This window comes from Nothobranchius furzeri, chromosome 14 (genome assembly GCF_043380555.1).
Source record: "Nothobranchius furzeri strain GRZ-AD chromosome 14, NfurGRZ-RIMD1, whole genome shotgun sequence".
NCBI classification, from domain to species: domain Eukaryota; kingdom Metazoa; phylum Chordata; class Actinopteri; order Cyprinodontiformes; family Nothobranchiidae; genus Nothobranchius; species Nothobranchius furzeri.
Window position 1 is genome coordinate 38,878,237 of NC_091754.1, and position 71,401 is coordinate 38,949,637.

Genomic DNA, 71,401 nt, shown 5'->3' on the forward strand with positions numbered 1-71,401 from the left:
AGCTCGCACTGTCGGAAAAGACGAGGACGCTTTTAAAAAATGCTGGAATGCCGTGTTGTAAACAACAGTAATTTTTACTTCTACTATGGTGTATTGTTGAATGCATGCCGTAGAGCTCCATGCTGCCCCCTACAGTTTGGGAGAATATTGGCTCACCGCAAAGACAAGCCACATGAACCATAAACGCTGCAAGTTGTGAAGCGCGTTCCATCCGTGAGCCACATCTCCAAGCAGAAAGTAAATGCGTCAAGCATAAACCAAGCTTAAGACTCTGGTAGGGGCTGACTTGCACTTTGACGATTTTTATTACTCATGCAGTTTACTGTTCTCAGCTTCATCCGATGTCATTTCAGACCGCTGAAACTTCTCATCTCGACTCGAAAACTGCTGCACCGACTGGAAAAATTCAAAAATGTTAGAAAAACCATAAAAGATATCAAGAAGCTGGGTTAAAGTAGCTGAAAGTCTTGGGAGTGTGTTAAAATTTGAATGAAGTCTCTAGGTTAAGGTTAACCCCTAGAAGAAAGAGGTCGGATCCCATTCATTTCAATGGAGGAAGAAATTGTAGAAAAACCTGAATATCTCAAAAAGTATAAAATATTTAAATACCAAAAGTTAAACCCGTAAAGAGCTAAGCGAGCTGAACGTTTTGGTACCAAATTTGTTAAAATAGCTGAAAATATGAAGAAGCGGTCCAAAAGACTTACAGAAGACGATGGGAATTAAAGCTTTAAGCAGCGGCGTTCAGCCCTCGCAGCTCCGGCCTAGCGTTATTAAAGTTATTAAAGAAGTTATTAAAGTATGAAGTTATGTAGAGGGCGCTGTGACCAATTGTATTAATATCACCGTTGAGGTCATTTTAGGTTGACAAAGAAGGTTTTATGTTTGTTTGGCATCAGTCAAAAGTTGCCTGTGTTATCTACAGCCAAAGGGCTGAAAGGGGGTGGAGCTAAAGGGATTTGAACCAACAACCACATAAATCTGTTTGGTACTGTCAAGTGATGACACAAGCCAAGTTTAACGCGCTGTGACCGATTACAATAAAATCCCATTGAGGTCCTCTTAGGTTGACAAAGAAGATTTTCTTTTAAATTTGCATCAATCAGATGTTGTGTGTTATTTAGAGCCCAAGGGCTGAAAGGGGGCAGAGTTAAAGTGATTACCATGTCATACAGCATGTCAGCTCACAAAAGTGCTGCACAGGGTAAAAATGTAGACACAGGATTAAAATTCACCTTCATATATTGGATACATGGTTGTTGGACTGGGCACGTTGCTGGGGGCTACTTTAAATGGCCCGTATTTCTGTAGGTGTTTTTCTCGGCCTACTATGCCTATTTAAAATGATTGTGCTGCTGGGAGTTTTGATTGGAAGATCTTGTTACTTTGAGGTTCTGCATAAATGTGGATGATAGAGTTTGACGCAGGGCACTCCCACTGGGCCTCGGTGGGCTGAGGCGGAGGAATATGCGGCGCTGATGCAACATTGGTGGTCAGAGTGCTCTGCTGGCCGCCATCATGGAAGAATAGCAGTGCACAAAAGACTGTTTCTACTCCTTCAGACTCTAGGAGGGAGGCTGCAAATACTCATCGCCTCTGTGGCTTCCAGGTGCACCAAGAAACTGGCCATGTGCTTGTGAGTGAACACTCGGTGGGGGACCGCGCTGGGCCATCGAAATGGAGGCATCTGGTGATGTTTAAGAAAAGACTTCTGGAAATCTTTGTCCTGTTACCTGGGAGATGGCTATGCGACAGATGTCGGACTCCAGTTTGATGTGCCCATATGATGTTCGCATGATCCCACAGCAGTGCTTGGAGGCTGGCTATCTGCCGGTTCCTCCCCCAGTCTACTTCAACATTTGTGCTTCTGACTAATTTGTGTGTGTGTGTGCGTGCGTGCGTGTGTGTTTGTGTGTGTGTGTGTATGTGTGTGTGTGTGTGTGTGTGTGTGTGTGTGTACTTGGACTATCATGAGAGTTAAGTCATTTTTCAAAGTGAGGGTATTTTTGTGGTCCACGCTTTATTTAAAACCAGTTGGTTTTAAAGATATAGTGTGAGTTATGTGTTAGTTGAGGCTCGGGTTAGGAATAGATGGTTAGGGTTAGGGTACGGGTTAGGCATGGTGGAGTCACAAAAATGAATAGAAGTCAATGAAGGTCCTCACTATGATAGAAAGACTGGTGTGTGTGTGTGTGTGTGTGTGTGTGTGTGTGTGTGTGTGTGTGTGTGTGTGTGTGTGTGTGTGTGTGTGTGTGTGTGTGTGTGTGTGTGTGTGTGTGTGTGTGTGTGTGTGTGGTGGTCTACTTCTGTAATCCTGCCACACATCTATCTCCATCCAGAGGATTTCACAGCCATCAAGAGATAGCTTTTTGTTGAGCTTGTGTGGCTCATGGCACACACACACACACACACAAAGAGCGAGAGAGAGAGAAACACACAGATACACAAGCACTGTACTGAGGATGGGGTGTGAAAAGAAGCACATATAGTGTATGCTGGAGAACCAGTGCAGACAGAGCCCTCTCTGTATTGCTGTCGGAGTTTGGTGTTGGTAGACAAAAGGATGGACACCTCCGCGCACACACATCAAGACCTTTAACACACAGAGGTACAGCTAGACGGGAGACATTACAGGTAAGTTACCTGGTTCTTTCTTCATAACCTGCTGACCAGTCTGTGTCCTTGTACTCAGATGAATTTTGTGGATCCCTTGGGAAGGTTAGGGTTAGGGTTCATATCTGGGAGATTCTGTTTTTCAGCCATAACATCAACAGTGATTAAAGGTGAATAACTTATTGCGGTGAGAAACAGATTATTAGCACATCTAGTAATCTCATATGATACTCTTATTGCACATCTTTATACAGCAATAATCAGTCTAACCACCACCACATAGAAGATTAGGCTGGCTACTGCAGACTGGTTCATCCAGTCCACTGGTACATCCTCAGGGGCTTCTTGCAGAGCTTCCTGATGACAGAGAATCTCCTCTGGCTGTTCCAGTACAGGTGCTGCGTATCATGTGTTCAGTCCAGTTTATTGTCCACACACATGCTGATGTACTTGTACTTCTCAACCAGTTCTGGACTTGTCTAGACCTCCTAAAGTCTACCACTAACTCCTTGGTTTTTGTGGCTCCATGCAACACATTTCCTCACCAGACTTCTGTTGTCCAAGATGCACCCCATTTGGCTATGACGCAAACTGTAAGGAGTGCTGGGCATGCTGTACCTGTGTCTGAGGTAGTTAAGAAAGAGCCCCTCCACAGTCTTCATCAAGTCTGTCGTGAGAAGCACTGGTCCAACGTCTGTATTCTCTTCGGCCCGGTTCTTTTTGGGGACTGGAATGATGCAGGATATTTTTCAGAGGATGGACTTTCTCTCCAGGTGCAGACTGAGGTTGAACACTTGTTCTAGTGGTTCCTCAAGTTCAGATGTGCATGTCCTCTGGACCTGTGTGCACATTCTGGGATATAGGCTCCTCAGCTGTCTGTGGTCCAGGGCTCTCATTAGTCAAACGTCAGTAGAAATATTCCTGCATTCAGTGCTTATTTTGAGCCGGATCTTGTCAGAACAAGATCCGGGAACTGTCTGCTAGGATCCGGCAACTCACGCGACCAACTTGTGCCATACGCAGGATTCGAATTACTGGTGAGCTGAAGGGAGCCCGGCTCACCCCAAAGGGTGAGGAAGCCCTCGGCTTCCACACCCAAGGGGAGCCCGAAATGATCCTGGTTCTACTGATATTACATTATCTATGTGGACTCTCCGGGATTATTTAGAACTGAGAGGCGCAAAAACAAATTTAACACGCGATCGTTCATGTCGGCTCATTTCCTTTCATGCTTTCTGTCTTTTATTTGTGCCTGATGCTTTTCGCTGCTGTGGAACGGAGCGCATCACCTGTTTGTCCTCCGGTGACGCACCTCACCGGTGCAGCTGGCGCGCCCTCCACTGTTTCTGCGGTCGGTAGATCTTTTAGAACTGCAGTTCAAAGGTAACTCATAAGGTGAATATATATGAACCCAGGTAGCAGTTTTTCTTTAGGATTGAGAGGAGATGCAGGAAGATAATAAACAGACAGGACAGAAAAATAGTCAAATAAAAACAAGTTAGTTTTTGTTCCTGGTGGTTGCAACAAACAGACACCATTGAAGGTAATCAGAAGTGAGGAACAGAAAATGAAATAATTATTATTACAATTTTAATTGTCAAAAACTCCAGCGAGCCACCTTCGCCTCAGAGCTAGCTGCGGGGAAAGGCCTTGGCCTCACCTGAACAGATGTTCGGACATTTCCACTCTGAACTTTATTTTTGTGTGTTTGTGTTTGGATGCTAATCGTGGAATTATCTGGACACAGAAGGAAAGCTGTGGTTACTGACGGCACTAATAGATCATCCAAGCAGTTTCTGCTTCTTTTTATCAGTAAGAAAATTTATATTTCTGTACTTTATTTTGCTGGTTGAATGGGGGAATGCTGTCCTTTAACTGCTTGGTCACACATGTTAGTGGAGCTTCTGGCTGCATAAGAAACTTGAGCGGGTGCCCAGCTTCTCCTGTCTCCTGCCCGGGAACAGTTAGAGCAGGTAGCTGGCTGCTCCCATCTCCCAGGGCAACCAGGCACGTTGACAGGTGCCATCAGTGTGAGGCTGTAGTCATGCTGGTCACTCATGGATCTCTGAGGGAAACCACAGGAACACTGCAGCTCTTTTAGCTGATGCTGCTTTAATTTTGAGTCGCTCAGCTGCATTCTGGGAGTGTCGACTCGGCTCTCAGCTCGGTGTCAACACAGCACCGGGAGCCGAGTCGATACTCCCTGAGCTTGGGACGTTGACTCGCAGATCTTTGACCGTGGTGGACCTGCGAAGCTTGATATCCTCGGTCAGCTTACCTAGTTATGATTTTGTTACTAAGCGGGCCGGAGGTGCCTTCACTTTGGAGTAGCTCTGCCGTGTTTTTCTTGCCTGGAAAACTCTGTTAGCTTCAGGTTAGCATGTAGCTATTGTCCTGCTCATCTCCAGCCGTGGAGCAAGAGCTGATGTAAAATGCGACGGCGCCCAGCTACGATCGCAGTGGTCTGAGGCTCTGCTTGTAATTTAACAGTCCCAGTCCATATTAGATCTCCACAGGCGACCAGCATGACTACAGCCTCGTACAGGAGCCAGACGGCCATGCGGATGGGACACCCCGGAGCCCTTCTTGGGTTAGCTACGTTAGCTAGTAGCTACAATGGTTACATTTATTCCAACTGTTCCAAACGTAACACCCCACGCTCAGCTCCTCCCCTTTTCCCATTTTTGGATTGTCTGGGAGTGACGGAACGTGTAACAATGTCAAAAATATCAGTGGCGGGAACCTCCCTTTTGGCCTCAACTTGTCCCCCGCCGCCCCCAGGCGGGCTATGTCCATATATGTCGATGGTGGACACATACGCACATTCCTCCGCAATCATCTGTTGGTAATTCCCACCTGTGCGTACCCAGGTGCTCGGGTCTGTTCATCACTTACATACAGAAATGTAACTATATTTGGTCCCACCACCTCTTCAGCTCATGAGGAGAATCCCTGCATTCTTTCCCCCCAAAAAACAATGCAGTGGAGTTGGATTTGTGGGGATTGTCTGTCGCTCCAGAAAGGACCACAGCATAGCTCCGGAAGGATCTCCTTCAGGAATCAGATCAGTGTGCTCACGGAGGACATGTTCCCTCCAGAGAGCTCGCTCTGACAAATCCTCCAACAAGATCAGCTACAATGTCAGACTCACACACGGGTGTCTTTTAAAGGTTTTAGAGCCAATTATGTGAAACTGCTGTTGTTCCACCAAAATAATTATTTACTGGGTAAAAATGTTTTCTGGATGATGAACATGTGGATGATTGACATTCAGTATTGCGGCTCTCTGGTTCTACCACTAGATACTGTTTGTACGCGTGGTCTGAGGTTTTCTTATACTTTGGAACATTTCCACTTACAGGTACAAGACGGTCTGGTGGGACACTGAGAGGGGGTTGGGGGTTGGAGTGGAGGCTGGGGTGAGGAGGTTGTTGTGGTTTGGGAGCTGGGTGGCTGGAGGAGGTGTTGAGGGGGGATGTGTGATGTTTGGATCAGGAGTTTGGGTATAGGACAGTGTGATTATGGCAGGAGGTGATGTTGTTAATCAAACAGAGCTGCTCTGTTCTTTTCAGATCCCCGTTAATCCTGGCATGTTCCAGATGACAGACCACAACGATGACCGTCATCATGTTCACTGGTCAGCCCTTCTGTCAGTCATCACTCTCATACGTGAAAGAGTCGTTCTGTTCTAAATGACTTGGCGTAGGCACACACACGCAGACACATGCATGCATACACCCACACACACACACACAGGCATACATATGCATGCATACTCACACACACACACACATGCATACACAATCACACACACACACACACACACACACACACACACACACAGGCATACATATGCATGCATACACACACACACATATACAAATTCAAATTCAAATTCAAAAATACTTTATTAATCCCAGAGGGAAATTGATGAATACACATGCATGCATACACACACACGCATACACATGCATGCATACACCCACACAGGCATACATATGCATGCATACACACACACGCATACACATGCATGCATACACACACACACACACACACACACACACAGGCATACATATGCATGCATACACACACACACACACACACACACATACACATGCATGCATACACCCACACACACACACACAGGCATACACATGCATGCATACACACACAGACACACACACAGACACACACACAAGCATACACACACACACAGACACACACAGACACACACAGAAGCATACACACACAGGCATACACGCACATGCATGCATACACACACAGACACACATGCATGTGTGTACACACCACACATACACATGCATACACACACACACACACAAACACACACACACATGCATGTGTGTACACACCACACGTATACATGCATACACACACACATACACATGCATGCATACACACACACACACACACACACACACAGGCATACATATGCATGCATACACACACACACACACACACACACACACACACATACACATGCATGCATACACCCCCCCCCACACACACAGGCATACACATGCATGCATACACACACAGACACACACAAGCATACACACACACACAGACACACACAAGCATACACACACACACAGGCATACACGCACATGCATGCATACACACACAGACACACACAAGCATACACACACACACACACACACACACATGCATGTGTGTACACACCACACATACACATGCATACACACACACAAACACACACACATGCATGAGTGTGCACACCACACACAATAGATGAACTAGTAGCACATTTTATGGTAGAGCCTCCACGAGGCTATCAGCAGGGTCATCACTGGTGACATCACTTACGGCTTGGTGTGGTTTTGTTTTCCAGTATCTGTGCTGGTCTTGCTGCCCCAGGCGGTGTTGTCCCGTTGGGCCTGTGCCCGAGCCTGTCCACCGTCCTGCTTCTGCACTCAGGAGAAGAGCTGCAGTGTTCTGTGTGACCGCTCGAGCCTGGCTGATCTACCTAAGGAGTTTCCCTGTGAGGCCTCTTCCATCAACCTGGAGAAGAACAGCCTGAAGTTTCTGTCAGAACGGGCCTTCGGTACCCTGCCCTCACTACGATCTCTCTCCCTGGACCACAACAACATCTCCTTCATCACCCCGGGGGCTTTCAAGGTCTGACTGTGGGTTTTTCATTATCAGTAACACTGGAAACAAATAAGTGTTGGTACGCCCCTTCGAAACATATTGGGGGGTTGAGGCCCTCTCCATTGCAAAATGACTGTAGCATTGGGTGAATTTAGATTTATAATCTATTAGGCCCTGATTAAATTAGCCTGTTTCAACAATTGAAGAGGCCTTTTGCAGACACATCTCCTGTTTCTTAATCTGAGGTAATCGGATGCTGCTACTTCTGAGCTGAGCTTATGATAGCCAGGCTACTCAGCTGTTCTTGTGCTATAGAAGAGTTTCTCAGCAGAAGCAGCTGTAACAAGTTTTACTATTAAATTTGGGTTTCTCGCTGCCTAAATGTATTTGAACGTGGTAACGGAACTTCTGTAATCAGCCAATCATCTAGTGTGACATGTCATCGACAGGTGCAGGACCCTGAGCCAGCCAGAAGGAAACATGACATCTAATATGGCGTCCCTAAAGACGCTAGACACACAGCATTAGCATACATAGCATTATGTACTTTAAACCCAGTTTCATGGTTATACTTTATGAAGCTGCCAATACTGTTCAACGACTGGACACCATTTAGTTCAGGTTCAACAACATTTCTATAGACACTTCCAGAGATTAATGGTACAAATGACACAGTGTCTCTTTAAAGAGCAAGTCACCCCACATCCACTCTTTTTCCTGATAAACTATATACATGCGTGTCTAATCGTGCTGCAGACAAGTGTCGTCAATAGTTTACCACTTTAGTGCATTTTAGTTCAAATTTACATTTTCTGCCTAAAACTGTCAGTGTTGTGCCGTTGTCAGGTAAAAACTCTGCACTGCATTTACATTTAAATCTGCTATTGGCTAAGAGGTACCCTAGAACGTTAGCTGGTACCGTATGATGTCACAATGTTGTTGTGGGCCTGTGTGTGTGTGTGTATTTGTTAGCGGCTCCGCCCTCTCGGTCTGCTAGGCAACAGCATTTGTTGCATTTTTCAAACAGGAAGTGGGAGCAGAGTAATACTCTGGTAGGGGGTGACTTGATCTTTAAGCCACATTTACAGACTTGGAGACAAACACACACACACACACACACACACACACACACACACACACTCTCACTCATACACACACACACACACACACACACACAAACACACACACACACACACAGACACACACACACACAAAACCAATAGTCAGCCCTTACTCCATCTCTAATTTGAGAATAAAAATGAGAACCTGAATGAAAATAAGTTGCTTTTAATAGTTCTATCAGTACTGGTGAATAATTGTGATAAGCTGTGTGTGCATTCGTATGATTACTGAGTAGGCATATACATTCTGCAGACACTTGTGCATTGTGCCTCACAATAGAGCAGCTGATAAAGACGCGTCACACAAACATCGGTGACACTTCTGATGAAGACCGCAGTCGTCGGTCGAAACACGTGAAGGTAAAACAGAAGTCGCATACGACCTTACCTGTCTGAAGCAAAAAGATTCGTAACACCTGTCTGAGAAGAGGACATCATGAAGTATCTGTCGGTGTATTTGTCTCATGTTTAATCTCATGGTAGAGAGATGAAATTATTTAAACAGAACAATTAAACATATAAAATATGTAAAAGTCAAAGGTCACTACGATACCCACCAGTTAAAATACACAACTCAGAAGCAGGTGAGGACATTGTTCTACATAGTTAAGAACTGTCCTGTGTGGCTCAAAAGTTTTTATGAACACTGAAATGAGAACCTGAATGAAATATGTTGGTTTAAGACATCACTCTACATTCATGCATACATCTTCAAATGACTGATTGGTGCATTAATGGTCTATTGCACCACACCAAGTTCAGAGTAAAGCAAATCAGAACCTATAACAGCTTCCGTTAATGGTAGAGACGTAGCACTGCTAAGAGTGTGCTGCTGCGCAGTCGGTTTCCTACAACCAGCTCATTCCAGCTAGTTAGCGGGCAGGCTATTTGTCTGATTTGATTAACAAAATATGTCATTTCCTGCCGTAAAAGCCCCTTCTGGTTTAATTAAAGGTTTTAATTTAATGTTACGGTTAGATTTGGAATGTCTCAGCAATCTCTGAGCACCATAATGCAGCTGCTGTGGATGCAGGAATGACTTTTGCGACCTTCCTCTTTGACCACTTCGTATTCTTAACGATTTTGTTGTACGTCTGTTTTCATCACTTTGTTTGCACAACCTCAGCTTTCACTTGGGCACATTTTCTAGGAAGAGTGATTTATAAAGCATGAAAGCAGGAGGCGCACACCTAAAGCCTTGTTTACACCACATGTGGAACAGATATGGTCTGGTTTCTGTAGAGCTTCCACAAAACCAATCATCGAGCATTCACACTGACTGTGATGCAGTGCAGATCTGGATGTGGAGCTCCAGAAGGTTTCTGCATGTAGTCTCTCTTTCCAGACGCATGCAGATTTTGATGAAGTTGAAGAAATTGCATGAGCCAGACAGGAAGTGAGATGTGTTTCAGCAAATGGGTCTTCAGCTTTGATTTAAAAACTGGTACAGCAGAGGACTGCCGAATGTGTAATGGAAGCGCATTCCATAGTTTTGGAGCCACAACTGAAAAGGCTCAGTCGCCCCGCTTCTTCAGCCGTGACCGGGTCACCTCGAGCAAGAACAAGTCCTCTGAACGGAGTGCCCGAGAGGTAACATACAAGTGCAGTCTGCCTGCCAGATATGCTGGAGCCAAACCATTTAAAGCTTTAAAAACCAGTAAAAGAACTTCAGACCGAATCCTAAAAGAATCAGGTAGCCAATGTAGAGCTGCCAATATGGGCATAGCATGGTCAAACTTTCGTTTGCCCTCCAAACATCTCCCAGCAGCATTTTGGACAAGTTACAAATGGGCTAAGGTACCATGGATCACTTCGAGCAGGATGGAGTTGCAATAGTCCAGGAGTGAAGTTATGAGCGCATGCACAACAGTTTCAAGATCGTGTGTGGACAAACAAGGTTTAACCTTGGCCAAGTGTCTTGAATGGTAAAAGAATGAAGCTACCACTCCATTTAAGTGGCCCCTAAAACAGAAGTCAGACTATCTTCACTCCCAAAATAACAACATAGTCCTTCAAGTGAGGGGTTAGTTCACTACGGTCCAACATGGAGTTATCAGCAAGGTGGATGGGACCAAAGAGCGCTGCTTCTGTCTTCCCCTCATTGAGGCACAGGACATTTTCTGCAATCCACCCTTTGACCTCACACAAACAATCTAAAATCTTCGAGATTGGTCGACCACCAGCTTCATCCAAAGGCAAGTACAGTTGTCAGTCATCAGCATATAGGCCAAAGGCAGAATATACACACAAAACAGTAGGGGACCCAGTATTGAACCCTGCGTGACACCCGAGGGGAGACGGAAGAATTCAGACGAGAAACCACCCATCTGGACACACACCGTTCTATTAGAAAGGTAGGGCCGAAACCAATTCAGAGCCAGACCAGTGATTCTCATGTCGTGCTCAAGACGATGCAACAACACCTCGTGGTCCACTCTATCAAAGGCTGCTGTCAAATCCAGCATAACAAGTAACACTGACCTTCCGCCACCCGGCAAGAAGAATGTAGTTCAGGACCTTCGGCAAAGCTGTCTCAGTGCTGAGTAATGGTTTCATACCAGATTAAAAGTTTTCTAAAAAGTTGTTTTCACTTAAGAAGTCCAGCAACTGGCCATAGACACACCTTTCCATCACCTTACTCAATAAGGGGAGCATAGAGATTGGCCTATAATTAGATGGCATAGATGCATCTAGCCCAGATTTCTTTAACCCTCTCAGGCTCAAAATAAGTTTTGATAAAAGGACGAACAACCAAGTCCTTCAGGGGTACTTCTAAGTTAAAAATGATCATGAAACACGTTTGTGGAGTAACCAGGTAGGTAGGTTTAACCTGCCTGCCTCCAGAGGTTTAAACTCATTCAGAACTGATTGAATTCATCAGCTCAACGCTTCCTAGTTGTTTCTGTGCAAAGCCACATCTACACTGACCTAAAGACTGATGAACATAGCAACTCTGGAAGCCCATCCTATCCCTGTGGAATGCTGCTTTAAGACATCAGGCAGTTGATGTTTTTAACATGAAACTGGAGACTTACATGTTCATTCATTCTTCCAGCAGTTAATCGGCTCGTTTTGACTCATTTATGCTGTTTACTTTGTTATTTCTCACTTACAAGCAGTCCTTTCCTCTTAGTTAGAAAGTTCTAGATCACATTTAAAGTGCACTGAGAGGGATCTACCACAAAGCCTCACTTGAGAAAATGGCTTGCTACTGATGCAGTTTCTAGATAAAGGGACTGATTTTGAACGTGCGCCATTCGTCTATATACCACAGGAGTACCGAGCTCCGGTCCCCGAGGGCCTGGAGGTTTGTTAAGGCGTCGTGCTGCAACACTCTTGAGTTAAATTGTTAGCTCATGACCAGCTGAAGACTGCTGAGGAGGAAGCTCAGCAGTCTGATTCGTGTGTAGGAGGTAGACATCAGTCCTGGAGGAATGGAGCTCCAAACAGCAGCCGTGTCATCATAACAACAGAAAGTTAGACATGTTTCCTCAGGTTCTTGTTGGCTGATATCTCTGTTTGCTTCGGCACACACACCTCATTATTCATCCGTTCATTTGTGCTTCTTTTAAGTGAAACACACTTTGAATATGAGGCCAGGGCGATGGCCGGTTTTAGCATCGAGGACAGTGGCTTGAGCCATTTTCATGTTGTTTTAAAAAGCCGTACTCCCCCACTGCAATGTTTACATCTGTTGGTCATGTGACTGTGTGGCATCATCTGATTGGTGACAGAGCAACAGCTAGCTCCACTGGCGGAGTGATCTGTTGTTATTTATTGCGTGAAACGTTTTTTAAGTAAATTTTGCCAATTATAGCGGAGTAAAAGTGGCGTTCCTTCTTCACAAATGTACTCAAATGAAAGTACAAAGTGGGATGCAGAAACAATACTTCTGGAGTAGATGTAACGGAGTAAACATAACCTCCAGATCTCACACCACACATCAGCTTCTCCCCCTCACCAACCCCCCTGTCAGTCACATCAGACCAGGTGAGGACAGAACTGAGGCGGCTTAAGAGCAGAACAGCAGCAGGTCCTGACGGGATCAGGCCCAGATTGCTCAAAGACTGTGCTGACCAGCTTTGGGAAGTGGTCACACACATGTTCAACCTGAGCCTTCAGCTGGAGAAGGTCCCCATTCTATGGAAGACCTCCTGTGTAGTTCCAGTTCTTAAAACATCACATCCCTGAGAACCAGACCACTACAGACCTGTCGCCTTGACCTCCCATCTGATGAAGACTATGGAGAGACTCATCCTCACCCATCTATGTTCAATGGTGACCCTGGAAATAGACCCAATGCAATAAACCAAACATGGGGTGGAGGACACGCTCATCTACCTGCAGCACCGGGCTCTGACTCACCTCAAGAGGCAAAAAAGCACTGTGAGAATCATGTTCTTCAACTCCTCAAGTGCCTTCAGCAACATCCAGCCATGTCTACTGCAGCAGAAGATGAGGGGTGCAGGAGTGGATGGACTGCATGGACCATCAACTACCTCACCAACAGGCCACAGTATGTGAGGCTGCACAACTGTACATCTGTGGTGGTTGTGTGTAGTACTGGAGCTCCACAGGGTACGGTTAGGGATGCACCGATACAATACTGGTATTGGTATTGGTGCCGATACCAATACCAATACCAGTATCTGTATCGGTAAAAGTTAACCGATACCAATGCAGTTGCTTGACAATGGCTTCCCTTTAACTTGTCATTTCTGTTCACCTAATATTTTAGTTTTGTGATGATTTCCATTCATATATTTTACTTTTTATCTGCCTCAGTCTTTTCCTGTTGAAAGCAGAGAAGAAAATAAAATCTGTATTCCAAATCATTGCTTTTTTTTGTGTGGTAGAAGTATCGGTATAGGTAATCGGTATCGCCGAGTACTCAGATCCAAGTATCGGTATCGTATCGGTTTGGAAAAAAGTGGTATTGTTGCATCCCTAGGTACGGTGCTCTCACCCTTTCTCTTCACCTTCTACACCTCGGACTTCACCTACAACACCAGCAGCTGTCACCTCCAGAAGTTCTCTGATGACTCGGCCATTGTCGGCTGTGTGTCTGATGAACTGACCAGGAGTACAGGTCAGTCATCATGGACTTGTTGGACTGGTGTGAGCATAACACCTTCACTTGAACACCAGTAAGACAAAGGAGATGGTGATTGACTTCCAGAGAAACACTCCTCCTCACTCACCATTAAACACCCAGGGAGCAGACACTGAGGTGGTGGATACCTTTAAGTACCTGGGTGTTCACCTCAACAGCAAACTGAACTGGTCCAACAACACAGATGCTGTATAAGAAGAGTCAAAGCCGCCTCCTCCTGGGGAGGCTGAGGTCCTTCAGAGTTAATTCCCAGTTGCTAAAATGCTTTTAAGAGCAGAGCAGGTCTGACCGAGACAGGAAGAGAATGAACAAGCTAGTTCACAAAGCTAACTAATTTCTGAGCTGCCCACTGGATTCAGTTGAGGAGACGTGTGAAAGGAGGATGCTGGGGAAGATGACCTCCATCTTAAAAAACCCTCCCACCCACTGCGTTCCACTGTGGAGACCATGGACAGCTCCTTCAGAGGCAGACTGAGACATCCTAGATGTAAAACAGAACGCTACCGTAGGTCATTCATCCCCTCTGCAGTAAGAGTGTAGACCTCCTCAGTTTAACTGGTACTGGCATTATCCTGGTACACACTAACACCAGTGCAATACTCAGTATGTGTTCAGTACCAGATTTACTTAGTATGCCTGTGTCTCTTACAGTATGCTGCAGAATGTTGGAACCCAAATTTTTCCTTTTTTATTTGTGGGTTTTATTGGTGGAAGTTTAAAGTACTAGATTACTTCCTATATGTATAAATACACGTACCTTTGTTATTATTTTTTGTCAGATTATTCTCTTAAGTGTTGGTGCTGCTGTAACAAGTGAATATCCCCACTGTGGGATCAGTAAAGTCTATTCTGTTCTATAACACATTATATCCACCTCTGCATCTATCATCTGATCCACGTAGAACTTGTGGACCAGAAACACTCCACCAGCAGACCCAGACCCTGTGATCCAGTTCCAGCTCCAGAGATGTCTCTGCTCACATACTCAGCTCCTTACATCTGTCTTCACAGGGCCTCTCCAACCTGGTGGAGCTGAAGATGGCTCATAATGAGTATATCAGTTACCTTCACACACGGACCTTCACTGGGCTGAAGAAGCTGGTGCGGTTGGACCTGTCAGACTGTAACCTCTTCAGCATCCCTGACCGCATCTTCATAGAACAGCCTGCGCTGAAGGAGCTGCTGTGCTTCCAAAACAACTTCCGGAGAATCCCGGGAGCGATCAGAGGCATGGAAAACCTGACTCACATCTACTTGGAGAGGAACAAGATAGAGGCGGTGGCCTACAACTCACTGCTGGGCCTGGGGAGTCTCAGGTGAGTTCTGCAGGAGAATTTTCTGCCAGCCAGGGCTTCAGCAGCTTCAGGAGACGGCTGCAGGACTTGTTTTCACTTCTCAGTTCTGACAGAAATGTTGCAGAGCACCAAACTTTTAGACTGTAGTAAGATCTTTGTTCATGTGCTTGTGGGGTATTTGTTGTAATGAGATGTTTGGTCCTGAAGGTGTGGATTCATCTGATCTTCACCTCAGAAGGATGGGGGCATGATGTGTGAGATAACACGCATTCATAAAGCTCTCATTACTCTGCTTTTCTGTGTGGATGGATGCGAGTCCATGTCCATGGATGCGAGCCCCATCAGTGGTCAAACCTGTGCTTGTCCATCCATCCATCGTGTCCAGGTGGGCCCAACCCAGGTCCTCGAGATCCCCTATCCAACAGGTCTTAGAAGTTTCCCAGTTTCAACACACATGATTTGAATCAGTGGTGATTAGCTGCTGTCTGCAGAGCCTGAGTAGCTGTTGAACAAGTGGTTCAGCCACTGAATCAGCAGGGTGAGACATAAAACAAGCTGGATAGGGGATCCTGAGGACCAGGGTTGGGCACACCTGCTACTAAGCCCTACTGCACACTCAATGCAAAAGTGGCACGGAACGGCAGTGAAACGGCGCCGCTTCAAATACAATCCATTATAGTCTGTGGAGTGTAACAAACCAGCCGCAACAATTTTCAGACATGTCCCAGAAGCGCCGCGGCTTTGTTCCTGGTAGTGGAGAGGAACAACGTCATATATGACATCAATCAGCGATATCAAACATGATTTCCTTCTTTTAGGTTTAATGGTGGATTGCATAAACAAAAAGTCTCAAGGGATTTAGTGATCTCGCGAGGAGCACGGCAGAGAAGCTGCTCCGCTGCTGAGACTCTCCCGGTGCACGAGAGTGCCTTTCTGCTGCCGTTCCGACCCGCTTTTGCTTCCAGTGTGCAGTAGATGTAAGGACGGTGGGGAGCTGGAGTCCATGTCCAGCAGTCGGGGAGTCCTGGACGGGTGGACAGGCCATCACAGATTGTTCACACTACAGCTGATTTATGGACACACCTGGACAATTAAAACAATCTGAAACAGGAAGAGCCACGAAGAAAGTCATGAGCTTTGACTGGCTGATGAATGGTGTCACATGATCTCAAGCTGCTGGTTCTGTTCACCCTTTTTGTTCCTGCGGCCTGTAAGGCAACGCCCAGGGCAGCGCACCACAGCGCTCACACAGTTAATAGCTAATAATCTCATTTTAGATCTGGACTGAGATACTGACAGCACCTCTTTTTGTCTCAGGTACTTGAACCTCCAGGAGAACCGGATCAACGTGATCCATGATCACTCCTTCCAGGATCTGGTGCATCTAGAAAACTTCTACCTGAATGACAACCTGCTGTCTGACCTACCCAGGTTGGCCTTCAGAGGGCTGAGCCACCTCAAGATGCTCAATCTTGGAGGGAACCATCTGACCAACGTGTCTAAGACCTGGTTCAGTGACCTGGTAGAGCTGGAGGTCCTGTACCTGGACAGAAACCAGCTGCTGAACATTGAGGAGGGCGCCTTTGAAAACCTGACTAGCCTGATCACTCTCCACCTGAACAGCAACAACCTGACCTCCCTCCCCTTCAGTGTTTTCCAGCCCATCTACTTCCTGGGCCACCTGTACCTCTTCAGGAACCCCTGGGACTGCGGCTGCTCCCTGGACTGGCTCAAGCAGTGGATGGACAGTTACAAACTGGTCCGGGACATTCCCTGTGCCTCACCTTCCTCTGTGGCAGGCCTGGACCTTAGCCAAGTAGTATTTATCAACATTAATGGGACATGTGTGGACCACACTGAAGCCAACCTGACTGTACTGTCCACTGAGGTCGTCCCCACCATGGAGAACCGCTTCAACAGGTTCATCTCCAAGATTCTTGAGAAGGAGCAGGGAAAAGAGCTGGGGAACAGGACAGAGAGCCTTCATAACGGGACTCAGATGGAGTCAGAAGAGGGGCTGCTCTCTGGGGGGGCCGCAGGGGCCCGTGCAGGTCCACTGCTGTTCCTCATCATTGTGATGGGGTTCTGTTCAGGTCTGTCAGATCCAAACCTCTGGTGTTTCTGCTCAAGAGAGCTGCTGCCTGTCATATTAAAGGAACATCCTTCATCACAGGTGGAGGAGGAGTGTTTCCTGTCAAATGTGGATCTACGGACTGTTTGGACTGGGGCTCCTGGTTATTTACAGACACGGGACAAATAGTTGTTGGCCATGATGTTCGCCCAAAAAAAATCACTGATAATCAGATGATTTTAAAGGTGCAGTATGTAAGAATACAGTGAGAAATTCCCAAAAGGGATCATGTTTCGGCCATTTTGGAAGGAAGGTTCTACAGAAACATGTTTCATATCCAGCTGGCTGTGAGGGTTGTCAGTTTTCCTCCTTTCAAAACAAAGGGAGGAGGGACATAGCTACTGTTTACCGCCATTAGCCCTTTGTGCAACACACCAAGCCAGCAAATCAACATATTACCACAACAGTGTGTCTCAGAAATGCGCCATGCCGGCATGGCGATACACGATTTTGCAGCATTCGTTCTGCCTCTCTTGGTAGGAATATTGCGGTAATTGTCTGTCATTAAATGGTGATTGCGCCTTGGTGCAACAGAGGGAGCTGTCATGCCATGATCATATGAGGAGTTACTGTCGAGCACCGAGTGGCAGATATATTGGAACATCATCACCAAGCGGAAAGTGAATGTGTCAAGAATGAACCAAGCTTAACAGTACAGAAGCTGCAGAGGGGTGTGCTAAACTACGACTCTGCTTCCTGGTCTGGACCCTGGGTTGTCATGGAGGACTAATAAGACTGGCCATGTTCCTAGAAAGAAGAGCTGCTCCATCCAAAGAGGGATGGATGCTGTCTCTTCGCATCAGACCAGGTTTTCCCCAAAAAGTTTTCCAATTATCAATGTAGCCCACGTTGTTTTCAGGACACCACCTAGACAACCAGCGGTTGAAGGACAGCACGCGGCAAAACATGTCGTCACTGGTCCGATCAGGCAGGGGGCCAGAGAAAATTACGGAGTCCGACATTGTTTTGGCAAACTTGCACACCGAAGCAACATTAATTTTAGTGACCTCCGATTGGCGTAACCGGGTGTCGTTACCGCCAGCGTGAATAACAATCTTACTGTATTTACGCTTATCCTTAGCCAGCAGTTTCAGATAAGATTTAATGTCGCCCGCTCTGGTCCCAGGTAAACATTTAACTATGGTTGCTGGAGCCTCTAATGCCACGTTTCTGACTATGGAGCTGCCAATGATCAGAGTCGGCTTATCAGTGGGTGCGTCACTGAGCGGGGAAAATCTATTAGAAACGTGGATGGGTTGGTGGTGGCCCACGGGCTGGGTTCTGTGCTCTCTGCGTACCATCACCCAGCCGGCCTGATGTCCCGGCTGCTCAGGTTCTACTAGAGGATCGCTACGGGGTGGTTCTGATCTAGTTAACTCCACGCTAGCCAAGTAGCTATGGCCATCTACGGGCTTTTCAACAGCGCGGTGCCGGGACTCCAATTCCGACACCCTCGCCTCCAAAGCTACAAAAATGCTACATTTATTACACGTACCATTATCGCTAAAGGAGGCAGAGGAGTAACTAAACATCTGGCACAGAGAGCAAGAGATGGGACACGGAGAAGCAGAGACAGAAGTAGCCATAGCCGTGCTGAGGCTACGCTAATTGGACAAGCAACACGTTCAACACCAAATAAACAGCGTGCGAAGTCAAATCATTCCCTAAAGCTCGGTGGAACAACAGAAAATGTGTTTTAGCGTGCTTATGTGCTTCAAAATCCTAGTACAGGGAAATTTGATCAATTTTAGTGAGCCACAAACACTGAACAGCTACACGTAGTGCAACACAGAAAACAGGAAGTGACACAAAACGCCTTACCGCAGGGTGACAGGACCTCCTCCTCCACTGTTTAGTAATAAGAAGGTTGTACATTCAATCCCAGCTTTATCTAGGCCATCCTCCCCATGTTGTCATCCCAGGTTGGTCAATTAGAAGATTATCCTCACCAGCAGTGTGTGAGTGTGTCAGTGCATGAGCAATGAACAGCGCTTTGGGTACCTTATAAGGTGCCATCTAAATCTAATCATTACTTTTATTTTTATCAAATGGTAAATGGTGGGAAGCCCACGCATTCCATGGGAAATGTGTGGCACGAGGGCCCCACAGCAATGGGCCACAGTGGAGCCATGGGGGGCAGCCCACATATGCAGGCCCTGTTGGGCCCCTTCATAACCCCAAATGATGGGACTAACATTTGCCCTACATTTTACAATGGCCGCCTGTCCCATAATGAGCAACCCTGCATGGGTAAAATGTTTGCCCAGAGAGATTCCACATGGGGATGCAAACGTGCAGGTTTGCTGGAATCTGGCTCCAGAAGGTCTTGATAGTCTTCAGAGTTTACTGGATGCTGAGCAGATTCTGGACTCTGGTCCAGATGCAGCAAAGGAGGTTCAGAACAGAACTAAGCCTCTTTCATGTTCCACAGTAAGTCCATTAGGGCGGCCACAAACGACTATTTTAGTAATAGAGTAATCGTGTCATTCATAAAAGTTTAGCTTGTTGCTCCAGGATGCTGTAATATACCATCATTAGCGTCTAGTGTGACGTGTGATCAGCTGTGTGCCGTCTAATAATAAAGACAAGATGATCGTTTATCATGCTACTTTAATTAACTTTGTAACCTGTTAATACAAATGCTGCAGTCAGATGGAGGTAGGCACCTAAAACCAAACATGACGTGTTCACCAGAGGCATGGTGGGAAGGTTGAAGCGCTTCATCTTCCAATCTTAACTCAGTAAATAGCAGGACACACCACGGTACGCCTCTGTAGCACGACTGGTGCACACGTCAGCAGTCAGGAACCATGGACAGCTCTGAGGGTCTGCTTTAGCGTAAAGATAACAGATATTAAAGTTAGTTCATTTACCAGATGAATAATTCTGTTATATCTAATAAAGTAGGTGAAGATTTAACACAAAGAATTTATGTTTTCAAATATATTAGTTTCTGGATTGTTCAGACGGGAACATTTTTATTTTACCATGAATGCCTTTTATTCTAATGTTTATTTTATTTGTGTCCAGAGAGAAACACACACACACACACACACGCGCGCGCGCACACACACACATGTAAGCACGCACGCACACACACCTTAAAGGCTGTTTCATATTTCTTTTCCATCATGGTGGTGAAGTGGGATCAGCCTGGAAGGTGGTTGTCATGGTAACATGGTAACCTTGATACCGACCATGGACCGGAGTCTCGTGACCAGCATGCTCACCAAGCCCTCGGTCAGGACGTTAGCTTGCTGAGGTGTGCTCGTAACAAACAGGTCCACTGAAGAGGAGCACCATTATTAACACGTAACGTAGCGGGATGAAATAAATCATTAGTTTGTAATTAGAGCAAAAATACGTGACATACAAACGTGTTCTAAAGGTAATGACATCACCACCTCTACTGGTGTTGCTGCAGCTATAACCACAAGAAACTGTTGATGTTAGCAGCTAACAAGGTAAACTTACTGAGGCCACTCTTCGTTCTTCCTCCTAAGATGCTCGTGCATCGCCGATGTGCTCCTGTGGAAGGAGAGTTCCACGTTGCAGAGTTCGCATTCTACAGGCCTCTCGTTGTCTTTATACACTGCTCCTAAACTTTTGAGCTACGTTGCCGACTCGCCATGTCTTCTTTCTCCAGTGACAAAGGCTGACCTGGATGGCGACTACTGCGCATGTGCATTGAGCAGAGAGGCATTAAGTAAAATAAACTATGCGTCGACTATTAAATTAATGGTTGACTGTTTTGTTTTTCGACGTCGTTGTGATGAGTCGACTAATCGTGGCAGCCCTAGTCTGGTGTCCTATGAGGTTCCTCAACAAGGAATTGATTCTGTTGAATCAGAACAAAACCGTCTGATTTGAATAAACATTTATTTGTGGTAATCTGGAATAAAATCCAGCGGGCAGGCTTGTAAGAGAGAAAGATGTCAGCAGATCTTTGTTTTTTACAGACTAACAAAATCTTGATGTCTGCAGGTTTATTTTTATGATGGATGGACTTAAAACAAACATCTGTGAAGAGTTTTTAAAGGTTTGTGTTTAATGTAAATGATTATTACGTAATAATGATATGAATGAGTGCTTTCATGTTTGTATGGCTGCTGAGGATGTCTCTGGTTGAAGACCCTGTACAGATGAACAGATGTTGCTCTGCTCACTCTAGATGTTTGACCTGCAGCTTTTGCAGAAATGCACTAATCTTCTTACAGCTCCGTGTTCTCACCCACCACCACTGCAACACGACCGTGTCGAGATCAGCTGATTGTTCTACCTGATGTTCAGATTTGCAAGTTTCTTCTGCCACCATCGTTGCTGTTTGAGCTTGGTTGTTCTTTAGCAGGTGACTCGCTTGTTTGGATCCACATCACTGAGGGAGCCATGTTCTGTCACATCATCTATATTTTTCTAAATAAACGGTTGGTGCTCAACGAGGGAGGCTGGCTCTCTGACTCCTCTCTGTCTCGCTGGAGAAGCTGACCTTTTTTAGAGGTTAACTCCGATAATCTATGTTCCGTCATGCTGCCTCGTTAATGTGGGATTAGGACGGGAGGCTGGAAGCTCCTGGCAGCTGGTCTGATCCAGAACCACTGCTCACATGTAACAGAGAACATATATGTGGGTCACAGGGAGGAGCTTCTGCAGGAAAACTAGTTCAAGGTGTTCAATTAATTTAGCATCTTAATTAAAAATGAACACATTTTGTGACCTTTCTGGCTCAATGTGGCTTCTACTCTAGCTCAGCCACACAGAACACATCCACATATCCTCCAGCTTCACTGGCTGCCAGTCAACTTCAGGATTCATTTCAAGATCCTGGTTCTGGTCTATAGGGCCTTACATGGACAAGCACCATCTTTCATTGGTGATCTTCTTAGTCCCTACACCCCCAGCAGGTCCCTGAGGTCCAGTGATCAAAGCCTACTGCTTGTGCAGCACCAGGCTAAAGACCAAAGGTGACAGATCATTTGCTGCTGTGGCCCCCAGACTCTGGAACTCTCTCCCCCTGAGCCTGAGATCAGTGGACTCAGTGGTCTCCTTTAAAGTGAGGGTCAATGAATGGGTGGAGACGTATTTCATCCACACTTCCTGTTAGAAAAACGCTTCTGAAAGAGGCGTGGCCTGGCGGACCGAGAGAGCGGCACTGAGGCAGTGATTGACCGCACCCCCCTCAACCCCCCCACGTGCGCTGTCGGAGTTTCTCAATCTAAAAACGAGTTGTTAACAAGCGCGAGCACACTCGCGCATGCACGCACTCACACAAGACACAGATTCTGCAGCATTCTGGAGGAGTTCCTGTTAAACGCGATCATCAGATGAAATTGGGGAGGAGGGCATTTTTTTCAAGGAGGCGAGCGGCTCAGAGCGCTAACATGTCATATCCGCAGGTGAGTGGCTGAGCCAGGTGGAGGTGCGGCTGCCTCACCTGGAGACCAGTGCGGTGCAGCCACGTAGTACTTTGCTGACAACGTCACATTTTTCAGCTCAGCAATCAGCCACAGCTGGTTCTACATGAATGTGGAGCAGAGTTTTAGCCTGAAGATGGAGACAGAATTATGGTTTTGGGCCGAAATATTACATTTAGAGTAAGATACACTAAACTACCACAATAATGATTACACATGTGCACACTGCACCATTAGACACTCATCTGTACAGGTTATCAGCAAAAACAAGTTAATTTAGTTGTTACTTGCTCTTTAAAAAGCAACACTCACCTGTTCAGGCTGGTTTTGGTGTGAACTTCATCACCTTCTCCTTGTTCTGCTCTCCCATCTATTCTCCCTTCCCCATGATTCACTGATTTCACTCTTTCTTTACATTTTTTTAATCACAATGTCTATTTTTGACCATTTTAAATATATTTTTAATCATTTTATAAATTCTTTTTTATATTTTACATTTTTGTTTTTGTGAAGCGCCTCGTGATTTTATCTTGAGAGGTGCTATAGAAAAGATCTTGTCTTCTTCTGTAACACATAGGTTAAAAACAACAAAAATACAAAATGTAGAGGAGCTAACAGACGGCAAGCCGGCAACACTGGCGCCATCTTGAGAAACAACAAACCCCCTAAAAAAGGAAACACTTCATATGTTCGCCGGTTCCAGCCAAAGCTTCCAGTTCATGCAGTTCCTGCACTAGCTTTCGGCTTTCTCTAAATTGCCATCCGCTGGGGAATAAAACCAGATTTCTCAGTGAAATAATTTTAGCAGCAAATGTAAATCCTGTTTTTGCAGCATTTTTTAAAAACACTGGATTTTTTTTTTTCATTTGAGGTTTTAATACTTTTCTATACATGTGATCAAATGATATTTGCTTCTGGCTAGTTATTTTTTAGCTTACTCACTCAGATTGGGGGCCTGAATCTCCGTCATGGCGGGGTGGGCTGTGTCTTTGTGGAAGAGCAGTGGCAGGGATGGCCTCGCTCTTCAAATGAAGACGTTGATCATTAACCGTTTCAAAACTTCATCCCATTTTCAAAGGAACCTCGGGTAAAATGCTTGTTGCTAACTCGCGCATCATGCTCGATGTTTTCCAATAGGCTGCAACCAATGGCGCCTAATTTCAAATTCCAGTGGAAGCAAGAGCATACCAACAGAGCTATCCCAACCCACTACAATGCACCTTCTCCCCATCCTAACACAGTAGCGGCCTACGATAAACTCAACTTATTCACGATAACTAACACTAGATAAAGATAACCCTAACTACTTTCCTCATAACTAACAGCTAATGACTAAACTATATCTAACAGCTAAGCTACTAAAGAGCGATGCTAAAGATCCAAATTAAATGCTATGCTAAAGCATGCTAACCAACCGTTGTACACACTTGCTACTTCCAACTTGGTACGAGGCGTGGCCTTGACTCCCAACGCTTTTGAGCATTGAGTCATGGTGGATGGCTGCTTATACTGAGCCAGGATCCTCTGGAGGTTTCTTCCTGTTAAAAGGGAGTTTTCCTCTCTACTGTTGCTGCATGCTTGCTTAGTATGAGGATTGCTGTAAAGACTGAGACTAGTCAGTGACTCGATGCAACCTGCTGGGTTCCTTAAATAAGAAACTTTTTACTGATTGGCTTAATGACCTGACCTAGATTGGAATGTTTACTGTGTGGAGTGCCTTGAGATGACTCTTGTCGTGATTTGGTGCTTTATAAATAAACATGAATTTAATTTAATTGAATTTTGTACCCTACAGCCACAGCGCTGCTATGTCGTTCTGTTCTGGCTGTGTTGCACTGTACAGTTTTAGCCAACGGACTAGACAAAGTCAAATTACCTTTGGAAATTGCTGTTGCATAGCTTTGAGCAGAAGAGGGCGCCAGCCTGAGGTTTTTGGCAGAATTTTGAGTTTTTGAAGAAAATGCACAAAAATGCAAAACTACTGACTACACATGTCTACAACACTATTGGACACTCACAGGTTTATGTTGTTACTTTAAATGAGGGGTTCATGAAGAGGAGAAGGAGCCATGAAGCATACAGCTGTTTTGGCCAAGGTAGAGGTGGGACAAAAGAGACAAGTTATCCGACACCGTGCACGTACCCATAATGACTGACAGCAGCAGAATCTGACCAACCAGTGGTTAAATGCACTGATAGGCATGGATAGATGACATCAAACGGAAACACAGTGAGCAAGCAGAAAGAAAAATTCAAAACAAGACAAGTGGTTCATTTGAAAGTGGGTATGCTGTCGGAAAAACAACAGTTTTGTGGGCCTACACATCCCAGCTGCTGCTGATCATGAGAAGAGAGGATAATCCTGTCTGGATGTGGATTAAACTTTACAGCAGCCCTGATAATAATTTATGAAATGTCTTAAGGCACAGGGGAAGGTTTATGCATTTAAGTTGTATTAGCCTGTCAATCCATAGTATTAGCATTGGTGTAGGTATAAATAATGTGGAAGAAAACATCTATATATCTATATATATAGATTGCTAGTTTAGTTACAGATGTAGGTCATGTGACAGGAAGCAGCATCAGTAAAGTCAAATGTGATCATGAACATGAGTTTTATATTTTTCAGTGAAACCACCTGATGCAGGCTTCAGTGACCTGCTGGAGCATGTTACACTCTCAGCATCATCATGGTAACACCATGTGTCCTCCAGGATAACCGGTGCTGGATCAGGACGTCTGAACATCAGAACCTTTACAGCGTTGGTATTTACTGCAGGACTGTTCATCTGCATCTGTTCAATGCCAGTAATCCATCATCTGAGCTCAAGCTGGGATTACAATCTTTACTTGAAGACAGAAGAAGAAATGAAGATTATTAATGATAAAATATCAGCATAATAAATAAGTGTAGATCAGTAAGTAAACAGCTACAGGTCACACTGCTGCCTTTGCATTCATGTTTCAGAGGGACTGATCATGAGTGCTGAGGAGCAACAAGCAGGTAGGTGGAAGCTGCAGGTGAGCTCAGAGATGGAGTGACAGCTGGTGAGTGGACTGGTGGGTGATGGGGGTCTATCAGAATAAAATTCATATGAAGTCATCAGGCGTTTATCACGTACCAAAGCTAACGCCAGCACTGTAACAGCTGTTTCTGAGCTTTCCTGCAGATGTCAGGATTCTGTATGAACGTGAGAACTTTTATAGGATCACTGGTGTTAAAATGAAAGGTAAATGACCTAAAAAGCCTCCAAACACACCCCTCACCTGTACTGGTGCTGGAGCGTTGGTGCAGGTGTGCTCGTTGTGCTGCTAGATGCTGCTTTTCTTTGTTCTTGTCTCTAGTTCCAACATGCCATCATTAGTCAGCATATAGATGTGTTTAGATGTAGTTCCTAATACAGCCTGATGCATCTGCTGCTGATTTTATTTTACACATCATGACATGAAGACTGCAGCTTTCTAAAAGACTTGCTTCTCTCTAGAACGTCCACCACATCTGGGAGCTCCATGAAAGCAGCAGCAGACACCTGGTTCCAGCTGAAGGTGCTGTGGTCTTCTGTGGTAGCTTCTGATGTCAGAGAGGGACCCTCATGTCCTGAAGAAGTCTGGAGCTTCACATTCAAAATTAATTGGATTAAACATTATTTAAAAGACCCTACATCTATTTGGAATATAATTTCCCATCAAATTTATTCTAATCTGGGTGGTCTAAAATTTCTCTTAATGTGCAACTACAATATTGATCGTATACCTGTCTCTCTCTCAAACTTTCATAAACAAAGGTTATTGGCTTGGTCTCTAATTTATCAGCATAACTTTTCTCTTAGTAATTACCTTATATGGAACAATAACGATGTCTGTTACAAAAGGAAATCCTTATTTTTGACAACTGGTTCAGGAATGGCATTATAAAGATCAATCAGCTCTTTAATAAGGAAGGAAATTTACTTAATTATCAAGAATTTCTTTCTCATTATAAAATTCCTGTAACCCCTAAAGAATTTGCTATTGTTTTCGACGCTATTCCATCTGGAGTTATCATGCTTTTCAAAAGTTGTACCACCCCGCCATCTAACATGACCCCTTTGCCAGATCCAAGTGACACATTTATACCCGCACGTTCTCTCTAAATGGAATACACTTGTTCAGAACGTGTCATGGGAAAAAGTATGGACTCTTCCTAACAGCTGCTTGCTTACGAATAAAGACAAAGAAGTCACATTCAAACTCCTTCATCGCTATCATCCTGTTAAAACAGTCCTGGGGAGATTCATTAAAGACTTTGATGTATCCTGTACTTTCTGCAAGGAGCACCCAGAGTCTATCAACCACTTGTTCTGGACTTGTGATCACACTCGGAAACTTTGGCAAGGCCTCTGTACATTTATACTGGATCATATCCATGAGACCTTTGTATTACATTTTGACAATGTTCTGTTTGGATTTCTAGACTATCAGAGAGATTTGGAAAATGAACTGTTCCTATCTAACCTAATCATATTGCTGGCCAGGTTTTACATCCATAAATGTAAAGTGTTAAAAATAAGACCTTCCTTTTGTGTCTTGAAAAAAGAAATTGAGCTTTATTTGAAAATGATCTCCACCTCGAACAATAACAAAGCCATTAAGACACTTCTCTGCTTGAAATTTCAAATCTTTCCATAGTTCATAGTCAGCTGCACGTCTCATATTGGTTCCTGTTTGTTCCTCATTCTAATATGTTTCATAATTTGTATGCAGTAACCCCGGCATTGCATGTTATGTTTTTGTTATTTTTGTACTGTTTCCGTGTACTTCAAATTGGATATTTGGTCATTTATGTATCTTCGTTGTATTATTAATGACCTAATGCTCGAATAAAACAAAAGAAGTCTGGAGACTGCTGAGCTGCTGCAGCAGAAGTTCTTCATGGGTTCTGGTGAGGCTTTGTAGAGGCCGTAATGTGGATAGAAGTTTGCAACACAAAGAAACTATTTCATTTGTAGGTTTACAAAAATGGTGTAAATGTTACGTAGTTCATTAAGACATGTGCTAAAATGTCTGTTTTGAAGGGTTGTGTTGGTTAAATAGCGTACCGTCTGTTTAAGAGCAGACCCACGCCAGCTGTTGTGACTTGTTCAGAGAGTGGTGGAAGAAGACGGTTTTCCTACGCGCACTGCTAAGTTTCATTAGGACTCTTTCTGTTTCATTAACAGCTAGCACAAGTGTGTTAGCCAGCTCACGTCTATGTTTGTTTCTTCTTGTAAATCCACAACCAAGAGAAAAAAACAGAGTTTTTTTTATTTTTACGTTTCAGAAGTGGATTATTCGACAGTGAAGCTGTGCTAATTTACGCTACAATTGGAACTAGCTGCACTGGAGCAATGTAGACAGTTTTATTGTAAGCCATCACGTGTCACAAGTTTCTGACCTCTACAGGCGTTTAATAAATAAATGTATGAATGATGTTTGGTTATTTGGTTTGGCACAACTCACTCACACTGAATTAGTCATCTAATACGGTTTTAACCAGAAACAGTTTTATGTAAATTAACTTTCTAATCAGTCAGCAAGTTAGAGATGCATCTACAGCCATGTGTTTTCTTCCTAAACATTACAAATTTTTTTTGATTCAGCGTATTAAATAAAACTATTATATACGTATTTTAGTCAAATCTGACCTGTAACCTGCATGTTAACTGGGTTACACGTGTGCTTGGTCCTATTTGCATGGATGCTTTACAATATAAAACTGATAAATGTCGGATCTGCGGCTCCAAAAGTTAAACGCTTTGATAAAACACATAATCAGTGTAATAATCAATAAACAATATTGGTCAATAATCACCCAAAAAATCACTGTAGACATGAGAAAAGGGTGGTTTTATTGCCAGAAGCCGCTCATATAGCCTAGCAGCGCTGAGCTGTTGGAAACTATTCAGGGCTACGGGAACCACGTGACCGCGTGTCGAAGAGTTCAAAGCATCCATCACATCCACACAATGCTCACCTCCGCTGACTCTGACGTAGGAGACGGATTTAACGCTGGAACAGACGCAGAAAGGCGATGATGCGCCGTGGACGGCAGAGCGCTTCTATTCAGCGTTTATGGAGAGTGATTGCTGCCACGACTAAGCCTAACCAGACTCTGGAGAAGGAGCATCTGAAGGTGACATTGCTGTGTGAACGTCTGATGTCGCCTCTCCTGATGTCGCCCCTCCTGAAGCCACCTCTCCTGAAGCTGCCTCACCTGACCTCGCCTCTCCTGAAGCCACCTCTCCTGAGGACACCTCTCCTGAAGCCACCTCTCCTGAAGCTGCCTCACCTGACCTCGCCTCTCCTGAAGCTGCCTCTCCTGACGTCGCCTCTCCTGAAGCTGCCTCACCTGACCTCGCCTCTCCTGAAGCTGCCTCTCCTGACGTCGCCTCTCCTGAAGCCATCTCTCCTGATGTCGCCCCTCCTAAAGCCGTCTCTCCTGATGTCGCCCCTCCTGAAGCTGCCTCTCCTGACCTCGCCCCTCCTTACATCGCCCCTCCTGAAGCTGCCTCTCCTGACCTCGCCTCTCCTGAAGCTGCCTCTCCTGACCTCGCCCCTCCTGACGTCGCCCCTCCTGAAGCTGCCTCTCCTGACGTCGCCTCTCCTGAAGCCGTCTCTCCTGATGTCGCCCCTCCTGAAGCTGGCCTCCCCTGACCTCGCCTCTCCTGACGTCGCCTCTCCTGACGTCGCCTCTCCTGAAGCTGCCTCTCCTGACGTCGCCTCTCCTGAAGCTGCCTCTCCTGACCTCGCCTCTCCTGAAGCTGCCTCTCCTGACGTTCCTCCTCCTGACGTCGCTCCTCCTGACCTCACCTCTCCTGAAGCTGCCTCTCCTGACGTTCCTCCTCCTGACGTCGCTCCTCCTGACCTCACCTCTCCTCACGCCGCCTCTCCTAAGGCCGCCTCACCTGACCTCGCCTCACCTGAAGCTGCCTCTCCTCACGTCGCCTCACCTGAAGCCGCCTCTCCTGACGTCGCCTCTCCTGAAGCCGCCTTTCCTGATGTCGCCCCTCCTGAAGCTGGCCTCCCCTGACCTCACCTCTTCTGACCTCGCCTCTCCTGAAGCTGCCTCTCCTGACGTCGCCTCTCCTGAAGCCGCCTTTCCTGATGTCACCCCTCCTGAAGCTGGCCTCCCCTGACCTCGCCTCTCCTGACGTCGCCTCTCCTGAAGCTGCCTCTCCTGACCTCGCCTCTCCTGAAGCTGCCTCTCCTGACGTCGCCCCTTCTGACCTCGCCCCTCCTGACCTCGCCTCTCCTGACATCACTCCTCCTGACGTCGCTCCTCCTGACCTCGCCTCTCCTGACCTCGCCTCTCCTGAAGCCGCCTCACCTAAAGCTGCCTCTCCTCACGTCGCCTCACCTGAAGCTGCCTCACCTGACCTCGCCCCTCCTGACGTCACCCCTCCTGAAGCTGCCTCTCCTGACCTCGCCTCTCCTGAAGCTGCCTCTCCTGACGTCGCCTCTCCTGAAGCCGCCTTTCCTGATGTCACCCCTCCTGAAGCTGGCCTCCCCTGACCTCGCCTCTCCTGACGTCGCCTCTCCTGAAGCTGCCTCTCCTGACCTCGCCTCTCCTGAAGCTGCCTCTCCTGACGTCACCTCTCCTGACGTCGCCCCTTCTGACCTCGCCCCTCCTGACCTCGCCTCTCCTGACATCACTCCTCCTGACGTCGCTCCTCCTGACCTCGCCTCTCCTGACCTCGCCTCTCCTGAAGCCGCCTCACCTGAAGCTGCCTCTCCTCACGTCGCCTCACCTGAAGCTGCCTCACCTGACCTCGCCCCTCCTGACGTCACCCCTCCTGAAGCTGCCTCTCCTGACCTCGCCTCTCCTGAAGCTGCCTCTCCTGACGTTGCCTCTCCTGAAGCCGTCTCTCCTGATGTCGCCTCTCCTGAAGCCGTCTCTCCTGAAGCTGCCTCTCCTGACGTCGCCTCTCCTGAAGCCGCCTCACCTGAAGCTGCCTCTCCTCACGTCGCCTCACCTGAAGCTGCCTCTCCTGACCTCGCCCCTCCTGACGTCACCCCTCCTGAAGCTGCCTCTCCTGACCTCGCCTCTCCTGAAGCTGCCTCTCCTGACGTTGCCTCTCCTGAAGCCGTCTCTCCTGATGTCGCCCCTCCTGAAGCTGCCTCTCCTGACCTCGCCTCTCCTGATGTCGCCTCTCCTGAAGCCGCCTCTCCTGATGTTGCCCCTCCTGAAGCTGCCTCTCCTGACCTCGCCTCTCCTGAAGCCACCTTTCCTGATGTCACCCCTCCTGAAGCTGGCCTCTCCTGACCTCACCTCTCCTGAAGCTGCCTCTCCTGACGTTGCCTCTCCTGAAGCCGCCTCACCTGACCTTGCCTCTCCTGAACCTGCCTCTCCTGACATTGCCTCTCCTGAAGCCGCCTTTCCTGATGTCGCCCCTCCTGAAGCTGGCCTCCCCTGACCTCGCCTCTTCTGACCTTGCCTCTCCTGAAGCTGCCTCTCCTGACCTCGCCTCTCCTGAAGCTGCCTCTCCTGACCTCGCCCCTCCTGACATCGCCTCTCCTGACGTCGTCCCTCCTGACCTCGCCTCTCCTGACGTCACTCCTCCTGACGTCGCTCCTCCTGACCTCGCCTCTCCTGACGTCGCCTCTCCTGAAGCCGCCTCACCTGACCTCGCCTCACCTGAACCTGCCTCTCCTCACGTCGCCTCACCTGAAGCCGCCTCACCTGACCTCGCCTCTCTTGAAGCTGCCTCTCCTGACGTCGCCCCTCCTGACCTCGCCCCTCCTGACATCGCCTCTCCTGACGTCGTCCCTCCTGACCTCGCCTCTCCTGACGTCGCCTCTCCTGAAGCTGCCTCTCCTGAAGCTGCCTCTCCTGACGTCGCCCCTCCTGACCTCGCCTCTCCTGACGTCGCCCCTCCTGACCTCGCCTCTCCTGACGTCGCCCCTCCTGACCTCTCCTCTCCTGACGTCGCCTCTCCTGAAGCAGCCTCACCTGACCTTGCCTCACCTGAAGCTGCCTCTCCTCACGTCGCCATGTTTGGTTTATTGATATGATTCTACATTGTTGCGGACCTTTTCATCTTTTATCTGACGAGCCCTTGTGAGACACCAAGAATTGGGGCAGCACTAGTCTAAAGATGATATGAAATGTGTGCTGTGAAAGGATGCAGATATGTGTTTTATAATTAATGATGTATTTTACCAAAGCCACTTACATATTAACCTAACACACGTGTTTTAGGCGTGTTACACTACTGAGTGTGCAGGAGTCTGGTATTCCAGTCATGTACATTAGATGAATGTAGGTCACATTCCACAGGTTTCTGAAAACTACACATGGAAGACCGTCCTACAGGTGATCTGTTTTCTCCTCTTTTTCTTTTACATGAAAGATTTTTTGTCTAACTAGAATTAAAACATTAAGTTCCTTCATTTGTAACTGAACTTTACTGAAAACCCAACAGTAATGTAGTTACTTTCCACCCAAACGTTAGAAAATTAAAGCTAAAGAAAAGGTCATTTATAAATTCAAATGCATAAACAGTTGCTCCATTGAAAACTACTGTCCATAGTCACAATTATGTGGCCGTGAAAGGCCTCGAGTCAACACTGGCAGCAGTAATGAACAGCAGAACACCTTTTCTAGCAGTCACAGTCAGCTCAGGTTCAGCCAGATCACACCCAACATGCCGCTAAGCACTCCTAGGAATATTTTCCATATTTGACCGTTAATTTAGATGGAGAATCTCAAGGCTGTTGGTCATTCTGACAGACTGGAATTACATCGACTGACACACGCAGGGGTGCAGAAAATTGATGCGTTATGCACAGAGAATCTCACGGAGGTAAATCAAGAAGATTCCCATCAGAACATCTGAGCATTAGGCCATCTCAAACTTGGACATCATGATCAGAGAAGCTCAATATCAGCACTCTGAGGAGCTGTGACAGCAGCTCCAGCATCTGTGGGTCATGGGTCAGCAGCAGAACCAGAACCAGCAGGTGAAACGTTCCAACTTTAGGGGAAATTGTTTAATTGTAACATGAATCTGTTGGTGGACAGCTTGTTTAGACTAAATATTAACGACAAATGAATGGAAATTAAATAGTAAATTTGTATTTATTATTGATAAATGAAAATGATGGGAAGAAACGACCATGACCTTATTTTAAATTCTGTCGGTCAAAATGACAAAGATGTCTAGCGCAGATGTTTCTGCTGTGGACTTACGTGGATGTTGTGTTTAATTAAGGCCCAAGCTGCACGCGCCTGTGTTAGTGGAGTCATGTTTATTGTGGGATGTTCTGTGATGATACATGCATCTCCATATTAGAGGAGAGAGACGGGAACAAGCGCTGTTCAGCCAAAGTTTCATAATCAGCAAACATTTTTCCAAGTGACACATCCCTCAGAGAGACCGGGTTTCCAGACCGTTCCAGTGGGAGGAAATCTTACCTCATCGCTGTGGTTCTGCACACCCCTCTACAGATCTTCAGCCCACTGTCCACCGTGTGCGCTCCGAGCCGCGCTGAGCACAGTGTGTCCAGTATAAAGCTCTGATGTTCTGATGGGAATCATTTGTTGATTGATTTAGTTACCTCCGCGATGTGCGTTAACGATTAAAATGTCAGCTCATCTGTGTGTGCATCAGTGTGCGTCGGGGTAATTCTTTCAAAACAACCAACATCCTTGAGTTTATCTGTCAAAATAAACAGTCAAATTGAAATATCTGTAACCTGCCATTTAACTGTTTTGCCTTCTTGTGAAGATTGTTGCAAAGAGAAACAATTAAACTTGATTAACCCCAGAGCCACGCGCACTGCGCTGTACTCCGTGACTGTAAATGAGGGGGAAACGATTTAATCGGATCCTGTTCTTTTCAACATGGTTTAATGTAAAGTTTCATTCAGTACAAACTTTAGTTACACCAATCTAACGAGACAGAGCCTGGATTTGTATTCTGAACAGTTTAAACATGTTTAAAACGGAGACATGCATGACACGTCTAAAATTCGCACCTGCTCTGCTATTATGGAAATTAAACTAACAAGATGAATAACATGAAATTATTTTAGGCACAGACAACATCCCCCACACTTTTGAAAATCTTGCAACACGCCTGTCCGTGCTGGAGGGGGCGCCTAAGCAATGATGGGGGAAAAAGGCATTTTTGTGTTTCATAGCTATTTGTGCACGTCGTCGTCGTCGTCTTCCTCCGCTTATCCGGGTCCGGGTCGCGGGGGCAGCATCCCAACTAGGGAGCTCCAGACCGTCCTCTCCCCGGCCTTCTCCACCAGCAGGACCCCAAGGCGTTCCCGGACCAGACTGGAGATGTAACCTCTCCAACGTGTCCTGGGTCGACCCGGGGACCTCCTGCCAGCAGGACATGCTCGAAACACCTCCCCAGGGAGGCGTCCAGGAGGCATCCTGACCAGATGCCCAAACCACCTCAACTGGCTCCTTTCGATCCGGAGGAGCAGCGGTTCTACTCCGAGTCCCTCCCGGATGTCCGAGCTCCTCACCCTATCTCTAAGGCTGAACCCGGCCACCATATGGAGGAAACTCATTTCGGCCGCTTGTATCCGTGATCTCATTCTTTCGGTCATTACCCAAAGCTCATGACCATAGATAGGTGAGGATTGGGATGTAGATCGACCGGTAAATCAAGAGCCTGGCTTTCTGGCTCAGCTCCCTCTTCACCACGACAGATCGGCTAAACGTCCGCATCACTGCAGACGCTGAACCAATCCGTCTGTCGATCTCCCGATCCCTCCTACCCTCACTCGTGAACAAGACCCCGAGATACTTAAACTCCTCCACTTGAGGTAGGACCTCTCTCCCGACCCGGAGTTGGCAAGCCACCCTTTTCCGGTCGAGAACCGTGGTCTCAGATTTGGAGGTGCTGATCCTCATCCCAGCCGCTTCACACTTTGCCGCGAACCTACCCAGAAAGAGCTGAAGGTCAGAGCTGGATGAAGCTAGGAGGACCACATCATCCGCAAAAAGCAGAGACGAGATTCTCCTGCCACCAAACTCGACACACTCCACACCACGGCTGCGCCTAGAAATTCTGTCCATAAAGGTAATGGACAGAACCGGTGACAAAGGGCAGACCTGGCGGAGTCCAACCCTCACCGGGAACAGGTCCGACTTACTACCGGCTATGCGGACCAAACTCACGCTCCTCTGGTAAAGGGACTGAATGGCCCTTAACAGAAAGCCACCCACCCCATACTCCTGGAGCGTCCCCTACAGGGTGCCCCTGGGGACACGGTCATAAGCCTTCTCCAAATCCACAAAGCACATGTGGATTGGTTGGGCAAACTCCCATGCCTAGTAAAATGACAGGTTACGGGTGTCTTCAGTATCGATCACAAGATCAAGGTTTTAATCTCACACAGGCTTCTGGGAGCAGCCGGATCTCCGTGAGAGCAGCGGGGGTGGTGGTAGTAGGGGGGTGTTGTTGATTCAGCTAGATCTAAGTGAGGAGGGGGGGCTCAATTATATGGCCGCATACCCCTCATAAAGCAGGTAGCTGCGCCCCTGGTGAGCATCATCTTCAGCAGTAGTAACTTTGTGGTAGGATGGTCCGCACTGATGTGAAACTATATCAGTTGTCAACAACAGGTTCATTCCATGAGAGGATTTTTATTTTATGTGGTAATAAAAAAAATGGAGATCGCAAAAACCCACTGAAAAGAGTCTGCATGTATGTCGATGCTCCAGAGGCACGTGCTTCTTGTTAAACTCTGACGTATGACGTTGTTGCCCTTGTTCACCTACGCTCTCGGTCTGCGAAGCGCCACGGAGGCTCGCGCCGTGCATCGATCGTTTCCAGCTCTAATTTTTTCGTGAGCCACGTCAATTCTGGCAGGAAGTCAAACCAAAACAGAAGTCAGGCTGGTAAATTTAACAAAATATACATTTTTCAAAATAAAACACCACAATTGATAAACGTGCTCATTTCTGTGCATCTAAACAGACTAGATGAAATCGAACACACAGTCTAGCATTGGTTGTGAGGACAGTCACTGGATTGTGCCTAACCCTCACACCATACCTCCCTCCACTAGTCTATGGCCAGTGTGGGGTGTGGCTCTAAAACTAGACCACATGTAATCTGTGACATTCCAATCACGCCCATCTTCCAAATGTCTGCAACACCAGGAATTCACTCCAATAGTCCTAAATCCATGTGTCATTTTGTCCTCCACAGACAGCTGGAGGGAGGATAAGAGCACGTGGTGACAGGAAGAAATCTGACTTATGCTGCTGTGGTGAAAGATGAGCTGTATTTTTATGAATGAGATCATGAAATCTAGCACAATTTCACTGTTACAAATATGGAAAATACACAACCGACAAGTTGGTGTACAAATGAAAAGATTTTATTCTCTTGAACAAATGAACTTGATCCAATTACAAATGGGACTTTACGGCCCTGGGCCTCATGCTACACCAGTTCTACACACAAGTTCTCACAAAACATGCCAATTTCTCCAGATCCTTTAGTCTCCAAAGCTTTTATTTTGGTAAAATCAAACAAGCTGCACAGCTTAGTACCTTCCATGCGGTGCAGTAGCCCAGAGGCTATACAGAAAAGCAAAGTCTACATCTAAAGAGCCCTGGGGTTCTCCAGAGATAGAGGAACGTGTCAGATTCTGTTCTGATGGTGCTCGCACAGCACGAGGCTGGAGAGCAGTTCCACAGTAGGAGAACTCCAGAGGCATCAGGTAAGCAAATACACCAATGAGAATAAACCACATGTTTAAGGATTGCCATGTGCCAGACATCGACTACAGAAAACAATTATCAGGTCAGGTCAGACAGTCAACACTTCTGCTCTGACATGCTTAGGGATTGGACTGACAGCCTCACTACAAACCTTGGCATCATTCTTTAATTTCACTTTGAATTTTGATTCCAATTAATTTATCCTAACAGATGAGCGGCCCTAAAACAGCTGTGGAGTCTCCCGACGTTAAAAAGCTCACACTACCCCGACATATATAAACTTCACGCATACAGGTGACATTCAACATTCAAGTGCCAGTGTTTTTTGTACTGTCTTTTGGTCAAGTTTTAGAAACTTTCAAAGAATCACTTTGAGGCTTACAAAAATAAATATTTGTCAAAAACGCATAATAAATTACACAAAACTAGCAGCAAAAGTAGAATCTAGACATCTGTGCAAATGGCTGAATCCCCCCACTGCTAAACCCCCTGGTCCCAAATAAATCCAGGTTTAAACGTCCCCTCCCCCCTGTAAACAAGCTGCGGATTTAGTTTTTCTTCACACGTCATATTTGGAAGCTTAAGGACACATATTCATGATATCTATAAAAACTAGATGTGCAATAAAACAAGTTGAAAAACTCGATGGGCACAACGTACACGGGCCTACACACATCAAGTAGCACCATTCAACCTTCACACAGTCAGTGCATCTGCTTTTGATTATTTCATCAAGAAAAATAAAGATTTGAAGGCACGACACACCTGATGAGGAGTTGCACGCCCCCCTCTGCCCACCTACTGCTCCTCTCAGAAAAGCTGCCTCTGGCCGTTTTACCAGGTGAGCACCCAGAGGACCCACCCCTCTGTGAGTGGACACATCCTGGTCTTTGGATACCTCCACAGTGATACCAGTGGTGCAGCCAACTGCCCGCCCTAGTTCCCTTTACCCCCATGGCTGGAGAGTTGCTCTGACCCACCCACCCCCAATTGCTAATAGATTAATTTGTAACCCCGGTGATGTCCGAATGCCCGTCTCCTAATGGTACACAAGCCTCCAACGCAGCTTGAACTGAGAAAATGTTTGTAAATTAAGCCTGCGACTTCTTTTATGCGTCTGTTTGCCTTGACCAAAAAACACAACACTTGCGAGAGTAAAATCCCAACGGTGCTTCAGCTGAACCCGCCCAGACCCCCCTATGCTGTGGTCCTTTAAGCAGCCATTTTGAACTTCACTTCCAAGATGGCAGGCATTATTTGATAAATAAACCAAAAAAGCGTTTTGTAAATCTGCATACGCCTGCACCAATGTCTCAAGAAAAACCAAAAAACACCGTCCACTTAAAGTAGCTAGCACCTGGTAACTAACCAGCTGCTGTAATACTACCAAGTCACTGAAGGACCTGCGAGTGACGAGTTCCAGCATGGAGTCATCGAGTTTCGCCTCAGTGATCGTTGGCACTGAGCTTAATGACTTCTGTCATCACGATAGGAATGGCTAATTTTGAAGACTACCGTATCCATAAACAGAGCCTGTCCAGGATAGAGTGAGCAAAACAAAAACAAAAACCACAAGTTAACAAATGGGTGACTTTGTCTCTTCGGATTAAAACCGTTTCTAAAGTGGCCCAGGTTGGAACATGACGGCTCCTTCAGCTGTTGGATAAAAAGCAACACGATGTTCCTGCAGTAAATTTGAGGTTCAGATGGAATGGTGACTCAGAGCCACAACACCTGTGGTTTTGCCAAGGTTTGGTTAAGTCCAAGCTTATTTACCTTTCCAGGTTTCTTTTGAAACATTAGTAGAAAACAAATGTTGAGCTCGTGGCCGCTTTTAATCTGGTGAAATAAGTAATTTCCCGTTTAAATTCAAAAGGCACAGTACAGCCACATACAGATGGTCCTCTGGTCTGACCCAGGGTTCAAACCCCACAATCAGAACAGAACCCCCCCAACAGTCAAGCCCAGGTTGCTGTGGGGCAGTGCATGTTAGCGCCCATGCTCGTTTGAAGTGTGCAAATCTCTGCTGGCTCCGGTCAGGTGCATGTGCTGGTGATTCTTTTGCGTCGTGCTGCACTTCCCTTGAGAAGCCAACGGCAGAGAACCGGGTCGGAAATGTTCAGTCACTGAAGCTACACAGGGAGGGTTGTTACAGTCTGGCTTAAGTCAACATGTAGTTTTATCGGGTTGGCATGGCAACCTATTCCTATGCTGATTAGTTTCCCCACCAATCCACACTACCAGAGTGGCTGTAGTTTCCGCCGTAGCCATCGTTGCTGTAGAAGTTGCCACCAAAACCACCTGTGAAGACAAAACGGTTCCATGTGACCAGTCCAACCAGTTAAATGGAAACAAGCCATGCCACAGCTCCATTACCTCCACCAAAGCCACGATTTCCTCCGTGGCCTCCAGCACCTCGCCCTACACGGTTGCTGCTGAAGCCTCCAGAACCACCAGGTGCCTGACGGTAGTCCCTGGCTCCAAAACCACCCGAGAACCTGAATAAAACATTCATCAGAGCTTCAGACAGCAAAAGCACCACTCAGCCTAGGCGTCTGTGGGTGAACCGTGGAGAGTGCGTCTGTGCTTGAGATCCAAACCTTTTGGAGCGTCCTCGGTTGGTGCTCTTGTGCTGGTGCTCGTAGGCCAGGCTCTCAAGCCAGGAAGGAACCTCCTGCTTGGCCTCAACCAAGATGTCCAGCAAATCTTTGGTTATGTTGCTGTTTTTGTCGTTGAAGAACGACGTGGCCAGACCTGAAAACAACATTTCAGTCTGAATGTCACACTGACCATTCAGAAGGTAAACTAATGGGTAATTCATCACCTACCTAGATTGCCCACACGCCCCGTACGGCCGATACGGTGAACGTACTCTTCAATGTCACTGGGCAAATCAAAATTAATAACGTGTTTGACGTTGCTGATGTCCAGACCTCGAGCAGCCACCTGGACACAGGAGCACAACAAAACCCCTTTAACACTTCCTGTCCTTCAAAGCGTCCGAGACTAGACTTGACTGTGGAGACAACTTCTACCATGACACGATAAATTTGTTCATTAGAGCTGCTATAAAAGCCGTAGACTGGTTATACGGCACCCATCATCATGAACAGGACCCAGTTACTCAAAACCTTTGGTTTATAAATGCGTGACCTGCTGAAACTTTGTAAATGTCTGAAGCCCACTTAACACCCCGTAACCGATGAATCTTGAGTTATGTTGCTTTAGCGCTCCTAGAGCTAGTTATAGCGACACGCCAATGACGGCTCGATTCGTAAAAATAGTCCACGTCAAATCCGGTAGTTGATCCTAAGACGCATTTCCTCTTATTTGCCCGAGCCACCTCAACTTACTCCTCTCGATGTGGAGGAGCAGTGGGTCTACTCTGAGCCCCTCCTGGATAACTGAGCTTCTCACCTTATCTCTAAGGAGGAGCCCAGCCACTCAGTGGAGAAAATTGTCATTCACAATCTCGTTCTTTCAATCACTACCCAAAGCTCGTGGCCATAGGTGAGGGCAGGAACTAGGGTTGAGCCAGATACACGTTTCAGACTGGTTCAAGCATCTGAAGTAAAATTTGGCAAGATCTATGTCCATGCAGAAGGAAAATCCTGATTGAGTAACGGACTGTCTTCGCACTCTGTGACTGGCCAGTCACACAGAGCGCCCGCCTCTCCCAACACAGAAAACCATAGGTGAGGGTAGGAACTCAACGGTTACACGTAGAGCTGATTTTATTGTGGAAGGCCTGTAATGTTACTTCTATCACAGCACTAGTTTATTAAACTTTTTGGTGTATTTGAGGTTTTCTGTTTTTTTTTAAATCACGCAACAGAAACATGATCATTAGATTAATGGTTTAGTCACTAGAATAGGCGACTATCCGGTAAAATATCCACAGAATTAACGTTTTGAAAATAGTTGACCCCCAGAACCACCTATAAATAAAGCTCTGTGCACCAATCAGGTCTACACATAACAGCCATGCTATTGAATAAAATCAGAGCTAGCTTACAGCTGTAGCCACTAAGATCGGGCAGCGTCCAGAGCGAAACTGATGCAGAGCTTCTTCTCGGTCTCTCTGGGATCTGTCTCCATGGATACTGGTGCAGGCGTAACCCTCACGGTACAGGAAGTCCTCCAGAGCATCTGCTCCTTTCTTCGTTTCCACAAAGACTAGGGTCAATGAGTCTTTACCTGGAAGAACACAGAAGCACAGAAAGATGGTTTGTTTCCAACTCTTGAACCCCCACCATACCTTGGTGGAGTTGGGGAACCACAGTGACTCTCGATGCTGGGGCAGTTGGCCTTTTACCCTTAGTAGGGTCTCCTGTGGCAAATAAATCCTGGGAGAAGGACAAACACGAAGAAACACCAGCCCAGAAGACCCTTCTTGACAACTGACCATAGGGCTCTCTGGGGCCAGGCCTGCTAACGTGATCATCTGCCTCATCTCTGAAGAGAAAGAACCTGAAGGCTAGATCTTCAGGACAGGTAGTGGGTTCTGTCTGTGCTTTCTACAGCTTCAGAAACAAGCAGCAAGTTGAGCTGCAACAGACTAGCGTTTCTGGGTAATGTTGGTGCAACCTGAAGGGGCGTGATGGGACCACAGCACACTTTGATCTGAACCCAAGCATAAGACCGTTGGGGAATGTGGCACCGGGGCAGCTGAGGTCACAGGTCAGATTGGCTTAGCATCATCTGACCTGTTGTGTGTTTTGGAACCGTTACTTGATCGCCACCTGGTGGTGTTAGATGGTAGGGGAGGACATCGTGTAGACCTGGTACAGCCAAATGCAGAGTGAAAGTCTCACCTCCACCACAGCTGTGGCTGTCCCAAGGGTCAACCCAGACCAGATGAGTTGTGGTGTCTTTCAGCATCAGCGTAAAACTGCCACCATGGTGTGTCTTATGAATGCAATGTGGTAGCATGGTGATGCAGGAACTTTGCAGCTTGAAGGTCACAAAATTCCCACATCAGCATGCCGCCACACCTGACTTGTGAATGCATATGACGCCTTGGCACAACAGAGGATGATGCCATGATCATGTGGGGCATTACTGCCGAAGTAACTATTATAAAAAGGACCAGATTACCACCACGGTCTGACAGCTAAAGAACAACCTAAAACTCCCCGATGCCAGCTCAGCATTGCAGCAAATTGGTGGCATTGTTTTCTAAAAAGAGGCCATCGACTCACAACTTATACTAGAGACTAGGGCTGTAGCGAAGCCTCGACGAAGTCGACGGCTCGATTCTAAAAATTTGTCGACGTCAGATCCGGAAGTCGACGCACCGCGCCCACTTGTTGCATCCCCAGGAGTTTGTAAATAGAGGAAGAATCTGCCTGTTTTTCCTGTAGTTCGCCCTCTTCTCCGCCTTCACCAACATCTCCGCCAAATACCGAAGACCCGGAACAACGTCCGTCCACTACTAGATTATTTTCCTGTTTTGCCCGCCTTCGTCTCCCGGCAACGGACAACAACTTCCGGGGTCAGATGCGCTGCTTCGTGTCTATCGCAGATGTAGAAAATCACCGGGAGCGCTTCTCCCTTCATTAAGGAGCTTCTTTCAGACATTAGGAGAGCTGTTTTGGTGGTAGCAGTCTCTCCTCCGTGCTGGTCTGTTTGCTGCTGGGTGTTTTTGGTTTATTTAAACTTGGTAACTTGAACTTAACGTTGGTAAAGCTACTGTTAGCATCTTCGCTAACAGCTTCTTGCGTTGGGATAAGCCGTTACGTTTTGGTTTAGAGTTCATCTTTTTTGTGGTGTAGATCTCCCTTTTATTACATTTAGAGTGTTGTGGGTTTTCGGTTTAGTGTAAAATATCACCTGAGTTTGGTTTAACCCGTAAGACCACTCGCCTCACGCACATAAGTGACCAAAACAAAGCAGCATGGAGACACTCCATCTTCTACCACCTCTCAGGCAGCAGCCTGCACTCCCAAGTTCTACATGTCACCAGAACATAACCAACCGCAACACAATAAACGCAGTGTTATACAAAATGGAAGGCCTGTAGTGTTTATTCTCTTACAGTAAGAATTTATCAATTTTTTTGAGGAATTTATTTGAGATTTTCTGGTTTTTGTTAATTGTGCAATAGAAAAATAATCATTAGATTAATTTTCTAAATAGTCATTAGAATAGTCGACTATTCGATAAAATAATCGTCAGAATAATCGTTTTAAAAATAATCGTTTACCCCCGGCCCTACTAGAGACCACTGCAGGTGTTGGCAAAACGAGTACCTTGGTCTTCAAGTTCTTTCTTTCAGTTAATAATGTAACAAGGTGTTAGCATGAATGTTCTCCAACCTGTGGCATTAAGCAAGTCCAGAAGAAAGGACCTCTTGTCGTTCTCCTCCACCCACACCACCTTCTGGGTGATGTTTTCTGAAGTGGAACCAACACGGCCTACTGCCAGGAAAATGTAATCCTCCAGGAAGTCTCGAGCCAGAATCTAAAAGCAGAATCACCATTAGTGAGCCTAAACAACACACACAGACGAAAGAATCAGGAATGCACTTACCTGAATCTCTTTAGGGAACGTGGCACTGAACATCATGGTCTGACGGATACCTTTTGGTGGCATCGTGTCCTGCTCCACGATGCGTCTGATTTGTGGTTCAAAGCCCATGTCCAACATACGGTCAGCCTCATCCAGGACCAGGAAGCTGCACACATTTTATAATGACTGATTAACATATACACACACACAAACCTTCATTAGAAGAGCTCTACTGACTTGCAGTGGTCCAGACCAATCTTGCCCCTCTCCATCATGTCAACCAGACGTCCAGGTGTGGCCACCAACAAGTGACAGCCTCTTTCCAAGTCCCGGATTTGCTGGCCAATATCAGCTCCTCCATAGACCACACAGGGACGCACACGAGAGCGGTACGCAAACTGGGACAGCAGCAAAGGCAGATTAACACGCGCACACACACAGAGCAGTCATCAGATTCATGCAATAGTCACAAGCCTACCTTCCTCGCCTCGTCGTAGATCTGCAGAGCCAATTCTCTGGTGGGGGCCAGGACCAGGGAGATGGGGTACTGCTTACGCCGGCCATATCTTCCATTGTCCTGGGGGTTTAAAACGCGCCCTTTAGAACAAGTGAGAAATACTGCGGGACACATTTAGGTTGGATGGTCTCCTTTACCTGTCCACTGTTTTTTGCAGCCTGCAGAGCATCTCCTGGTCCATCTGTGTAGATCTGACTCAGCACTGGCAGCAGGAAGGCTGCAGTCTTACCAGAACCTGAAACAACCCCCCAGCTCAGTTAGAACAAGACTAAAGGTTGATTCTGATCAGTTTATCTGTGCAAACACCAACCTGTTTGGGCACAAGCCATCAGGTCCCTCTTGGACTTGATGATGGGTATAGCATGTTTCTGGACTGGAGTGGGACGGGTGTAACGAGTCAGGGTGATGTTGCCCATGATGATCTCCCCCATGTCCACATCATGGAACTACAGAAACCAAACAGCCCAGAGTGTAAACACGTGTCTATTTGATCAGAAGCATGCTCTAGAGCAGCAGTCTTACACTCTCAATGTGGGGTGGGCAGTTGCTTCCAGTAGCTTCCACAGGAATGTCGTCATACTTCTCAAAGTTGATCCCAGTGTTGCTTCCAGAAAAGAGCTCACTGAGAAATAATGTTTACAGGTGAGTTCAGCTCAGTCCAGGTGTTTGTCTGGCTCTCAGGAAAATACCACTCACTTTTCCAGTCGTTCATTAGGAGCAGTTGGTTTAGACCAGTCGTCCTCTCTGGAGTCCTCCACCCAACGGCTGTTTCCTCCACCAGCAAAGCCCCCCCGCTCATACCTGTAACCACAACGGGGAGAAAAGCTTATGAGGAGGAAACGACACGAAGACTAAACTGTTTAGAGGACTTTCACACACCTTCCTCTGGAGCCCGCCCCACGGTCATTAAAAGCAGATTTGGATCTATCATTACGCCCACCAAAGCTGTTGTAGGCAGCATCTCTAGGGGGCCCTCCCCAGCCACCATCTTTGTTTTCAAAACCACCAAAACCTGTATGGAAGGAATAAAAATATGTCAAAGGTGAAATAAAACTCATGTAGCAAATCATCTGAAATGTCTGCTTCTTACCAAGGGCAGAGATAAACCCGTGGATCCTAAAGTAAACCTTCACTGGGAGTCACACTATCTAGCCAACGATGCTCAATGGCTGAATGTCTCAGACTTCATAAAATCAAACTATTAGAGGAGTGGGGAATAGAGCCTACATGGATGACACTATCTGGGTCTACAGCTTTAAGGGACAGCAGCATTTCCCCACCTGTACTTTGTAATGGCTGATTAAACGAGCCTCCACCCCTGTTACCACGGTAGGCGCCACGCCCACCTCTATCGTTGCGAAGGGGCCCCCGCCCTCCAAAGCCTCCGTTTGTGCGGTTGTCATGGAATCCATTCACAAATCCATTGGTGCGTCCGTTATCCCATCCTGGTGAATCTTTGGAAATGCAAACATAATGGTTGACAATAGATTATTGGCAAATCACAGAACAACTGTATCAGACCATGCGGCATGTTTTATTTTGCAGATACCAGACCGTCCAAGGCCTTGCCGTAATTAAGAGTCTAAATACTTTTCTCTCAGTGGAAGATGATTCCACTAAATATAGAACTTCTGAAAAAAACTTCTCTAGAAACAAATCAGTTTCTATTTTATGGGAAACCCTTAACTCTTACTTATGGGGACAGATGATTGCATATTCCTCATGGACGAATAAAGTTAAAAATGCTAAATTAAATGACTCATCAGGTTCAATGGCCGAAGTAGATGAAACATTCAGTCTCACCATCCACTGACCTTTTTATAGAACGGTTGTAACTACAAACAGAGTAAGACTTGCTTCCTACAGACAGAGCTGCTCAACTAGTCTTAAAGCCTGCTATATCAACTATGAACATGGGGGTAAAGCCAGCATTCTCACTAAAAGACAAGACCCAACAGACAACACTGTAATAAGTGTTTTAAACTGTTCTACTCTGAACTATAGACATCTCAAGGTCACCGTGAGCTTTGATATTAACTGTTTTCTAGATATCCTAGTGTTTATACCATTTGCTTTGAGGGCCATACAGCTCTTGATGCTAGGATGTAGATACATACGTGTGTTTCTGTGAGTGTATATATGCATACATTTGATTTATTTATTTTTTATTATATATTATTTCTTTCTCTGGAGTTTGTTATAATTCAACATTATGTTTGAATGTCTTCATGTAATTTGAAATGTGGGGAGGGTGGCTTAGGTAGTATGTATTTTGTTAAGAGCATTTTATAAACTTATTGGGTATACAGTGATCCCTCGCTACTTCGCGGTTCGTTTATCGCGGATTCCCGACTTAGCGGATTTTTTCTTTGGAGCCTTATTCAAGGGAAATACGCTGCATTTTTCTATGCGAAATATCAAGAAATTCCTGTTTTTTTCATCAATTTCATCATAAAATGCACTTTTTGTAATAAAACTATAAAAAAACCAAGTAAAAAAAATTTTTCTTCAGTTTTACCCACAAAAAGAGAATGTGATCATACAATATAGTACTGTATTGTAAATATGGTGTCCCTACTTCGCGGATTTTCACCTATCGCGGCCAGGTCTGGAACGCATTTACCGCGATAAACGAGGGATCACCTGTATAAATACTGCATACTTATGGATAAAAATATAAAAAAGTAATAGCAAACATGAAAATGTTTTTGATGAAAACAAACTGAAACACCGATTTAATGACCTTTGAGCTTGACTTAACACACTGCCACATCCAGCAGACTAGAAATTTGTCTGATTCGTCTTTAATACTGAAGGGGTACATATAAATTGATGTGTGACCCGGGACGGGCCATGGCACTCGAGTCTAAAGTAGTTAACAAGATTTTTTAGTGTTTGATTATTGGTCTGTTCTGAGGTTCTTTAAATCTCTGTTCGCACGGGACGTGAACAACAATCTGCTGACCTTTGGACACTTGGTGTGCCCATCAGTGTCAACATCGCAATAACAAAGCTCTAAAGCTGGAGCTGTGCCACAGAGCAGAGTGGCTGAAGGCCGACATGAAAACAGGTCAACGGTATGATGTGTGACCTCCACTTTTAATTGACTTGCAGGTCAAAGACCCCCTTTCATGTTAACTTGGACTAAAATTGACTTATATCTGAATATTGTTGTTGTTATCCTCAAGGGCAACGTGCCGATTATCACTTGTAAGTCGCTTTGGACAAAAGCATCTGCTAAATACATAAACATATTCCATTGAATCCTCTGTCAAATATTCTATGTGCCAAACTTTCAAGCAGAGGTAAACAAATTCTGTGTTTAAAAATCCAACTTTAAGTAGAAATTAAATTCTGATAACAATGTGTCTGTGTCGTATTTCTAAAAATATACACGGACAGTAATCCAATCTAATATTATATTTAAAGACGTATGTTATTACATACAACGACCTGCCGTAGACTGCAGCAACACACTAACATGACTCCAGGTATTCCCTCTCCACGCAACTGCAGTCATCTACAAGAACAGCAGATTTTTTCTTTCATTTGTCGAGTCTTAATTTAACGTGAACAGTGGGTGTTTCCAGTTCAAGTAGCTCTGGATTGAAGTTGTGTTGTTACAGTAAGACAACTCCATTTCACAGTGCAAACACCCAACCGTGTTTCACACAAACTTTGGACCGTGTGCACAAAAGTGGGTTACTCTGAAGCAAACAAAGTTCGAACACTTGAATCAAGCGAACGGGAGTTAACAACATGGGGACAAAGACCACCACAGCCTATAATCGCATTAGTCAGAAACAAGTGAAGCACCATCACAAGCAGGATCAAACACTGACAGATGTGTTATGGCCAGATGTAGGCTCTGCCTTAGTGCTCAGTTATATTAAAGTCACAACATGCAGGTAAAGTCCAGGTGTACCACATCTGTTTGGCCAGCCACCACTGTAGGCATGGTAAAAGGCAAGCTCTTGAGAAGCCAGTCTTTGGTAACCTGAGCAAAAGTAGGAAGGCAGGCTATAAAAAGACTGAGCCAAGGGCAGGCTCGTGAGATAGTTATCAGACAGGATAGCCTGCTGGGGCGGGCAATGCTCACGATCATTGCAGGTAAATTGGGCTGCTCGATTATGGCAAAAACGACAACCGTTATTTTGACTGAAACTGAGATCTAGTTAATAAACATTTTTGGGAACAAAGTTTGCCATACATAGGCCTGCTGCGTTGTGGAGCCGAGCAGACTTGACTCTCAGCAACAACCAGATTCCTGGTAGCTGCAGCGGCTCTGCCTCACACCGTTGCAGACATCCACGGATAAATGGGATTCACAACAGCACTGTTTTTGAGCATGCAATGCGCTAGCTTAGCATTAGCAATTCTGCTCATAATTTCACTCTTGGTCCCAAACTTTGGAATGTCTGCTTGTTACAGAGGTTCGTCTTAGCTGGTTCCTCCGTTTTCCTCTACTGCACCTAGATTAGTGTTGTGCGCCAATAAAACGTGTTCAGACTGTGATGCGCACTTTAAACAAAGCTTCAACTCAAAAATAAAAAGATTAATTCAAACCAGTTCAATGGTTTCTGCATTAGTTAGCGCGAGGAACTTATTTCTACACCATTTACAGGTCCCACCAGTTCATGTAAAAATTGTTCTGGGTACAGCGATCGGATAAGCTTGTTTCGTTTTTATGATCGTTCAAAACTCAAATCGTAATTGTGGTTAAAATTTGTTTAATTGAGCAGCCCCACAGGCAAATTATTGTTCGGCAAAGAGCAATAAAATGAATTCTTCCCCCCACCCTACCAAATAAATATGTCTGCTGCAGCTTAACTCCTCCCTGCGCCTCACGTGGCTGGTGTGTATAACTGATTTGGTGCATCTGGAAATGCCATTTGCCCTTAGCAAAAGCAGACAGAAGGGACTTACAGAAATTTACAGGTACCACAGAAAAACCACACTGTCTACCAGCGGAAAAGGCATTTCCTGCTGTGGAATAAGAAAACAGTAAAAAGTGGAACAAAGGTCAGGTCTGCAGTGACAGTACCACAACTCCTAGTCCATTTAATAGAGAATTATCTGCTGCCTTGCTTTAAATCTGTGATAGGCCAGAGAACAGAAATTAATTAACAGTATGTTCATCTCATCCTGAACACTAACAGAACAGAGCCTGAGCTGACGCGTCCTGATTTAGCCTTTAGATGTTTTTAGTGCATTTGTTTTGCGCACAGGTGTAATTTTGACTATGCTAATGCAATTTATCTATTTTTGGGGAAATAACAAAAATAATTAAAAAAATTCCTTTGGTCATCCTCATAAGTATTTTCTTCTAATAAGCCCAAAAATTAGAATATATATATTTTTTTCTATTCTGTCTAGGATCTCAGGCCAGTCGCAGACTCAATTTGGAGCTTGTAACAAGTTCCACTAGATTGTGCGTGTTTCCTTTGTATACCGGGACAATAACTAACACTGCCTTCAAATAAAAAGAAAAAATGTAATGAAAATATTTTATGCTCATTTATGACACTACAATGTGTCGAACAATAGTCCTCAAAATTATCTGGACATAACCCACACAAATCTTTTTTTTTTATTTGTTTACATTTCTTGTTATGATCACATACCTGACAAAAGGAAAATAAAAGGGATAAATCTCAGGAACGCACAAATATTTTATTAGATTTTGTGAGGAATGAAGCCAGGCACAAATTTTATGTAAAAAAATTGGGACTTATGAAATATGATACGAGGAAGTATTGTGTGAGAAAATGTTTTATTTGTGACACTCCAAGACTGTGACAGTTGAACCCCATAACAGGTCATCTGAACATAAAAGATAAAAGATGAATTGATTATCCAATGTTTATATAAACATTGTTTTCACAAATCTGGTATTGATCAAACATGGCAATAAAGGTGTAAATCTAAAAAACACCTTTTTATTATATTTTGTTAGGGCAGAAGCCAAGGATGAAATTCATATAAAAAACTGGGACATGTGATGTATGTATTGTTTCTATAGGAAGTTTTGTATGTGCATTTTTTGTGTGTTTAAACACCAGAAACGTTGGAAAATTAAAAGGTAATATAAGGGTTAAAGCTACCGCAAGCCTACGCTGCATCTGAGCAGCCATTAGCTAGCACTTTTTATTTAATCTGCAGTAGCCCGGCCTCCAGCTAGGGAGACACCTGGGTTTAAGTCCTAGGAAAGACAAACCCAGTTGACACAGCTTTCTCTTTGCAACTGAGCATAAATTAGTTACAAAATGTCGTGTAAAACCTGCTCTTTCTCAATTAAGCTGGCTTTTACCATGCTCTGATGAGCTTCTGACACCAAGAAAAAAGTCAGTCCAGCACTGACGGAGGCTCAGCATACTGGTAAAACTCACCGTTTTTTGAAGCCTCTTTGTTCCTCAGGTGAGGTGGAATGTATCGCCCTGCACGAGACAGCCACGTTAACACACTCACTAAAACAGAACCTCTAGAGCTCAATGAAAACTCACAATTTATACTTTACAGAAAGAAGTCAAGAGAATAACTGAAAAGGCACATTTCCTGCTAAATCTGTACATGTTTAAAAGGGCCAGTCCTATGTTTAATAGTAACTTACTGCCAGTTCCTCCACCCTGTCCGTCAGCGGAGTTCAAGTCTAGGACAGCAAGCTACAGGAGACACAAGAAAACCACAAGTACACGCTGTTAACTTTTATTACAGTAGCTATAAAACTCACTCTTATAATAAAACTTATTTAACAGATTCAAATAATGAATGTGACTAAAAAAAATCGTATTTAAAATGTAAAACGGTATTTAAAATAAAACCAAATGTATTAACAGCTGAAGGCCCTGCTGGTAACCTAATGTCTGAAGATGATTTAATCTCGTCTTATTCCGGCCTAAATGAAAGTTTAAACGCTTAATCAGAGTTTCTCCTCGTCATTAAACAGGTAACTTTAGTTAAAAATGTGGTACAGAAAGAACTTCTGAGTTTAACTGGTGTCCCTCTGGTAACCCCGTTCACCTCCCAAAACAGCACAAGTTGTAAGTAATCTGTTAGGAACCATTAAAACACCGATCCGACACTAGTCTCGAGAAGGGGACAGACTGATCCGTGAAACCTTACTAATCGGTGCTGCCCGTATTTCTTCCTGCGCCACGTTTGAGGCCGACCAGGCCTCACGTTGATGCCGGCCGGAGCTTACATCGGCGGTTTCCGACAAATTCACAAGGAATCTGACACCTACGTTAAATAAAAATATTTAACTTTGTACTTTTAGACGACATTAGGAGAGTTACCGCGTAAAAAACGAGTTAACGATGTGACTTTAGAGCAAGAGAACATCGAGTTCCGCCGTCATCCGACATCTTGGCTACCGCCGCGTTAGCTTAGCTCCAGGCTAACGAAGCTGCCGGTTTCCTCGTGAAAAGCACAAACGCTCCCTGGAAAATTCCCCCCTAGCTCACACGAAAAGAGAAGAACTTACCTGCTGATCTAGACCGTGAGGAGTATCAACGACCACATGACTCATAACTAAAGAGAACGGTGGGGGACTATTTGAGAAGAAAGGATTTTCTTTGTTAACGACACCGGCTCAGCTCAAACGGAAACTTGGCTCTTCTTTTCCGAACAAACTCAAACTTAAGGTTATAGAAAAATAACACGAACGCGTTCGTTTACTTTGACTAAAAAAGGTGTTGGTTGGTACAACAGTAAATTTTGATTATGTTTCCGAATGTAAAAGTATCGCGGAGCTTTTCTAAGAACACCCTCTCGGCAGGCTGGACCGTGGCGGAATGAGCGAGGCACTGAAAGGAGCGCGAGAAATTAGCTCCGTCACCTCTGATAGGACGGCTGCTAAGAAATATCGCGATGTTTCATTTGTGTTTTTTTTTTATTGCGGCTCAGTGGCGTCGTAGGCCCAATCAAGTTCTCTAGCGTGGACCCTTATTTCCAAACATAACTTCTCACCACATAGAAACCTTATCTGGAACAATAGAGATCTCTTAATTAAAACCAGATCACTTTTCCTTGAGACTTGGGTGCAGAATGGGATCCTGCTAGTGGCACAACTACTTAATAAGGATGGACAGCTGCTCAGCTACATTTCTTCTCATGATACAGCTGTATCTTGGAAAGCTAGCTTTCCTGTCAGTCCCCAGGAATTCTCAATGGTGCTGAATGCTATATCCTCAGGAACTTTAATGCTGTTTAAATATTGTGATAATTTACCACCTACTCAATTTACCCTATCAGGTCCAACTGAGTCAGCAGTGGGGAAAGTTTGTTTTTTACAAGGATGTGGTAAGCAATGAACAAATACGCAGTTTGTTTCAAAAAGCTATTGTTTCGCACCCATATGTCACATCATACTGGAATCGCACACCCACACACCCCAGAGAGACTATTTTCTGTTGATGTTTCAGTCATACTGGAATCGCTATGTTCCGGATATCAACTGGAAGGCAGTATGGATGATTCCCCACAAATATTATAAATAAAGTAAAAGAAGTGTCATTTAAAATCCTTCATAAAATTTACCCTGCAAAGCACTACATGATGAAGTTTAAAAGAGATATTAATGTTAACTGCGGTTTTTGTGGAGGTCATCCAGAAACTGTTACTCATATGTTTTGCCACTGCTCTTTGGAAGGAGTTCAGCAGGTTTCTTATTCGGCATATTTTTTAAAATTTCTCTTTAAGATGGCAAAATGTGTTACTTTTTTAAAAATCCCCCCAAAAAGTATGATAAGTCTTTTTGTAATAAACTTGTTACTTCTCTTGGCTAAATTCCATATTTATAAATGTCAATTTGCTAATAAGATGCCATATTTTCCGTATTTTCTTGAAGATGTAGAACTATACATAAATCTAATTTCTCAATCTGCTAACAAAAAGCCTCTCAAAACAATTGATACTTGTAGATTTTCACATATATTTGTATAATTAACCCCCCTGGCTGAATTTTCTGTTAAACGCATTCATCTGTATGTATACTTCTAGCGTTGTATACTTGCAGTTTGTTAAATAAAGCTAAAAAAAAAGACCTATGGGCCCAATCCCCTTTAAGACCCACAGAAGGACCTGGCTGCAGCCACCAGAACTTCAGGGTAGATTTACAGGAACAAGAATGCTGCTGTAGAAACCAAACACATCTTCCTGGAATCAGATCCATCTCATGTCTCTGACCCTCCTCTCTGACTGGAGAGTTAGCTAACAAGCTAACAAGCTGAAGAGACGTTTTCTGTTTCCACCTTTTGAAGAGTTTTGGTTCATTATCACTAGAAATGCAATTTTTAGGTTAAAGAAAGGTTCAAAGAATATGTAAGGAATAAATAAACAGAAGGGCACCCTAACCCTAACACAAGAGGAATGAAGAACATCGCATTGACCTCTTTTGTACAATGTTGTGTAGATGCTAATCTGCTAATCTCTAAAGTTTTGTAGCTTTCCCACAAAAGACGTGAGGAAGAAGTGTAAGGCTTCCTGCAACTGACTTATTCTGATCAGAACTGGGCTGTGTCAGACTGGGAGACTCAGAGATGGAGTTTATTCCTCAGCTTCCTGGTTCTCCTTCAGAGAATAAGAGTGTCATGAAGCCATCAGCATCCATACATGTACATATCCTGTTATCAGTCACAAGGCAGAGTGCAATACTTTCCCCACACACACACCTTGTCTTGATGTCATTTCTCACTCCTTCATGTATTTTAATCACCGCAGTAAGGATCATATCTGGGTGTCCCAGAGTTTTCACAGCATCAGAGGTCACTGATGTCAGCTGAGAAGCACAGGTGTGTACTTTAAACACGAATATATTATAAACATTATATGCTTGTTTGTTTTAACCAGAGACATACAGAACTACCCAGAAGAGCTGAAGAGAGCCTTTCTGACCTCCCAGAGACTAACCTCATCATATCATAATGACCCTACACACACACACACACACACACGCGCGCACACACACACACACACACACACACACACACACACACACACACACACACACACACACACACACACACACACACACACACACACACACACACACACACACACACACACACACATCTCCATTTCTGGTTTCAAGGGGCTCCAGACAAGGATGTCCCTTAAGTCCTTTGCTGTTTGCTTTGTCTATGGAGCCCCTTGCTCAGGTTTTATGATTATCAAATTCTTTTTCACCGATTTCTATTAATAATGCCCAAAATCGAGTATCTTTATATGCTGATGACCTCCTGTTGTATATTGATAACCCAGTCAGCTGCATGCATAATATTTTATCTATCTTTAGTAAATATGGTGAAGTCTCCGGCTTCAAAATCAATTGGCAAAAATCGGCCTTGATGTGGCTAAGCGGAGCCTCAGATGTTGCTCAGGCTCCCCTTGCGGCTCCAGTGGTGGAACACTTCACTAATCTGGGCATAGATATTTATCCATCAATCTCAAACATCATAAAATGCAACTTTGACAAAATATTAACGAAGGTGATCTTGCATTTGGAGAAATGGGCTAAATTTAAAAATTCACTACGCAGCCGAGTCTCAGGCATTAAAATGAATATCTTGCCACGGGTAAACTTCATCAGCTCGATGATCCCACTACCTCCTCCCCGGCAATATTGGGCCAAACTACAAGCGGCTATCACTAAATATGTATGGAACGGCAAAAGACCTCGGATTAAGATTCAGACGATGCAGCGTGAAAGGAAAAATGGAGGACTATCTCTCACAGACTTTAAATTATACAATTGGGCTTTCACGCTTAGACCACTGTCGGTCTGGTTTCAACCGGATATTAAAGTGTCCTGGTGGGCGCTGGAAGAAAGCTTGGTGAGCCCCCATTCTCTCCATCAAATCTTAAATTTGTACCCAATGGGCTCCCGATTAAACACTTATGGCCAGATTATCACACGTTTGCTAAAAGTCTGGGAGATTGCTGGGAAGCTTTGTGGTGGGCTCTTCCCATGGGACCCTGGGATCCCACTTGTTGTTAACAAAAGACTGCAAATAGACAAGCAACCACTGAGATGTATGGCCTGGGAGGAAAGGGGAATCTCTGTTCTTAGAGATATATTCGGAGCTGACGGGCTATTGTCTTTTGCTGAGCTCTGTGCTAAATTCAATCTTCCTCGTACAACATTTTACTATTATTTACAATTACGATCAGTTCTCAAAGCGCTTGGGGCTCCCCCTGCAGGGGTCATTGCCCTCTCTACCGGTCAAAAAACTACTATGCACACAAACAAAAGTGGTTGGCTATGCGTCCAAGCTCTACAAAGTTTTATTACATTCCCTCTACAGACCTTTGCCATTGGAATCCCTATGGAAGGCAGATTTTAGTGATCTTAATCCTGATTTAGATTGGTGCAGGCTATGGGAGAGTGTCGGCCTGTCTTCCAGAAATCCTGACCATCGACAAATCCACTACAATTTTATACACCGGCTTTATCTTACTCCTAAAAAATTGCATGCGATGAAAATTATTAGAGATCCCAATTGCAAACTCTGTGACTTGGATAGAGTTGGCACGTTTAAACACATGTTTTGGGAGTGCCCCCCAGTCATGGATTTCTGGAGACAGGTCGCAGGTAGGCTGTCTGCCTTGTTGGGTTGCTCAGTGCCATGCCTGGTGGGGGTACTCATCCTAAATGATTTTTCACAAATCAAGCTGAAAGTGGTGGTACAGAGGGTGCTGTTGGCTGGGCTTACAGCAGCAAAGAAAATGGTGGCTACACGCTGGAAACCACCACATTGCCTTTCTGTGTATGCCTGGACGACATTGTTTTTGGACATAGCATATTTGGAACTTCCTGTAGCAAGAGTGCACAGGGCTTTATATAAGTGGGATGTAATATGTATGTGATGGGGACAGATAAATATATCTACGCGTCATTGTTATATTTGTTCTGTGTTTCTGATTTAAAAGAAAATAAAAAAAGTTGATAAAAAAAAGTACTGCAGATGCCTGTTAATCACTCTTTAAGCCAGGTGTGTGGCAGCAGGGAAACACCGGTGTTTCAACGAACAACATGAAAAACATGTAGGACACTGCCCTGAGGACCCGGGTTGGGAAACACTGGGACAAATATCTCACGCCTTACATAGTTTTACCATAGTGTAACGGTTGTTAGAGTAAAGAAGAGAAAGAAAGAAAACAATCTTTTCTATAGCACCTCTCAAGATAAAAATCATGAGGCGCTTCACAAAAACAAAACAATTCATTCATTCATTCAAACTTTATTTCAGACAAGGGATATGTCCATAACAAGAATAAAATAAAAGTAAAAACACATTCTAATTACAAACCATATAGGCAGTTGTTCCAATGTTTAAAAAGGACTGAGGAGTACCTCGTGTCACTGTAAGTTAAAGAAGACAGTGCTCTAACAACAGCGTTAGCTGACAAACTCAGTCGGCAGATGAATTTATACATGAAGAGCCTCAGAAGCGCATGAAAAGTAGGGATGTTACTCACAACAAACATATGACTTGCAGAGGTCCATCTAGGGAGCTTCATGAGGATTCTAAAAGCATCCTGATAAGCCACTTGAAGCTTCTTCATTACTATCTTACTATAGTTGCACCACAAGTGGGCTGTATAGAAATGAGTACAAAAGGAATGAAAGAGGGACACTAACAGGATCTGAGCACATACCAAAGTTACGTGCCAGAGTGTTAGCCTGCATGAACAACTTACCGCATTCCCTCTTAATATCCTCGTCATCACAGAGGTCACTTCTTAAAATGTGCCCCAAATATTTTACTTAATTCAAATATAAAAAAGATTTTAAAAATGATCAAAAACATATTTAAAATAAGCAAAATAGAATTGTGATTGAAAAATGCAAAGAAAGAGAGAGTGAATAGGAAAGAGGGAAATCAGTTGTTCCCATCGACATATAAATATGTTCCTGGCAAAGGCAGAATAAGGTGATGAAGGGTGCGACTTTTATGTTGAAGGGGCGTTCTTTTCCGGTTGCGCGGAGAGTTCCGGTTCAGTTGTGTGGAGAGAAAACGAGCCGGTTTGAACCGTTTGAACGGAGGTCGTTAACGTGGTTTGTCCTGGAGTTGAGGCGTGGGCTGCGGTCAACAGTAACCCGGAATAAAGACTCGAAACAGAAAGAACCAGTTGGAGTCATTACCATCTCTTTAAAACTATTAAATGAATGCTGTGGCAGCTATCTCGCCGCGGCGGCGCGGCAGGGAACATAACACTGTGATTGGTTGGTGAACGCTACAGTAACCCCCAGTAACCCGTCCCTTAGGCGCTTTTGTAGCCCAAGCAGAGACGCCCGAGGCTGGCTGGACCCTGCTCCTCAAGTTGGCACACACGTGCACCACGCACAAGAAGCCTGCACACTTTCTCCAGGTGCGCTCTGCTGAAGACCGCAGGGCGGGTATTGGGATTGGGCCGTTGTAAGGAGAAAAGTCCGACCCGAACGGAACCGTTCTAGTTCAGTACCTGAGATACCCGTTCAGGAATGCACCCTAGTCTGCTGAGGCCCGGCCCACGTGTGGCGGTTCGGAGGGTCCGGAATATTCTGGGCTGTTTGGGGTTACGAGACAGCTGGGTTCGGAGGGGACATGGGATCCAACTCCTCAGCACCTCGTCCTCAGGTGAGATCACACTAGCAGGTGTAGTAGCAATCCCAGCGTGGGGAGCGCGCGCCGGTGTTGTGACTTCCGGGCGGAAGCAGCGTACACAAGGGTTATGCAATTCCAATTCTGGAATTTCGAAATGTGCTACTTTGGGGAAATGCGCATGCGTGTATAGATAACTACGTCACAGACTGTTCACCTGACCTCTGGAAGTTATGTCACTGCTTGTTGTACGTTTACCTGATGGTTATTTTTCTGTAAACAGGACATTTCTCGCATAGTTTACCTCAAACCACAGATTCACGACAAACACTATATTTTTGCCAATAATTATACTACAGTTCTGTATTTTTAATATGGTATCGAGCACGTTTCAGTGGTTTCTCTGCTCCAACACACTTGATTCGGTGGTTGAGTCACCCGCAGCTCATCAGGCTCTGCAGAAGCCTGTTAATCACCTGCTGATTGAAATCAGGTGTGTTGAAGCGGAGGTAAAACTAAAACGTGCTGGATTGTGACAAATTCTGTTCCCCTGAAATCTTCCGTTTGCCCTGTGCCCAAGGGCCCACTGTTGCTGGAGAGGCTACAGACCTATTGTGTTTCCCTTTAAAGAGCAAGTCACCCTCACACCATGTTCCTTGCTGATAAACCGTATAAACGAGTGTCTAATAGGAAGCTCTTTGGTGAAATCTTTGTCATCTTTGTGCTCGAGTGGGTGGGTGGCAAAAACAAACACAATAAGGCCTGCTATCAATATGTGACGCACACATTCACAAGAGTGTGTGGGCGACATCCCCGATACATAAACACCTCCACACTTTAGAGAGAAGCTTAAAATCTTCACCCAAGACAAAATTATAGTTATTAAAATCTTGTATGGCCTCTGGGATGACGGAAAACATTTTGACCCATTTGCCAGCGTTTTTCCACAAATCCGCTTGGGAGCAGGAGCCATCCCCGGGGAGCCTTAAACAGTGGTTCTTGTGGCATGGAAAAACGTTTTGTTGCCTTCAGGTGGCACAGCGTTGTTGCAGCAGCGAGCTGTGTTTGAGGTGGAGCTGCAGGACGGGTGGTTAGACGGTGGTAAAGAGGAAGATGGCAAAAATCCTTTTACCCCCAAATCAACATTTTTTTGCTGATAAACTATATAAACTATTCTAATCGTGCTGCAGACACGTGTAGTCAATGGTTTTGCACCTTAGTGCATCTTAGTTAAAATTTCAACACTGTGCCTAAAACTGTCAGTGTTGTGCCGTCGTCGGGTATAAACTCAGCACTGCATGAATTTAAATCTCCCACCGCAATTAGCCAAGAGGTACATTATGATGTTAGCTGGTACATTGTGATGTCACAATGTTGTTGTGATCCTGTGTGTGTATTTTGTAGCGGCTCCGCCCTCTCGGTCTGCCAGGCAACAGCATTTGTTGCATTTTTCAAACATGAAGTGGGAGCAGAGTAATACTGGTAGGGGGTGACTTGCTCTTTAATGATGCGTCTGAAACAGCTGCCTGATGGAGCTGTTTCAGACCCGAGGAGAACATTTAATTTAACCCAAAGGGGCTTTAGGCAGGAAATGTCAGATATGTCTTATCCTGCCTGTTGGCTGATTAATGCTGGAAGTAAGGAAACCAGCGAGTGCAGCAGCTGGTTCTCTCTGGCTAACAGAAGCCCCCTCACCCGTTTACAACTTGTGCTTACACTGGGATCAGAGCTGGCCCAAAGTTGAGAACATTCAGGGGTAGGTTTGTGACCCAGGCAGCAGTTTTCCTACCAATAGCCTCATGACTGGACTGTCTTTTGCTTCAACAGGTGACACGGTGGAGATAGGGGACGTCCGTTACAAACTGAAACCCTCCCAGAACCCAGAACTCGTTCCACTGAAACACCGTATGTAGTCCTCTGAATGTGAGTCTTTAATGATTCCTGGCGCGTTGTTCTTGAAACTGGGTTTTCTAGTTTCAGACTCGCTGCCACAGACCGTGGCCCAGCACCTCAGATGGATCATGCAGAAAGATCTTCTGGGCCAAGATGTGTTCCTCATTGGACCTCCGGGACCGCTGAGGCGATCCATAGCCATGCAGTACCTTGTGAGTGCTTGCTTTATTCACAACGCTTCGATTATCCAGGAGAATAGGTCATGTTATCTAAACACGAACACGGCTATCTAAAGAGTTTCTGTTCAGAACTTCCTTCCATTTACAGAGCAAGTTGACCGAGAAACCATTTTTACTTGTTGTTTTAGTGTTTCACGCAGGCTGAACATGAAAATAGTCTCCTACAGATCAGAGGTGTAGGCGTAATTTCAGCTGGGCAATCAGTCCGTAGTGTCGCCTCGGTCCCAGTCTGACCGCCGGGGAGGAGGTCTGAAAAAAGAGTCGCCTCGGAACCGAAAACAAATCTGACCGGTGTGTGAAACCAAGTTCCGGTCCTGGAAGAGACCGAACTGACGCTCATGTGTGAGCGTCACAACTGCCAAAAAAAGGCTGGGAGTCAATGAGCGGATGAATGTTATTTTCTGTTTGGTATGTGCCATGGATTTAATATGTTGTCTATGAATTTTAAAAACACATTTTCATGCCAGGAAAGCGTTAATGTTTGAACAGAAGCAAACATTATTTTAGGTTTTGTGTGTAAAGACGTGTAGGACTACAAATGTTTGTCTCACCTATTGATGTCAAACCAGACACAGAGAAGAGGAGAACCGTTCTCTAGAAAGCCTCATCTCCTTCTTCCAGAGGGATCATTAAACATCGAGAAAACCACTATGAATCTGGCATGTGGAAAGTAGCAGTGTCTGATTTGTAGTCTTTTTTTAAAATAAAGAATGTTTATATATAAACATGGTGGCTCCAGCGTACCACACGGTGATTGAAGAGGTGAGGATGGACTTGATGACTGCGGTGTAGAACTGCCTCATTGAGGCGCAGCTTGTCAAGAAAACTTAATGAGCACGCCTTCGATGGCAATAAAAAGCAAGTTACATCCAAGCTAAAACAAAGTTTGTGACGGCACCGAGACCACCCCCATACCCCCTTTTTACTGCCATTGTGTAATCTTTTGTATAAACGACATGAGTGCGCCACATTACTGCCACTTGTACCACTGGTCTTCTGTTCTTGTCTAACACACAGAGTAGAAGGGTTTTTACCTTTTTGGTTAACAGTTTCAGCTACTTCTGGTCACCTGTTAACCAACTCAGTGGCCTAGTAGAGTGTCCGCCCTGGGACTGGGAGATCGGACTTAAAATCCTGGTCAAGTCAGACCAAAGTCTTTAAAAAATGACTCCCAGTGTTTCTCTGCTTGACACTCAGCTTTAAGGGGTTAGATTGGGCGGTTAAACCTCCAAATTGTTCCCGAGTGCGGCCGTGTCTGCAGCTCACCTCTGGGATGGGTCTAATGTGGAGGACAGTTTTCACCACACCAGTGTGTGTGTATATATATCTAGATTTGTGTGTGTGTGTGTATGTATCTAGATTTGTGAGTGTGTATCTAGATACACACACACACACACACACACACACACACACACACACACACAAACAAATCTTTAGTTACACACGCACAAATCTAGATATGCACGCACAAATCCAGATACACACACACACACTCACACACAAATCTAGATACACTCGTATAAATCTAGACACACACACACACACACACACACACACACACACACACACACACACACACACACACACACACACACACACACACACACACACACACACACACACACACACACACATCTAGATACACTCGTACAAATCTACACACACACACACACACACACACACACACACACACAAATCTAGATACACACGCACAAATCTAGATACACACGCACAAATCTAGATACACACGCACAAATCTAGATACACACGCACAAATCTAGATACACGCACAAATCTAGATATACACGCACAAATCTAGATATACACGCACAAATCTAGATACAAACGCACGAATCTAGATACAACCGCACGAATCTAGATACAAACGCACAAATCTAGATACACACGCTCAAATCTAGATGCACACACAAAACTGGATACACACACAAAACTAGATACAAACACACAAATCTAGATACAAACGCACAAATCTAGATACAAACGCACAAATCTAGATACAAACGCACAAATCTAGATACAAACGCACAAATCTAGATACAAACGCTCAAATCTAGATGCACACACAAAACTAGATACAAACGCACAAATCTAGATACAAACGCACAAATCTAGATACAAACGCACAAATCTAGATACAAACGCACAAATCTAGATACAAATGCACAAATTTAGATACACACGCTCAAATCTAGATACACACACAAATCTAGATACACATGCTCTAATCTAGATACACACGCACAAATCTAGATACCAAACACACACACAAATCTAGATACACACACACACACACACACACACACACACACACACACACACACACACACACACACACACACACACACACACACAAATCTAGATACGCCCACACAAATCTAGATACACACACAAATCAGAGGATCTTTCATGGATGAACTATCAAGGATTTGGAGTACCCAGCCCGGAGGGTTACCGGGGTCCCACCCTGGAGCCAGGCCTGGGGTTGGGGCCCGTGAGCGAGCGCCTGGTGGCCGGCCTTTCGCCCATGGGGCCCGACCGGGCCCAGCCCGAACCGGATACATGGGCTCATCCAATTGTGGACCCATCACCCGCAGGAGGAACATGAAGGGTCCGGTGCAGTGTGGATCGGGTGGCGGACCGAGGCGAGAGCCTTGGCGGTCCGATCCCCAGACAAGGAAACTGGTTTTTGGGACATGGAACGTCACCTCGCTGGTGGGGAAGGAGCAGGAGCTTGTGGCAGAGGTTGGGCGGTACCGGCTAGATATAGTCGGACTCACCTTGACACATAGCATTGGCTCTGGAACCCAAGTCCTTGAGAGGGGTTGGACACTCTCCTTTGCTGGAGTTGCTCTGGGTGAGAGGCGGAGCGCTGGGGTTGGCTTTTTGTTAACCCCAAGACTCTCTGCCTGTCTGTTGGGGTTTACCTCGGGGGACAGAGGGTAGCTTCCCTGCGCCTTCGGGTCGGGGAACGGGTCCTGACTGTTGATTGTCCTGCTGGGGAAATTCAATGCTCACGTGGGTAATGACAGCATGACCTGGAGGGGTGTGATTGGGAGGAATGGCCCGCCTGATCTGAACTCGAGTGGTGTTTCGTTATTGGACTTCTGTGCAAGCCGCAGTTTGGCCATAACAAAGACCATGTTCAAACATAAGGATGCCCATCAGTACACTTGGTACCAGGGCAGCCTAGGTCGCAGGTTGATGATAGAGTTTGTAGTCATATCATTTGACCTGCGGCCTTATGTTTTGGACACCCGAGTGAAGAGACGAGCGGAGCTGTCAACTGATCACCACCTGGTGGTGAGTTGGATCAGATGGCAGGGGAAGATGCCGCATAGACCTGGCAGACCCAAACGCATAGTGAGGGTCTGCTGGGAACGCCTGGCAGAAGAACCTGTCAAGATGGTCTTCAACTCCCACCTCCGGCAGAGCTTTGACCGCGTCCCGAGAGCAGTGGGAGACATTGACTCCGAGTGGGCCTTGTTCCACTCTGCGATTGTTGAGGCGGCTGTTGCTAGCTGTGGTCGCATGGTGGCCGGTGCCAGTCGTGGTGGTAACCCCCGTACCCGCTGGTGGACACCAGAGGTTCGGGGAGCCGTCAGGCTGAAGAAGGAGGCTTACAGGGCATGGCTGGTCTGTGGGTCTCCGGAGGCAGCAGACAGTTACTGGATAGCCAAGAGGGGTGCAGCAGTGGCAGTTGCCGAGGCAAAATCTCGGGCATGGGGGGAGTTTGGTGAGGCCATGGAGGAAGACTATCGATCGGCTCCAAAGAGGTTCTGGCAAACTGTCCGGCGCCTTAGGAGTAGGGATGGGTACCGAATTCGGTACTTTTTAAGGTACCGACCGAATTCCATAGTACCGACCGAGCACCGATTTGCGTCATTTCAAACGGTGCCTCGTTTCGGTACCCGTCCTTCATAACGAGAACTTGCCAAGACAGCTGCGCATGCGCAAGAGCGTTTTGTCGTCGCTTGCTGTGAACCAGTTGTAAACAGAGCAGCATGGTAGAGAGAACGCAGGCTAAAGCGTGGGTCCACTTCACTAAATGTGATGGGTAACTGGCTGATGAAACCAGCGACAACTATCTAAGTGAGACATCCTCATCTTAATCTGCTCCGGTAGGTAAATATAATTAGCTTGATATGTTAGCTTCCGTTTCGCTAATGGTGCGTTCGCTTTCTCCTCGGAACTCCGAATTTCCGACTAGAACAACATGAACGCGCTCTAAAGTTTGGCTTCACTTTACTAAATGTGACGGGTGAAGACGAAACCAGTGACGATCTAAGTGTGAAATATCGTTTTAATCTGCTCCAGCAGCTAAATAAACTGTTTTAAGATATCGTTAGCTTGATATGTTAGCTTCCATTGCTACCATTGTTATCAGCTAATGGTGCGTTCGCGTTCTCCTCGGAAATTCTAACTTCCCAGTAGGAAAAATCAAATGAAAAAAGATGGCAAAAGGAATGAAGATACACAGTAAATTTAGTTCACAGTAAAGATGTTTGCTTCAGTTTAATTATCAGCTTATAAAACTACAAGGACGATGTTAAAATACAAACAGTTGTTTGTTGTTTATCGTGATATTTATCAAATATTGTTATATATTGAGAAAAATATATATTTAATTATAAAAGAGAATTAAAATAATAAACACTCAAAAGTAACGAAAATTGGTACCGTTAAGTACCGGTAATTAGTACCGGATCGATTCAAATGTCAAAGGTACCCATCCCTACTCAGGAGAGGGAGGCAGCAACTCGCTCACACTGTTTACAGTGGGGATGGGGAGCTGCTGACGTCAACTGGGGCTATAGTCGGATGGTGGAAGGAATACTTTGAGGAGCTCCTCAATCCCACCTACGCGCATTCAGAGGAGGAACCAGAGCCGGGAGCCCTGGGGATGGACTGTCCAATCTCGGGGGCAGAAGTTGCTGAGGTAGTCAAACAACTACACAGCGGTGGAGCACTGGGGGCGGATGAGATTCGTCCTGGGTATCTCAAGGCTATGGATGTTGTAGAAGAAGAAGAAGAAGAAAATATAATTTCTATAGCGCCTCTCAAGATAAAAATCACGAGGCGCTTAGTAGCGCTTGTAGGGCTGTGGTGGTTGACACCTCTCTGCAACATTGCGTGGTCATCGGGGGCAGTTCCTGTGGAGTGGAAGACCGGGGTGATGGTCCCCATCTTTAAGAAGGGTGACCTGAGGGTGTGTTCCAACTATAGGGGGATCACACTCCTCAGCCTCCCTGGAAAGGTCTACTCCAAGGTACTGGAGAGGAGGGTCTGATCGATAGTTGAATCTCAGATTGAGGAGGAGCAATGTGGTTTTCGTCCTGGCCGTGGAAATGTGGACCAGCTCTATACCCTTGCAAGGGTGATGGAGGGGGCATGGGAGTTTGCCCAACCAATCCACATGTGTTTTGTGGATTTGGAGAAGGCTTATGACCATGTCCCCTGGGGCACCCTGTGAGGGACGCTCCAGGAGTATGGGGTGGGTGGCTTTCTGTTAAGGGCCATTCAGTCACCAGAGGAGCGTGAGTTTGGTCCGCATAGCCGGTAGTAAGTTGGACCTGTTCCCGGTGTGGGTTGGACTCCGCCAGGGCTGCCCTTTGTCACCGGTTCTGTTCCTTACCTTTATGGACAGAATTTCTAGGCGCAGCCGTGGTGTGGAGTGTGTCGAGTTTGGAGGCAGGAGAATCTCGTCTCTGCTTTTTGCGGATGATGTGGTCCTCCTAGCTTCATCCAGCTCTGACCTTCAGCTCTTGCTGGGTAGGTTCGCAGCCGAGTGTGAAGCGGCTGGGATGAGGATCAGCACCTCCAAATCTGAGACCATGGTTCTCGACCAGAAAAGGGTGGCTTGCCAACTCCGTGTCGGGAGAGAGGTCCTACCTCAAGTGGAGGAGTTTAAGTATCTTGGGGTCTTGTTCACGAGTGAGGATAGGAGGGATCTGGAGATCGACAGGTTCGGCGTCTGTAGTAATGCGGGCGCTGAGCCGATCTTTCGTGGTGAAGAGGGAGCTGAGTCAGAAAGCCAGGCTCTCGATTTACCGGTCGATCTACGTCCCAATCCTCACCTATGGTCATGAGCTTTGGGTAATGACCGAAAGAACAAGATTGCGGATACAAGCGGCCGAATTGAGTTTCCTCCGTAGGGTGGCCGGGCTCAGCCTTAGAGATGGGTTGAGGAGCTCGGACATTCGGGAGGGACTCGGAGTAGAAACGCTGCTCCTCTGGATCGAAAGGAGTCAATTGAGGTGGTTTGGGCATCTGGTCAGGATGCCTCCTGGGGGCATGTCCTGCCGGCAGGAGGCCCCCGTGTCGACCCAGGACATGTTGGAAAGGTAACATCTCTAATCTGGTCCGGGAACGCCTTGGGGTCCTGCCGGAGGAGCTGGTGGAGGTGGCCGGGGAGAGGACGGTCTGGAGCTCCCTAGCTGGGATGCTGCCCCCGCGACCCGGACCCGGATAAGCGGAGAAAGATGACGACGACGACACACAAATCTAGATACACCCCCACAAATCTAGATACACACACCCACACACACACAGACACACAAATCTAGATACTCTTTCTAAGAGAATGTTTCCTGATAAATCCCTTAGGTATTGCAATTAAACAATCTGATATCACTTTTCAGCTTAGCCCCTCTGAATTCAAGTATTTAGGAGCCAATGTACCTCGTACTTTATCCTCTTTATGTACTTTAAACTTCTGACCTCTGATCACCCAGCTCAAATTTGATTTCCAAAGGTGAAATTTGGCTGCAATTAATGGACAAAATCATTAAAAATTGATGAAGTAATGCGTTGCCAATGCATTTTGTCATCAATTTGTTGTGTTGTGCAACTTTTTTTCGTGTCGCACAACCTTTATTTAACAGTCAATGCGCGCAGCTCATCTGTAGGTGGCAACTGAGCAGACCGAGGCAGAACAAGAGAGAAAGCCGGACTTTTGATGAGGAACAACACACTTAGAACACGGCAGAAGTAGAAAGACCTAATAAAATGAAAACTTCAACAGTTTGGGAGCACTTAATATTAAAACATGCATAGACCTTTGTCTTTTGAAGTGTCTCATGATTCTTATCTTGAGGGGTGCGATATAAAAAATGATTATTTCTTCTTGACTAGGAGCTGACCAAGAGGGAAGTGGAGTATTTGACTCTGTCCAGGGACACCACAGAAACGGACCTAAAGCAGAGGAGAGAGATCCGCTCTGGGACGGCCTTCTACGTAGACCAGGTAATGTGGATTCTGGGTTTTCCACATGTTTTAAGCATCACCAGGCCTAGTTTGTACTTCCTGTTTACACACTTTTTGACTTCCTGATCAAAAAGTGTTGCACAGACATGCACACATATCAACAGTAGGGCCTATAACAATACTTTTTAATTGGTACATGTATATTTAGGTTTAATTTTAAGAGGAAAAACGTACTTAAATATTTTATTTACTTAGCACCTTACAACAGTATAGAACTGGTCAAAGTGCGTCACAGAATTAAAATACATCAAAACTAAAACTTAAAACTGGAACTGAAAGGCTCTCATGCTGAATTGCACATAGAAAGAAAAGGCCATGCCCCGGGGATGGATGAGATCCACCCAGATTTCCTTAAGGCTCTGGATGTTGAGGGGCTGTGTTGGCGCGGCTCTGCAGTATCTCGTGGACATCAGGGGCAGTTCCACTTGATTGGCAGACTGGGCTTGTGGTCCCCCCATTTACAAAGGGGGCCACAGAGCAGCATGTGTTAGTGGGACGGTGGTTCAAACTTTTGCTGCCTTTTTTTTGTTAAATGCAGGAAGGGCCAACGTGTCTGACAGCTGCAGACCCTGAAACTGCAGATTCACACCTGCGCCATCAGCAGAAGTGAGAATCTGCAGCAGCAGTAGGCTTCATTTGGCGGGCTCCAGCTCTACAGCTGTGCCTTTCTCCTCGGCCCGGCCAAGAAAAGTTTATGATCAGTCATTCTGTTGATGACACTCCTCGTGCACGTGTGCAGATCATTCTCTTGGCTCAGGGTGCAACCCAGGCTGCGTCTGTTTCAGATGTGTCCTTGGCCAAGACAGGTTCACCTGCTGGTGGTGTTCAGACGGATTTAGAAACCGCCATTGAAATGCTTCTGTGAAGTTTTATTCTCTTACAATAGCAATGAGTGAGTGGGTTAGGATAGAGACCGTAGATGATCACATCACCTGTGGTTCTTTCTCTAGTGTGCTGTCAGAGCAGCGACGCAAGGCCGAGTCCTGGTCCTGGAGGGGCTGGAGAAGGCAGAGAGGAATGTTCTTCCTATCCTCAACAACCTCCTGGAGAACCGAGAGATGCAGCTGGAGGATGGACGCTTCCTGATGTCAGCTGAGCGTTATGACAAGCTGCTGCAGGTTAGAGCAACTTCATGGCGTGTGGCTGACTCCACAGTCCTCACATGTTTAGGAAGGCTGTTGCCATAAAAATGATTGTTTACATTACATAAATGTTTACATACGAACTACCTTAATAAAAGCTGTCAGGTGGTAAAAACAGGTGTTCTCTGGTCGTCAGGAGCACACCAAAGAGGAACTGGACAGCTGGAAGATTGTCCGCGTGAGCGAGGACTTTTGGGTCATTGCTCTTGGTCTTCCTGTTCCCAAATACAAGGGTAACCCACTGGATCCTCCTCTTCGCTCTCGCTTCCAGGCCAAAGACATCTACTATCTCCCTTTCAAGGTCAGTACTCCAGAACCCGAGCCAGATGCAAAAACGCGTACTCGGCCCAGGCGCACCTTCACGCTGTTCAATGCTGTCTCGTGCTGAGAGGAGGTCAGGAAGACTTAACAGCGATCTCCTTTGTGTCTCCAGGAGCAGTTGGACATCTTGTACTCTGCAGGACCAAACGTTGCTGCTGAGAGGTAACTCTAAGATTGGAGGACAAAGCCTGCCAGGTCTCTTGACTTTAATGTAGTGTGCTGTTGTTGGTGTCAGGGTGTCCCAGCTGCTGTCCCTCGCCACCACTCTCTGCACCCAGCAATCCTCCAGCCTTGGCCTCCCAGACTTTCCTGTGGACAACTTGGTTCCTGCTCTCCAAGTTCTGGTGAGACTAAGAGATAAAAGCCCTGGATGCTTGCGGGAAGACTAGTCCTAATGTTTGTCTTCTGCTGCAGGATATGTTCCCCATGCTGTCCTCCCAGCAGCTGCTCCACAGACTGTACCCCTACAGGAGCATTGTGGGAAAGGATGGGTGTGCAGCAGTGGAGGGCTTGTTGAGTGTAGGTGGACCTGGACCTGTTAGTGGCTTTGGTTTAGGGTGTTCTCGCTAAGGTGTGTGATGTCACTCCACAGAGATTTGAGCTTCTGGATGGCCAGCAGAAGTCAGCTGTCAGTACCGTTGTCGACGTGTCCAGGACAGAAGAAGACCTGGCAGATGTCACGCTGCGGGTTGGTGTGAAGGACATCACCTTCCAGGTATGAACTCTGACAAAACTACTACTGACTCACAAAGCATCCAGTTTGAGTTTCAGGTCAGAGGTCATGACCCGTGTACATTTTAGCTAGACTAGGAGTCATGTGACCTGTAAAGTTTGAGTCAGAGTGATAGTTAGCATGGAGGAGCGATGGAGCAACAGATACAGGTCCTGCTGGAGCGAAGCGTTCACCGGTCTCAGTGAGAGAGAGAGAGAGGGGGGGGGGGGTCTCTCTGAATGAATGAATACCGGAACATTTTCAGTGAATAATGATTCATGGAGACGGCGGGAACAAGCAGTAAAAGAGTTTACAGTTTTTAAAACAGTTTCCAGCCCAAAACGGGAGAATTAACAGGTGTGAAAGTTTTCACTGACAGTTTATCCACAGGATCAGGATCACATCACAACTCCGCCGCTCCAGGTTTCTCCACTGAGTGACTTCCTGTCTTCTGCACATGCGGGTCGCTTTGAGGCCGCGGAGCGTTCACACTGGAGAGAGTCTGATGTTGCATTTCAGTCGCCATGTGAACGGCCACACACACAAATCAGATTTACTCCCAAAATCTGAACAGAGCATCAAGTCCTGCAGTGTGAACGTAGCCCAAATGATCAGTCTTTCTTTCTTTCTTTCTTTCTTTCTTTCTTTCTTTCTTTCTTTCTTTCTTTCTTTCTTTCTTTCTTTCTTTCTTTCTTTCTTTCTTTCTTTCTTTCTTTCTTTTCTTTTCTTTTCTTTTCTTTTCTTTTCTTTTCTTTCTTTCTTTCTTTCTTTCTTTCTTTCTTTCTTTCTTTCTTTCTTTCTTTCTTTCTTTCTTTCTTTCTTTCTTTCCTGTTTTCCTTTTTTCTTTCTTTCCTGTTTTCCTTTTTTCCTTCTGCTCAGGCAAGAGGAGAGAAATAAAAAGACATGAGTTTTCTGATACCGAGTTCGTCCCTGCAGTGACCAATGGCACGCAGAAATATAGATAAGGAGCACAAGAAAGAAAAAGTCTAAACCAGAGGAGGAGTGTGTTGTTGGAACAAAAAAGAAAAACTTTATGGGCGTAAACATCCCAGCTGCTGTTCAAGAGACAGAAGAGAGAATAATTGTGTCTGGGTGTGGACTGGAGGTGGAATTTTACATCAGCATCAATATTATTCATTACATTTAATTCAACTTTATGTATAAAGTGCCAAATCACAACAAGAGTCGTCTCAAGGACCTTCACACAGTAAACAGTACAGGTCAGGTCATTAAGCCAATCAGTAACAAGTTTCCTATATAAGTAACCCAGCAGGTTGCATCGAGTCACTGACTAGTGTCAGTCTTTACAGCAATCCTCATACTAAGCAAGCATGCAGCGACAGTGGAGAGGAAAACTCCCTGTTACAAACCATCTTCCCAGGCTAGCCTAACTCTTCAACAGATGTTATATCTCAGGGTTGACTTGTATTTCTATTTGTGTGGGCGTGACACCAGCCACTCTTTGAAATGCCCTCACTCTGTAGTAGCTGATTAGCAATCACCGCTAACCTAGACTCTGATTCTGGCAAAACCAACTTTACGCAGCTCAAGGGAGACTCAGTTTACTCACAACGCACCCTCAGTCCATGAAGCTTACGTACACTTCAGGTTAAGACCCTTGCCAGCTGTTCCTTTGATGCTGAGGAGACAGCTGACTTTACCTGTAGCCTAGGATGGAGGAAACATATCAATTACACCTAGGGACGACATTTACAACCAGCATCTCACCTTTGCTCGATTACCGACAGGAGGAGACCCCACTCGTAAATCCTTTTTTCATTCCACGAATCCGAGGAACTAGGTTTTATTTCACACAGATGAAAAAAGAATAATAATCCAAACAAAATCCCGACAAAGCAGGTTCAAAAGTGAAACAACTCTTTGCCAATAAACCGAGTTATGGCAAAGTTGAGCTGAATAAGCTCTCCAAAAATGACACTAGGTCAGATTATCACAGACAAAAAGCTCAAAGCAAAAGCTTCCTTCTTTCCATCTCTCTACCTCACACACTCTTCCCATCAAAGGCCAATTCACCTAAAAACTCTCAAAAGCCTTTCTCCAAAAAAGCTCAGTCCATGACTGACTGACTCTCACTCATCCCATCAAGCTCAACTCTTAAACAGACCCAATATCTTCCTTTTATTCACTCTGTCCCCCCTCCCTCACAGTCATTTCTTTGTTTACTGCTTCAGACTTCAGACTTCCTGGTCACGTGTTCCTCTGCTTCTTGTTACTTCTCCACCGGCCCCGAAGAGACCATAAATCTTGGATGTCATAATGTCACCTTTTCTTCTCCCAGTCTTAATGGTCATCTCCAGCTGGTCAGCAGAGGGAGACGTGGTTACCCCTCCCTTTTCTTCTGCCCAGGGTCAACTGGTCATCTCCAACATTAGCTGGACAAGATATCTTATTTATATGTTTATAGCATCTTGACCAACTCCACAGAGGATAATGGATACATACATGCTTACTCCCAACATCTGTTCTGGTCAAAACAGGTTATATCCACAACATGAATCGTTTGACCATATCAGCAGAGTGAAGGCACATCACTAATTTACGACATCACAGTTCAGAGGGCTAGAAGGCTGCCTGGACACGCACGCACGCACGCGCACACACACACACACACACACACACACACACGCACACACACACGCACGCACGATAAT

At 45.6% G+C, this 71,401-nt stretch overlaps 4 protein-coding genes across 6 annotated transcripts in view; 3 read left to right on the forward strand and 1 right to left on the reverse strand.

The window, feature by feature from the left end:
* Positions 1 to 6,179: 6,179 nt before the first annotated feature.
* Positions 6,180 to 17,877, forward strand: nyx (nyctalopin). The gene is made up of 4 exons (XM_054746539.2): positions 6,180 to 6,250; positions 7,487 to 7,773; positions 14,992 to 15,296; positions 16,593 to 17,877. The coding sequence occupies exons 1-4, from the start codon at positions 6,229 to 6,231 to the stop codon at positions 17,533 to 17,535; spliced, it is 1,557 nt and encodes a 518-aa protein (XP_054602514.1). The 5' UTR covers positions 6,180 to 6,228; the 3' UTR covers positions 17,536 to 17,877.
* A 10,992-nt stretch (positions 17,878 to 28,869) lies between these two features.
* Positions 28,870 to 29,865, forward strand: LOC139062736 (uncharacterized). Its single transcript, XM_070544391.1, has one exon. The coding sequence runs from the start codon at positions 28,870 to 28,872 to the stop codon at positions 29,863 to 29,865; it is 996 nt and encodes a 331-aa protein (XP_070400492.1).
* Positions 29,866 to 38,728: 8,863 nt separating this feature from the next.
* ddx3xa (DEAD-box helicase 3 X-linked a) lies at positions 38,729 to 51,317 on the reverse strand. Of its 3 annotated transcripts, none has more exons than XM_070544103.1 (19): positions 51,039 to 51,317; positions 50,166 to 50,217; positions 49,945 to 49,992; positions 48,482 to 48,538; positions 44,836 to 45,009; positions 44,435 to 44,567; positions 44,252 to 44,356; positions 44,078 to 44,177; positions 43,866 to 44,001; positions 43,693 to 43,790; positions 43,517 to 43,615; positions 43,276 to 43,436; positions 43,060 to 43,204; positions 42,846 to 42,990; positions 40,544 to 40,725; positions 39,357 to 39,474; positions 39,129 to 39,282; positions 38,905 to 39,026; positions 38,729 to 38,829 (listed from the first exon to the last, which is right to left on the reverse strand). In XM_070544103.1, exons 1-19 carry the CDS (start codon positions 51,081 to 51,083, stop codon positions 38,744 to 38,746), a joined length of 2,160 nt encoding a protein of 719 aa, XP_070400204.1. In that variant the 5' UTR covers positions 51,084 to 51,317; the 3' UTR covers positions 38,729 to 38,743. The 3 variants fall into 3 exon arrangements, with proteins under 3 accessions (XP_070400204.1, XP_070400203.1, XP_070400202.1); XM_070544102.1 differs by having other exon boundaries at positions 44,902 to 45,009; positions 48,482 to 48,541; XM_070544101.1 differs by having other exon boundaries at positions 48,482 to 48,541.
* Positions 51,318 to 56,814: 5,497 nt separating this feature from the next.
* The window catches only part of vwa8 (von Willebrand factor A domain containing 8), a 132,688-nt gene continuing 118,101 nt past the window's right edge, over positions 56,815 to 71,401 (forward strand). The window contains exons 1-10 of the mRNA XM_054746534.2: positions 56,815 to 57,174; positions 58,966 to 59,043; positions 59,113 to 59,243; positions 66,423 to 66,533; positions 67,505 to 67,672; positions 67,833 to 67,997; positions 68,130 to 68,179; positions 68,253 to 68,361; positions 68,432 to 68,536; positions 68,610 to 68,732. Of these exons, the coding sequence (XP_054602509.1) occupies positions 57,039 to 57,174; positions 58,966 to 59,043; positions 59,113 to 59,243; positions 66,423 to 66,533; positions 67,505 to 67,672; positions 67,833 to 67,997; positions 68,130 to 68,179; positions 68,253 to 68,361; positions 68,432 to 68,536; positions 68,610 to 68,732 (1,176 nt within the window). The 5' untranslated portion in view covers positions 56,815 to 57,038. The remainder of the gene's footprint in view (positions 57,175 to 58,965; positions 59,044 to 59,112; positions 59,244 to 66,422; positions 66,534 to 67,504; positions 67,673 to 67,832; positions 67,998 to 68,129; positions 68,180 to 68,252; positions 68,362 to 68,431; positions 68,537 to 68,609; positions 68,733 to 71,401) is intronic.

Bases quoted from the DNA above. Each gene is read 5' to 3' on its own strand.
- nyx (XM_054746539.2), top strand. From the start codon at position 6,229: ATGACCGTCATCATGTTCACTG. The intron at 7,774-14,991 runs GTCTGACTGTGG...CTGTCTTCACAG, and splicing joins TCACCCCGGGGGCTTTCAAG to GGCCTCTCCAACCTGGTGGA. The intron at 15,297-16,592 runs GTGAGTTCTGCA...TTTTTGTCTCAG, and splicing joins CTGGGCCTGGGGAGTCTCAG to GTACTTGAACCTCCAGGAGA.
- LOC139062736 (XM_070544391.1), top strand. From the start codon at position 28,870: ATGCGCCGTGGACGGCAGAGCGCTTCTATTCAGCGTTTATGGAGAGTG.
- ddx3xa (XM_070544101.1), bottom strand. From the start codon at position 51,083: ATGAGTCATGTGGTCGTTGATACTCCTCACGGTCTAGATCAGCAG. The intron at 48,542-49,944 runs GTGAGTTTTACC...CTTATTCCACAG, and splicing joins CAAAGAGGCTTCAAAAAACG to CAGGAAATGCCTTTTCCGCT. The intron at 39,283-39,356 runs GTAGGTGATGAA...TGTTGTTTTCAG, and splicing joins GGGGCGTGTGGGCAATCTAG to GTCTGGCCACGTCGTTCTTC.